Source organism: Cyrtonyx montezumae, unplaced genomic scaffold (genome assembly GCF_038088225.1).
Source record: "Cyrtonyx montezumae isolate F1298 unplaced genomic scaffold, pur_monq_1.0 scaffold_8, whole genome shotgun sequence".
NCBI lineage: Eukaryota > Metazoa > Chordata > Aves > Galliformes > Odontophoridae > Cyrtonyx > Cyrtonyx montezumae.
Genome location: NW_027072089.1, coordinates 97,780,086 through 97,852,174, shown reverse-complemented (window position 1 = coordinate 97,852,174; position 72,089 = coordinate 97,780,086). Strand labels below are relative to the sequence as shown.

General features: G+C 40.0%; 1 protein-coding gene across 2 annotated transcripts; it reads right to left on the bottom strand.

The window, feature by feature from the left end:
• Positions 1–15,287: 15,287 nt before the first annotated feature.
• On the bottom strand, positions 15,288–67,207 carry SEPTIN7 (septin 7). 2 transcript variants are annotated; one of them, XM_065752362.1, is made up of 13 exons: positions 67,105–67,207; positions 40,715–40,821; positions 34,880–34,980; positions 34,183–34,317; positions 31,398–31,515; positions 29,508–29,600; positions 28,207–28,303; positions 26,593–26,644; positions 25,579–25,704; positions 21,397–21,417; positions 18,931–19,066; positions 16,848–16,987; positions 15,288–16,322 (listed from the first exon to the last, which is right to left on the bottom strand). In XM_065752362.1, exons 1-13 carry the CDS (start codon positions 67,112–67,114, stop codon positions 16,283–16,285), a joined length of 1,176 nt encoding a protein of 391 aa, XP_065608434.1. In that variant the 5' UTR covers positions 67,115–67,207; the 3' UTR covers positions 15,288–16,282. The 2 variants fall into 2 exon arrangements, with proteins under 2 accessions (XP_065608434.1, XP_065608435.1); XM_065752363.1 differs by lacking the exon at positions 21,397–21,417.
• Positions 67,208–72,089: the final 4,882 nt, after the last annotated feature.

Genomic DNA, 72,089 nt, shown 5'->3' with positions numbered 1-72,089 from the left:
TGAGAGGGATCCTTATTTCACAGCTGCTCTGAAACTTTTGCTCCTTCACATAGCAAAGCAACAGTAGGGTTGGGGCTGCTGTTTATGTGCTAGTGTTCTCACTGACTCCTATTCCCATCTAAATGTATTCTCAAAAACAATCTTTTGGCCTCTCAGCCCTCACCAGCATTAGGAGCTATCAGACAAAGACTAATTGTCAGCCCAGTTTTTCCCCCACTACCGTTCTGCACCAGGTGTAATGTGCAAAGGGCAAATCCCAGCTCTCATCGGGACCACAGCCACCATTTCCAGCCCCATCCCAGGCACAAAGCAATGCTGCCCCACGCACCCTGTTCCAAAATCCAGCTACAGAGAACAGCAGAGCAACCACACCATGCAAAGGGCTGCCTGGCTGCTGGTGCTGCAGCATCTGTGAAGCCTTTTGTGGGTTTGGGGAGAAGCCAGAAGCAGGCTTATAATGGAAGTTCAGCCACAGCCTTCAGCATAGCTTGGCAGCTCTGGTCCTATAATAAAACCCAAAGCACACGTGAGTCTACAAAACAGCACCGTGAGTTCTCTATTCCTGTCCACAGTATTTTTAGTGGACGGGCTCATTTTTAGACACTGTGTTGATTTTTTTCTATCCCAATAGAAAGAAGTCGTCAAAACATGGAAGCTGCGTGCAGTGCGAGGAGCAGTTGGTCAGTTCTGACAGACATCCCTGACATTTCAAAACTATAAATGCTCAACAATCACATTGCTGGCACGCTGCGAGATGCAAAAATGTGAAGCTGTTACCTATGACAAACATTTCTTCACTGAATCTATCCCAGGACTGAAGTGAGGAAACCCAAACAGGAGGGAAAAAGTCAGAGTTTGTCGTGCAGACAGCTTAAGGGAAAGGAATCCTAAGCCTTGAGCAAATGTTTGTTCTGCATTGTGGCAAAAAAAAAAGTTTCCTAAACACAGAAAGATTACAGTGCGATCTGCGCTTTTGTTTAAAAATATTTTTCCCACTGTCTGGGCTGCAGTGTAAACAGGATGCGCTGACATTTTGGCCCTGCTGAGCCATTTGCCACGGCAGGCACGCGCTCACGATTGTAAATCTAACCCTCCTCTCCAGAATAGATCCCACTGGCTGTGTGGGGCTGGTGCCATCTGCTCTCAGCTTGCTGGGTGTGGGGAACTGTGGGGACAGGAGCTCAGTGGCTGCGGTTAGTGAGGCTGAGGGCAGCAGCCAGACCAGAGATGGGGACTGAGGGCTCCCAGGCAGAGCTCACACACAGGTGCCTCCCTGTGGCACTGGGTTAAATCCCTCCCGGCCATCCCTGCTGGGCATGGAGCCAGTCCGATCCTCAGGTGACTCACCCCAAAAATGTCAAGAAGAGACCAAAGCGTTCATCCTTGGCCACTGTTCAGTATGAACTTCCACGATTGCGAGGGGCTGTCTCATTTGCTGAATTTTTCTCCATTAAGATATGTGACAGCGATCTTGCAAGCCCCTTGGGCACAAGCACCGTATTTGCCAGCAACAGGCAGCAGCCAAGACACTGGTGGCTTCCCAGGATGAAGTAATTTGAAATTTAAACAGGGAGATGCTGCTGGTGCTGGACCCAATCTGCTGCTACTACTCTATTACATTCATCTGTCAAAAGTTGCCCCCATTTGATCTTCTCAGAAGACGCATGTGCAATCTACAAGAAGCCTCTGCTATTACATTACCGATTTTCCACACACTGCCAGTGACAAGGCCACGTCCCGTAAGCGACCCTGCCTCGCTGCCTGACAGGAAGAGCTAACCATTTCCTTACAACATGCTTTATGCAGTGCAAGCATCATCCCTGCAAATGCTGCTGCCACAGGTGCACAGTAAAAAAAACATATTGTTCTTCTCTGTTTTCCCGAGCTCTGACCTGATACAGCAGGTGAAGACATGCTTAACTTTAGGATGCCTGAAAACAAGGGGACCCCAGCTTCTGTAAGGCTTGCCCTTTCAGGGCCACAAGTCCAATATGGTGGCATCTACAGATGGGGGTTCTTGGTGTACTAAGGTCCCAAAGAAGATTCCTTAGGGGAAAAACAGAAGGATCTTGGCGGCATCCTTGACAGCAAACACAACCGTATGTGTTATGCCTATGACTTGGGTCAACAAACGTGTTCAAGAGCTTCTCCACTCCAAGATCGTATTCAGGCATGATTTACATGCAGATCAACAGAACCTGAGTCTGTTCCTGCATCCCAAAGGGATGACGTGAACAGCAAAAGGTGCCCAAGTGTGTGCAACCACAGCAAACTGAATTACTCATTATCCCACAAGTCTGCATTCCTGCTGGGATTCTTAAAATTGATGAACAAGTTTGTTGTCTCCAATGGTCGTGTCCAATCAGTGTAAAAAAGGGTTCAGGGAAGCTCACTTCACTCCACTGCCATCTCTTCAGCAAATAAAATTCCCAGAGAGCCAGACGGGGTTTTATGGAAAAACCATTTGCCAATGATAAGTACCTGGGTTGTGGGAAAATATTTATTAGAATATAACATCTAAGAGAGCTAAGGATGAAAGTAATTGCTTAGAAAATGGATTCACAAAATGTAATAACCTGTTTCAACTCAGTGAGCATAAACTGTCTCTTGAATGAACTGTCATCTTCTATTTTGTTTTCTCCTTCCTGGTTAACGATGACCAAATATGCTTGTTTTTTAATATGTGGCTAACAGCTATAAACACTATAGTCCCTTGAAGCAAATCTCAGCGTTTCAACCCCAGAATCGGTGGGCAATGTAAAACTACCGCTCATTTTCTTGCAAGTAGCTGGAAATCTTTTACAAGATTTATCATCAAGATATTCCTGATGCCTCCTGTCTCAAAAGCTGCACTGCACTCCAGCATACAGAGCTCCGGTTGCATAAATATTTGCTTAACACATCTTTTGTTTTCTGCTGCTCAATTCAGTGTGCAAAGATGGTCTGTAGGGTAAACACACATTTGCTAAAATGCAGCAGGTGCTGAAAGAAGCGAACAGGAAAAAAAGACATACAGTTTCCTAATCACTTCAAAGCTCGCCTGGGTGTCCCATAGATCCCAGCACCAATGGAAAGAGAAGTATCTGCTCCTGTAAGTCCTGGTGAAGGATAAGGAACGCCAGCCAGGTTGTTTAGGATGCCTTAAGTGGGCTGACATGTCAGGAAGCATACCTGGATTTCTGCAGGCAGATTGTGGTGAGCTGGCAGGTGCCAGAAATGTAGAGAGGAGGCGGTGGCAGCAGAGGGCAGAACATTTGACCAAGGTATTTACCACTTCAAAACAAAATGCAAGTAGGTAGGCCCAAGCAATACCTGAAAACCCCATTCCTTTTCTGTCAAGCTTTCAATAATAACAACAACAACAATTATTTTACTGGAATAATCACAACCTGGTTGGAACTGGCTTTAACTCAAGGAGGTGTTGAACAGCTGTAGAACTGTGGCCAAATTTCTCTCCTCTACCCAATGTGGAGTTCATTTGTGCATGAGCTAGGAGCTGTACCACATCAGACTCTTGGGTTGAGGTCATCCCAATCCAAGAAATGAGAGGAGTGGAGGGTCTGGACATTGATGGAAGTCCGTCGTCACCCCAGAGTTTCCAGCCCTCCTGCTGACAAAGGAGGGCTCAAAAACGTGCCCTAATCCCCTACAGGGGGAAAGTAAGAGTCAGGCCTTTCCTGTAGCGTTTTCACTGAGATTAGGATTGTTATAGACCAGCCACATGGTTTTTGGTGAAGTATGGGCTGCCTCACGACTTTCAACACCAGGAATTGGCAAGGCAGCAAAAGAAGCTGGCATCTAAACCTGAGAAATGAGTGCCTTTTCCCTTTCCCTCTCCCACTCTTTCCCTGCACCAGATGTCAGCTGGGACACATTGCAAAGCTGCCATCCTCCAAACGCCCTGCAGGAAGGCCCTTGCCAGCTCCCCCCCAGCTGAGCCATGCATGCTGAGGAGACATCTGTGCTCCCAGCCCTCCGTCCTCCTCCTCACCCTTTTTCCACTTGCCTGCTTGTTTTGTGCTGCAGGGGTGCCATGGAGAGCAGACAGATGAGGAGTGCATTAGAAAAGGCTCAATGAAAAATCAAGGCAGGGAGAAATAGCTCCAGAGGATCCACACCAGCAGGGAAATATATATCATTTCTGATTAAATAAAACCTGCCTTCCAGTCAGCTTCAAACTGACAAGTTTCTTCCTCTCTCTTCCTTGCTCTAGACTTGGTTCTATGGGTTGGTCTGCTTCCAACATAGAAGTTTCCTTCAGAGCATCTCCACCCTACGTGAAACACAGAGAACAGCAACCAACGAGGCTGTAAGACTTGGGATTATCAGAAAGGTTTGGGATGTACAGGGAGCTCTCTGCAACCTACAACTAAGGTGCTTTTTAAGGGGGTGGGATTTCTCCAGGCTGATTCCAGGGAGGTCAGCTGGAGTTTCAGACCTGTCTCTGAGGTGTTTTGCCCAGGGGAGGGCAAAAAGAACTCTAGGGGTCAGAGAATTTAGCCAATAACCATTGCTGCATCCATATACCAAATGCAGCATGAGACATTAATGAACAATTCAACCACATTAAGCCAAGGAAAGGGGAGAAATCATCTGTCTGAGCTCAGCAAGCATGACACTGAGCAGGAGTCATGTTTAGGAGGAGCATCTCTCCATCAGTTATAGATGTGCTGGAAGTGGTAACACAGCTTTGCTCCTAGGGTTGCTTTTTCCCATGAGCTCAAGGGCTTTGCAAGGAGTGACCTCCTGCCCAACGTAAGCTCAGTTCTCACCTTGCAGGAAAACCAGATGCAGGCAAACCGGCCCTTCATTGCACAGCAAGAGCAGGTCGTGGTCATGGAGAGTTGCTCTGAGGAATGAGAGGAGATAGCTTGGGTTAAATACAGTCCCCTTCATCTCCACTCCTCCGTGCAATTGCTGATGGAGAGCAGCAAGGAGAAAGCAGAAGCAGAGAGACCACAGGGGCTCTGGAGGTGGGCTTGTGCTGGTCACCGTGCCTGCTGCCAGCCACATCTTGGCCTCCATTTTCAAGAGATCAGTGACTTAAGAGGATGCTTTTTTCTGGGAGTGTCCAGGTTAAATGCTGCAAAAAGATCAATGTTGCAGAGAGTACTTAATGTTTTGAAAAAGCAAGATCCTGGCAGGGTGCCCCCAGCTGCCCATATGAGCAAACCTGAACGCTTTCTTTTTCTTACTTCATTGCTGGCTATCCAGCAAGATCAGCTGACGGGTGCACACTCAGAAAATTGAAAACTGGTTGGGAAAAAAACATACAAGCAGCAGTGACCACTTTTCAGAGAGCACCACTATGTAAAGAACACATTTCAATGTCAGCAAAGAAACTCAGACAATTCTGTTAATTAAAAGCATGAGTGCACTGACCCACTCTCCTGCTCACATGACAGCCAACAGCTGTTCTTGCTTTAGAACAGCAGCCAGCAGTGGGCCATGTCATGCAGAACACAGTACAGAGAGCCAGGGGACAAGAACTACTAACCCTTCATCACCAGCTCTCCTGCGTTGCTTCTCCATCTGTGAAATGTGCCTCTCCTGTCCTTCAGCTGCTGCAGAGATACACAAGATTAGCAACTGCAGAGGATAAGAGCAGTAATGGTGGTGATACAGATGGATCTTCCTTGCATGTGACTGAGGCACTCCTAACACTGGTCAGGCAGGTAGTGCACAGCTTTTGAAATAAGGGCTGTGTGTTTCAGCACAGACTTGCAGCAGAACAGGCTTCCACCTCATAATTTTAGGCTTACAAGGGTCTTTGCTCCCCTTATATGGTTTGCAGATCCAGTTCTTCAGAATCACCTGAGCTCTGAGAAAACTCTCTCTGCAGACAGAGCCAGCAGCCAGGCTCTTTGCATCTGGCCTTCCCTGTGCCATTGACACCTTCCCTCTCTGCTTGCCACCAGCCTCTGCCTCTGGTCCAGGACTGCTGGTGGCCTGGGCCATCTCCTCCATGCTCCCAGATGCAGCCCTTGATGGGGAATGTGCAGTTACCAGCTTCAGTCCTGGCTAACGTGGGCTGAAAGCACAACATGGACTCTTGCTGCTGCCACTGTGGCCACCACGATCCCAGGTGCACCACAACACTTATTTGGTTTTTTAAATATTTATTAATCATCGTGGGGTTCTTTCATCTCCAAGAGGCCAGAGGCAATGAAGCAGCACCTCGGGAATCCCTCTGCTTTCCTGCTCCGCTGACATAGCAAATAGCACAGAGCAGTGCCAGTGACTCTGCTCACAAAAGACAACTGTAATACTCTCTGGAGAAACAGCTGAAGTCTCATCTCACACCACATACTGACTTGCTTTGCCATAGGATTTCACACAGGACACTCTCCCAGCAGGACTGTCCAAGGGGTGGGATGTGCAGACATGCTCTTGCTTGCCAAGGTGAGTGGGTATACTCCAGCTTCCCCTCTCTTTTCATGAATGGGTTTACAGGAGCATCCAAACCATGACTGTAAATAAGAGTGATAAACAGACAAAGTGAAGGCCAAGTCAAAGCAGGAAGACATGGGCAAATGGCCTTGTGGGATTCGGGATGGAGAAGGCAATAAGGATAAAGCTTCAGGATGGACAGAGCCTAGAATCAGGTGGCACAGCAAGAAGTAGAAACCGGTGTTCGCCCTGGCTGGAAGCAGGAGGCCTAACTTTGTCTCACAAAGCCAGAGTGGCTGCAGCACACGCTGCTGTGTCTGGCAGTAGGTGAGCACGTGTACGTGTGCGTGTAGAAGCGTGGGTGGCTGGGGCAGGTTTCATTTCCCTGCTGTAGATGCCAAGAGAAGCACTGAAGGTATTTTTGGGAAGCCCAGTGTCCCTTCGGCATGCAAATCAGCCAAGCAGCACAGTGGTAGCTGAAGCTGCTCATCATTCATCTGCATGCCATAGTCCCCAAGTGAAGCTCTGCACTGGGGCCTGTGAAGAGGGTCCCCAGAGAGCTTGAGTCACACAATTGCAGAACATCCTGAGTTGGAAGGGACCCTTGAGGATCATCCAGACCAGCTTCTGGCTCCACGCAGGACCTCCCAGAATTCTAACCCTGTCCAGCCCTGGGCAGCCCGCTCCATGCCCACTGCCCTGTGGTGCAGACCCTGTCCCTAACCCACAGCTGCCCCTCCCCGGACATCAGTGGTCCTAGCTCTGCCTGACTGATGCCAGGCCTTCATGAATGGGTAAGCAGTAGCAATTTTTCATACACCTGCAAGTAGTGAGCACTCCTTATGCTAGCAGCAATTTCCATCCCGTGGATAAAGATGTCAATATCTCTATAGAGTATCTCAGTGCTTGGAAGAGGCTTTCAGTGAGCAGGCACTCGCAGCATCCTCAAACTTCTACGCAGTGCTTTCCTTGGGGGCATCATAGTTTTCTTCCCTCCATAGCTGGAGGCACTTCTATCTGCCAATGAACCACTGCTGTGCTCCCATCAAAAGGAGTTGGGTTCAAGCAGCAGAAGAAAATCTCACCAGTAGTCAGTTAATGCTCTGATAGCAGAAACAACAGCTTGAAGCTGGTGGGGCTGACGGCCTGAATGGGGACCAACACTTTTCTCAGAATGGAGTACGAGGCACTCCCCTGCAGGCAAGGCTGGCCTTGTTGTGAAGGCTGTCGCAGGAGAGACGGCAGGTTCATCGACTCATTGAGCAAATGAGGCTAAGCTAAGCCCACCTCACATCACCTGCAGTCAGCCAATGCCCAGATGGAGAGGTGAGCAGAAAGGCCAGTGCTCACCCTGCAGCTCTTCTCCACTATTCCCAGCAGTCTTGGACAAGCAACTCCTCCAAAGGGCACGACTGTAAACTGCTTAAACAAATGCAAAGTTCAGACAATGGCGAAGAACTCAACTCACTTGCAAAAAAAAAATTACAAAACAGCAATGCTTACCAAAAAACAACTCTGCACAGCTCACTTATGAGAAAGGGATGAAGACACCAGAGCCTGGGGAGTAGGACAAATGAGGAAAGATTCTGCTCCTTGCTTAGCTAGGACTATTTTTTGGCTAGAGGGTCCAGTGAGGAAGATGCAGAGTCACCCAGAGCCCGCACATGCTGGTGGGGCAGTGAAAGCAAAGGCGTGTGGTCAGTGGCCCCATGGGTCTTGGCCTGGTGAGGCAATGTTTGGCCACACTGCCCACTCAGCTGTGTGGTCATCGACCTCAGCATGAGGCTTTGAAGTCGCACATCCTCATGTGGGTGGTGGCTTCTCACACAGTGATCCCAAACAGCTCAGGACAGGGAGTCACCTGGCCAGCATTTCCCACTGAAGGCACTCAGGCCATCCAACCCATGATGATTGCAGAGGGAACACGTTGTTACTCTCTTTGCACTACTTTTCCCATTCAGGTTGATTCTGGAATACACTGGGAACTCACCCTCCCCTCTGTTAGTGCAAGCATTGCAGCAGCACATCTTGCTGTTAGGATATTTGAGAGACAGACAGCCTGCTGCTCCCCTCTCTGCCCTGGGTTAACTCAATCATGCTTTTCACCCTGCACCGCCAGCTATTAGTTGTTGCTATTGCAAAAGCAACTTAAAACCAGTGCTTAAGAACAGTGGTGCTGCAGATGAATTTCACCCCAAGATCCCCCGTTCAAGGTCAGGAACTCAGCCCCAACAGTTTGGGGGCAGAGCTGGGAATTGAATGTCCATCTTCTGACCATGGAAAGAGAGACTCAGATGAGGCGTGATGGAGATGGGAGGGCTTGCATCCTGAGCATCACAAGGATGCTGGAGCAGCAGAGAGATAGCCATCCCCTGCTCCCTGATTCAATGAGAATCACCCACCCCTTTGACATTCAAATTGCTGTACTGGGAGCTCTTCTTATACTGGTGTGTGTGTGGAGGAGTTAAATAAACCTCCAGGAGACAGAAAGCCAGCAGTGCCGTGGGTAAGCAGGAGTTACACAGCCACCTAGAGTCATCCAGATTGGAGAAGACCTTCAAAATCAGCAAGTACAACCATCAACCAGACCTTCTGAGGTCACTAGTGCAACGCCACACTGGGCATAACAGCATCAGCCATAACAAGAGCACCTCCAGGTCCCTATGTAAGCCCACAGTCAGCAGCTTCTGGGGATCGTGTCCCTCCTGAATGGGGGGGTCAGCAAGCACTCACAGCTAACACCCAAAGCAATGCTGGGAGCTCTGTGTTTGGGAATGAGTCACAGCTCTTTTTGTTCAGCCCAGAGCAGCCATTTCCAGAGCACGTAGAGCCCTTGCTTTGCTCTGTTCAGGAGAGGTGGCACACAAAGCTTGGGAATGCCAGCCAACCATCTCCTGCAGCTGGGCTAATTAAACAGGCCATTAAATAATAATGAAGATGCACAGACTGGAGACACGATGGCCTCCCAGCAGGGCCCCAGGCATTAGAAATGGTGATTGCTTCACCATGGTTGCCCAGAGGAGATCTTTGGGGAGCACCCCTGCTGCTGGACACTGAAAGCCAGTGCGTTCATAGGCCTGCTGCCCCACACGGGCAGGAGGGGCTGGCAGCTTCCCACAACAGCTGTTCCCTGAGGACAGAAAGCTGATGATGTGTGGCAGGATGATGAGCACTTGTAAGGTTGTTTGGTTTCTCCCACCCTTGCAAGATAAGACGTTGCAGGTCAGCACTGCTTAAGCACCCTACATCCCAACCCCTGTCCTCTGAGCAAGAGTTTCTCCTCTTATCCACTTGGAGTTAGGATCACCAGCACCCAAACTGGGAACATCCTCTGGAGCCATGCTGAGGTTTCCAAGACACCCGTATCCTGCTGGACTTCAGCAGCAGCCTGGGCAGCTCTTGGCTTTGGGGGAGTGCTTCTACATGACATCATTCCAGGGGTCTCATCTGCACTCACCACTCCCCATCCTGTGGTAGTGTGGGGAAATACAGAGATGTGTCCCAATGTGGGCATTTCTCTGCAGGCAGGGTGTGAAATGCAGTGAGGTGGATAGGTTGTTGTTGGCACTGTGGCTGGGACAAGATAGCTTTTTCCACGTGCAATGAGGCATCAGCCAGAGAAACAGGTACCAAAAACTAGACATTGTTATGAGCCTCCTCCTCCTGAGCCGCCCTGCAGATGGTGGGCTTCATGTCTCCCACGTGGGTGTCAGCTATGGAAAGCAGACCTGTAACAGAACCCAAGGGCAGGGAACCCCAGATGCAGCCTGCTTCAATAAAAGGATCCCTCCTGCATGCTCTTCAGGTGGGCTTTTGCAGGTTGGTAAGCTTATCAAGAACATGGAATGCATCCTTGGCACCAGCCCTGCTGCCCTTCCGAGCTCAAACAGGGGCTGAGCTCTCTGGGAGGTTAATCCAGGTGTGGTTAGGACTGCAGGACCAGTCCCTCCCAGACAGCCCCTATACTTTGTCAAGCTGCAGGGACAGCGAATGTGAGAGAGCAGCAGGGATGGCCTGCCCCAGCCCCCAGCCCCCGAATTAGGTCAGTGGAGCTGTAACATCTGGCGGCATGACTGCCTTCCTGCAGGAATTAAGCACAAGCACCACCCCCGATGCTTTTATGTAAACATGCCACAGCGGATGCCGATAAGCTGAACATCTGCCCTGCCAGCCCTTGTGGCCCAAACACATCACACTGCAGCTCCTGCTGCCGCCCTCTCCCTGCACCCAGTGGGCTCAGGGAGCCCGGTGCTGCCCAGCATCCAACCCTTCTCATTTGTTTACTCTACCTTGCAACACCCTCTGGTGGTCCCTTCTGGTACCTTGGGTGGTACCTTGCAACACCCTCTGGTGATGCCTTGCAGTGCCCCCACCACTCTGAGGTGGGAGAGGGAACTGAAGTCACCAATAGGAAGCAGCAGGTGCTGTGCTTGGGCCTTTTGTTCTCAGAGAATATTCACTTTCTAGATAAACAGGAGCACTTATTTGTGTTCTTCTCCATGCAGCCTATTTCTGCAGCTCTGCGTGGCAGGGATTGTCCTCAGGAAAAGGCCAGAAGACACCTCGGGTGGGTAGTGGGGGGGAACAACATGAATGCTGAGGCAAATGGAAAACCAATCGAAGAGTCAATCAAATCCCACTGCAGAACGATGGCCACTGCTTATGGTGGAATAGGAAGGAGAAACAATCCTGCTGCCAGCATCCACAATGAGCCACGATGCTTAAATCACGTTGTGGCTCAACAAACCAAACTCCCCACTGCTGTCTAACGTGACCTGGGCTGCTGGATGGAGACGGTCAGCATCTACCACGGAGCATTTGTCCTTTAGGTGAGAAATATTTGAGCAAGTGTCCTTTGCAGGGATTCCTGGGCCAGCACTCTTGGTCTGCACAGCTCCAATCTTTCATCGTACAAAACCTCACTGTCTGTTTTCTGGCTGCTTTGTTCTCCCCCAGAGGCTCACTTGTTTTGTTAGCTCTGATGGTCCCTGAGAGAGAGGGAGAGAAGTGCTCCCCAGCTTCCCTGCAGGATGTGCCAGGTGTGGGAAACCACCTGCAAACTGCCTGTCTGAGAAGCTGCTAAAATAGAAACGTACGCATCAGTGAAAGCCGTTTGGCCAGCAGGGGAAAAACAACCAGCCCTCTCCAGACAAGGACTATAGCTCTAAGTCAAGGTAGCTGCACGCTGCATTTCCAGATTTTGCCTCGCTCCCACGAAATGCAAGGGCTGCGGGCAGAGCCTGCTGATCAGCTCAAGAAGGGAACCCCTCGGTGAACACGGGCAGGATCTCATAGGCTGGAGCGCGATGCCACCTGCTGTTTAAACGCAGGATGGGCCTGGACAGTTTTTGGCGATTTCTGGGTTTGAGCTCTGCAGCTGCGGCAGCCTGCTGGGGGCAGGAGGGAAGCACCGCACGTCCCGCGCACTCGCACCGACTTTCTGTGCTGCAATCCAGCTCTCACCGCAGCTTCTCCTTTGCTCCAGCTGACAACCACCAGCTATGGGACCCCCCCTTCCTTACCGCAGTCCCCTCTCTGCAATCAGAGCTGCAGCCTCACCAGCAAAGCCCCTCAAGAGGGCGCTCAGGGCCACTTCTGCTCTGCTGTTCCTGGGACAACAGGGAGCCAGGCTGCGTCAGGTCTGCGGGTCCAACGCTTCTGAGACAGAAGCGTTTATTACTGCTGGTGTTGAAGAGCTGTAAGAAGCGTTTAAGCTAAACACGACAGGAGCAGGTAGCAAACTGCTGCCCTGATTTGCAAGTCAAAGAATTAGGTCACGTATTGAGGATTAGAGCATATACACGTACCCACGTCGGGCAGGATTTAAAACAACAAACAAACAAACAGGGCCCGCATTTTGCTGGTGGGTGGCTTGGCCCTAAACCAGCTCGTGCCACTGCAGGTGCAGCCAGGTGGGAGGATGGGCTCTAAAAGCTGAAGCTACAGCACTGGGCCACCTCTGCTCAGCATTTGCTACAGCTCAGGTGCACAAGAAGCATACAGATGAGGCAGCATGGGAAGAAGCAGCGATGCAGCAGCTCCCAAAAGGAACTAAATATTTTAATATCTACACGGAAGCTTTTGCAAGCAGAAAACAGATCTCTTTTACCCATCTGTAAGCTTGAAAAGCCATACAAGTTCACGTTTTATGCTGCCATACAGCTGCTCTTCCCATCCCGCTGGCTTCCACAGAGGCTACTGCTAGCTGACTGAGGACGGGATCGGAGAAGCCAGGGGACTGACATTCTCTTAGTAACAAAAAAACCCACAAGTTGTATCTTGATTTACACAGCCTGGCTATCTTAGCACACACAGAAAGATGATCACCTCCATTAGGAAATTGCCCTGGCTGCACAAAGCGCACTGTGGCTGCTCAGACCCCTCTGCATGACAGCACGGAGGTGATACGTCACAGAGAGATAAGAGAGCTCGAGTTGCTCTCCCTGCCGTGAGGAGAAGGGATAAGATTTCTATCATATTTGCCTACGTCTGTCAGCAATTTCTTACCGTACAGCCTGAAACAAAATACGATGGGCACAGGTGTCACTCCAGAATCACAAAGTGGATATAGCCAGTGGGCGAGGAATCGAATTCCCATCCTCTGAAGAATATTCCTACCATTTTTATGAGAATATAGCTCACATTTCAGAAGAAAAACATTTGGGCCTAGCTGGAAGCCACACAAGCTGCCAGGAACACCGGCTGCACACTGCCTTGGAGAAACAACCACGTGGCCACAGGAAGACGGACGGGAAAAACCACAGTACAACGCCTCATTGCAGCCCCTTCCAGGAGCAGCAACACAGCAGGTCCTCGTGCTGGCTGGCCACCAAACCCAGCAGCCACTTGGGAGGACAGGATATGGGATGAATCACAATTGGATCACAGAGGAGGCAGTAATTGCATTTACTGAACCTTAAACAGCATCAGGTTGGGAAACGGAGATGCTGGCACTAGAGAAATGTAAGCTGTATCAAGAGAAGCTTCAGTGCATGAAGGTGACTCTGGCAGGAAACTGAAGATTCCCATGCAAAAGCCAGCCCTTGAGGGAAAGGCTGTCCTTACCTTGTGCAGGTAACAGCCTGCCCTCACTGCCTGGGGACAAGAGCAGCCCAGCAACACCGTGCAAACTAGGAAGGTGAGCCCTTAATACACCACTTGGCTCTACAGGTTCAGCTACACTTTCTGCTGATTTCCCAAGCACAAGCTGATATTCTCCCAGCCCATTCTTGGTATCCATGTTGATTTATTAGCATACTGAATCAACAGGACAAGAACAACCCTCTCGTCAAGGAATTAAGGACCTTTTTGTCCTTATTCTGGATATTAAGAACACTGCCTCACTCCCCAGGATGCCAAACGGGGGTATAGTGTTAGTGCTGCCTAAGCAGCGTGAGCATGTGTGTCCATGTGTCACCACTCAGGTGATGAAAGGTCATAACCCGAACTTGAGAGGCACAGCACAAGGCCTCTGAGTGATCACAAAGGGCTCCAGCTGTCAGCAACCACCAAATGGAAAACTGCTGTGAAACTGAAACCTGCAACAGCGCTACGTCTGAACTCAACAGCAGTGCTTCATGCTGGAAGCAGCAACGTTAGCACCCAGATTACTCAGGATGCTGAAGCAGAACAGATAAGCAGCCCAATGAGATTCATTCCACAAGAGAAAGAAAGCACTAGTTTTGTGGTCTTTGGGTTTTTTATGCTATATACATATATACACACATGCATTCCTATCTATCTCTATACAAAATAAATATACAAACATAAATGTATGGGCTAGCCCAAAAGCTGACACAGCAGTTTGCTTCCACTGCCGTGCACAACAGGACTATACCTTTCCCATCCTCACAATTCTGCTTAACAGAACACATTCTAAGCTGAACTGAGGTCTTAAAACAGAAGTAGCACCACTTGCAGTCTTGTCAGCCTCCTGACTGCCTGGATACTACGTGACTACAAGATACTATGTTCGAAACAGCCAGCTGAAGTACAGAACTGCTCCTAACTGCCTCTTATTCTGTGTCTCACCTCAGTGGGCAGCATTTAAGAGCACATGGTAAGGGGACACAAGAGACACACACAGCACGAGCCAGTGACACCTGGATGCACTTGGCTTCTGCCCAACTATGACACACCAAAGCCTCTGCCACTGGTGCTGAGTTGTGACAACTACATGCCAACTGGAGCTGCTATTAACAGTGAGACAGAAATTAAGCATTTACATTGTGATATCTTCAGCAGAAGGAAAAAAATGGGCTTTAACACAGCACTTATACACTTTCTATTGGCTAGACAGCTACTATTTCAAGTTGATTGTATTTTTAGTTACTGCAACTAAGAGAGTGCAGAAACTCTGGAGAAGAACTCCAACTTTTGGCCAGTTCATATTCTTCTGGCACAGCCCAAACTTTAAGAAGCAGGTTCAGAAGGAACAAGTGTTCCCCAAAGAAAAAAAGCTCCTTTTCCAAGAAGAACTTAGAATACTTCTAGATGCTCTAAACTCTCATCCAAATATAAACCAAAACATTACAGAATATTTATTCTGTGGCAGCACAGCCTTGCTAGGTGCACATAAAAGCTGCTGGGAGGCAGAACAGAGACGCTGCAGAGGTGAGAGCCCAGGATCCCAAGCAGGTCTGACACAGCAGGAGTGCATAGAGTGCTGCTGCCCTCTCCTGGGCAAGAGGGATTCTTCCTTTGCCAAGGTAGTGCAGCTGGCACCCTGCTGCTGGCTCACCCCGGATGCAAAGACAGCCCAACAACCTACAGACATCTTCTGTGCCTTAAGGTGATTCCTCAGACAAACCAAAGATGGCAATCAAATCCAGATGGAGGAGAAAGTCAAAGCACTACTTACTGGCTCCACGACTCCTTTAAAATCGCTGACACCGCTGTAACATCACAACATTGTTTATTATGTGACTTTTTACAATACAAACAAAAATACAGAAATGCAGTATATGAATACAGCTAAATGCGAAACGGTGATTTATTTTTTTCTTGAGGCCATATTCCCATTTCTAGTAGAATAAAGAAAGACTGCACACAGGTAGAAACAGGTTGGTAGTTAACTCCACAATTTTGCCTAGAAATGACCTATAAATGCGTTTTCCTGCTACTTACCATAAAATGTAAAAAGGGAGTTAAAGGAAAGATTTACTCACTGGTTCCTACCATCTGAAAGAAGCTATACTCTATTTAGGAGGGCCAATATATGGAAAAATATCTAAATTAAACGTTATTACAAAAATGAAGCAGTAATGAGATCCTTCTGGCTAAAGAAGTTACTAAATGAGAATAGCATATATTTAAAGAATCCAAAACATAAAAGGGTTGTTATAAAAAGCTTAGGTGCACTGTAAGCCTACAACTTCTGTTTTTCCATGTGTTCTTTTAAACAATGGAAGTGTCAAAAATAGGGTCAACTGTGTTAGACTAAATTACATTATTGTATATGCTGCACTGAATGGAATTTTCGTATTACAATAGTAGGGAAGCATCGTTTGCATCATATTATGGCAATTTATCCTCTCTAAAAACCGTCTGGAGTCCTTGCATTTGAGTCTCCTGTAAACCGTCAAACCACCAGAACATGATTGTACAACAGTAAAATGTTTCCTTTTGCATTAAAATGACATCTGTTAAAAAAAAAAAAAAGGAAAAAAAAAAGGAAAAAGGTACTTAGAGCTGTTACTTTTCCAAGTACACAACACCCTAGACAATTCAAGGCATCTCATTCTCCATCAAAATTAACAGAAATTTGTCATGCTGTTAAATCCATTACTATGGATACAACTGGTGCAAAATTAGTCAAACGGATCCAACAAACACTGATGTCCAGGCTGGTATATTGGCAACTAATACATAACTGGTGGTCAAATGGATGCATTTAAAATATCTTCCCTTTCTTCTTATTCTTTTCCAAGGTTCTACAACAACATTAAAAACAAAATAGTTAAATGCCAAATACAAGTCGTGTGTTTTTTACAAAGTCACTTTTTGTATACGTATTATGCGTTCTGTCACGTCTTACAAGTTGCAACGCACCATGTGGACATTTATTACGTTCACTGTACTTTAACACAAAGTCAACTTAAGCACTGACCACAGTACTCCCCCAGCTATGAACTACAAGATTGAAATGCTTTAATTCCAGAAGCTTCAGCTCTCTATCCTTCCCAAGTCTGATGGAATCTAACTTTCAAACAAGTAATTTTCTTAAGATAGATCTACTTATGTATGAATACAGTTTTTTTTCCAGATTAAAAACATGCTTTAGAAGCTAACAATAATCCCACTACTCCCAGTATTCTGTAACTAAGTGCAGTTTCAGATTTTTCATGCATTTTAAGAGGCATTTCTCTGTCTAACACCTTTTATTAGTATGGAAGTCTCCTTGTAACAGAAAGCTACAAAACAATACATTGTGAACTGAAGAGCTAGAATCAATTTACCTGGAGGAATTCTGTTGTTCCAAAATACGTTGCTGAGCTTCCCAGTTTGCTTTCTCATCCTCAAACTGGCGACGCTTTTCCTCTAGTTCTTTGTGCTGAGCCTCCAAATTCTTTTTCATTTGCTCGTGGCGTCGCTGCAGCTGTAAAAAAAAGTCAAGAATAGATTCAGTAAGGGCACAAAACACAGCAGCAATGCATTTACAACAAACAACATCAGCAACCAAAGTGAGATAGTAGTACAGTTTATCATCAGAGCAAGTCATTGTTGGACCAAAATTATTAAGGTTGTAAGTATCAGTAACAGACAATAAAAACCAACAAACCAACACAAAAAGCAACCACATCCTAGAGCTCACAGAAAGCACTGCAAATGCTGCCTGAGTTGCAAACAGGAGTAGTAGGCAGTTAGATGCTGCAAACAAAAGTAAATTCAAGAATATTTTAATATCTAACGTACATGTTAAATCATAAAACATCTGAATATCAGTAACACATAAAATAATAGTATCTTAGACTTTTGAAGGAGAAAAATCCCACTGTCTTTGTCCTACAGTGTTATCTACATTACGGATCTGTTTAGAAAGACATTGCTGATTTATTAATTTATTCACTAATTTATATGAATAATTACCAATATTACTAATGAAATGAATTAGTAGCATTATCAAAGTGAATTGTCTGCACTGTCAGTACAGCACAACAAGTCTCTTCTGGACACTCCTGTTGGTAGGAACAGCAATCAAATGCCCTGGATGCAAGAACAGAAGCACTGTGAGGAAAAGTAATCCTAATCAAGTGGTCTAACAAGTGTTTCTAAATGAGAGAAACAGAACTGCCTATTCTTCTATCTTGTGTGCCTTTGTCTTACACAAACCCTTCAAAACACTTAAAAACTCTTCAAACTCAGAACTATCTACTGTCTACTTTTGAACATATAGAGACATATAATGACAATGTATGATAAAGTCATGATTGGAGAAGGAGTTAAAAAAATGAATTGCATGAACAATTAAAAATTGATATAGACACAATCAATGAAAGAGTCAGGAGGTAATAAGTGGAAAAATGAAAATAAAGAGCTTTTTTTTCCTTGTTTTTAATGTCATAATTTAACTTCAAGCTTACTGCCCCATTACACTGTGGATGCCAGAGGTATGAATGAATTCAAAAAGATTTAAGACAAAAATCTATGAAATGTAAGATCATCAGTGCTTAATTAAACAAAAAGAACCCTAAGTTGATGGTTTTGTTTTTCTGTTTGTTTCTGTTTGTTTTTCCCCTCCCTCTCCCCAGTGCAGTACATCTTGGCTCTTTACAATACCCAGACTGGCAAGCATTTCACCTATTCTGCCAAGTTTCCTCTTTCCCTCAAATCTGGAGCCAACCTGTCCTCAGGAACTTCGACAGTTTTGAACTCCTCTAGTGAACTCCTTGAGAGAAGCTGCCTCTTCAAAACTTAACCCTTCCTTTCTACCCAAATGATGTAATTTTATATTAATCTCTTAGAATGAGCACTTCAAGAGCTGCCTGAAACCCATAAATATAATTGCACTGTCAGGAGTTCAACTGGATGAGATCAAAATTAAGAGTTAAATATGTGTAAAATTTACATACGTTCAAATGACATGAAAATGCTGCCAACAACACATGCTTGCCTTTTTACCTCATTACTCTCACCTAGATGCCTTCTTAGACATTGTACCAGGAATTCCTGAAATGCTTCTTCAGTGTGTAAAGCCAATTCTTGTTACTAAATCAGCTTGTGTGAAAACATCAAAGTCTCAAGAACTTTAAGTACACTGAAGGATACAGGTACAGAAAGGTCCTCCACAGAAAGAGGAAAAAAGCAGGTAAGAAAATTATGAAGTACTCTAATGTACCGTGACAGTGACAATGAAAAGAGCGTGTAAATGAATGTCAAAATTACATTTTAAGTTTGTGCTTACACCATTGCAGCGGGGACAACAAGCTGGGAATAAAGAATAACCAAGCTTTCTTTAAACATTAAATGTTGAAAGACCTTGGAGAAAAGAGCCATCTCTTTATTCGTTCGGCTTCAAGGATATTTAGGATATCTGATTACCTCAGCTTCAGAGTCCTTCAGTTTCTGTACTTTTTCTTTGACTTTCATCTCAAACACCTGTTCCATTTCCATCTCCATTTTTTTCATTTTGGCTACATGCTCCCTCCTTTCCTCCTCCATCTGTGCCAGTGGGCTCCTGTCATAAATCCAGAAGAAGAAGTTAGCTAATAACTTTTTTTTCCCCCCTCTTACATTAGGGCATCTGCAAGAAAAACAAGATAAAAATGCTGAAGCATTAAAATAAACAGCACAGCGATATGCACTGCTAGCTTAAATTAACTTCATACTATTATATTAACTATTAAGCTTTCTATAAAATACATTTCATACAGTATCTCTCCCCCAATTGATAAATCTTGCATCAAAATTAAAGAAGCAATTTAAAAAAAAATTTTAATCTTAGGTAAAACCTGGTCATGCTTAGGGAAGAAATTGAAGTAATAAAAAAATGAGCATCTTCCAAGTGATCTTCAGGCATCTTGTTCTTTACAGTTCAAGAATATGCATATATTAATGGACAGAACCTTTATGTAGAACGCATTAATAGAAATTTTAACTGTGTTGCAGACTAAAGTCTCAATTTCTCTCTGAATTTTCACTGTTCAAAGTGATTTTGAGTGTAAATTTAGCATTACAACAGTGTTGAAGGTGCTTTTGGGCAATGGAACATCAGTTATTCATGAAAGTGTTAGTTGGATGACTTGACTCTAGAAAAATACTATTAAAGTAGAAAAATAATGCAGAACTTTTTCCTTGTATATGATATGGTTACTACTTTTCTGAACTCTACAGCATTTTTTAAGATGTATATAAGCTTGTACCTCACATTAAGGTGATACAAGTTTTAAATGGCAAGTTTCACAAGAAACATCCAATAAAAGAACATCAACTTTAGAAATGGAGAACTGATAAATATACAGGGAACTGTTAAAATCAACAAGCAGAGGATATCTGCTGTAACATATGCAAAATTTGCTCACTCTTGCGAATTATGAATTAGTGGTGGCAAATTTATGTTCTACCAATAATGTTTTTTGTTTCAGTGCTTAAAAACAAATAAAACCCCCTAAACTGGGGACATCTAATTAAGGAACTTGCAACAATGGCTGAAATAAAATTAGCAGCGCCTATTTTGATTTAGCATTTGTCATTCTTAAAGGAATGAGTTTATGTATCAAATTGTTAAGACCTGTCTGGACTGTTAATGGCTCTGCTTATCATTACTGCTTGTTCACTGTCAAGGTCGTACTAATTCCTAGTCAAATACTGGCATTTTTAAATGTGCTTTAAAGGTGGTAAATGGGAGTGGTAAGAAGTAAGAAAATGGCTCTTCTATTAAAAAAAGTAACTTAAACCTGAACTAATACTTGCAAAATTTGAAGCAAACGCCTGGAACTTAAAGTGATCCTCAGTCTAATGCTAAATAAACAGCCAACTGATAGCAACTTCAGTCAAGGAGAAATTTTGTTTCAACATGGGTCACATATAAAAATACACAAAAAATGTTCACGTAAGATGATGAAAGAGAAAGTAAGTAGCAGTATTTGTGTAAGATAATCAGCTGTCAAAATTAAACTATTGAACTGTTGCTATTTTTTAGGATTATAAAGTTCTTAAACTTGTCTGCTCCTAGATTAACCTAGGACAGATCTGAAAGGGAAGCAGTACTGTCCTACTGACAGCCTAGTAGTCTAAAGGGATTTCATGCAAGCTGTATTTGATAGAGTGGCAAAATGTAGTCTGCATAGAAACTTTGCTAAGCTAACAAGCAGCATTTATGGCTGAGATCTTTTCAACAGAGGTCACAATTTGTTTTGTTAGGGCTTAAGTACCTGCCACAGGTTTTTACCTTTGTATTATTTTAACCTGAAATAAAAGATATTGAACAAAAAAGAGCTAAAATACACTAAGCAAGGATGTAAAACATTCTGTTAGATCAGTTAAATGTATGTTAACACAGCCCTCTGTTAAAAGTGGTACCTCTGCAAGCCAGTAATAAGATAAAACCACAGTCAGAAAAGAATAAAGTGACTGACTTCTCAGTCCAATGAAGATGGGTAAATTTACAGGTAAGCATGAAAACTCCACTCGTTCTTTATTAGCATCTATATGAATACGATGGATCTTGAGATGGAAACAGGGAAAATTTCATCATTTATGAGCTGAAAACAGCCCTCTATGCTCATTACTGAACTTTGACCATATTTGTTTTGAGGCTTAGCCAAGAAGTTTCTAAAGAGAAAGAGCTTTACAGAGATATTTGTCACTGAAAATATTTATAACTTCTTAAAGGTTATAGTAGCATAGCTTTAGAACAACAAAAAACAGCTAGGGAAAAAAAAAACATTGCCAAGAGCTGGACAACAGAAAATTGTTTTAAGTTTGAACCATTAAACAGTAAAATCCTTTTTGTGTTTAAAGAATTTTTGTCTAAATTTTTTTGGAAAAATTTAAATGACCACTTACATGCCTTCAACTGTGTCAAATCTAAAAAACAAAAAATACAGAGGCTTAGCTTAGCATGCTTAAATAAAACCACAAAACCAAAAAGCAGTAATTTAAAAAGTAAATTCATTATTAATAGATTCCTAAAGCTAATTATTTGCTCCCACAAAAGCAAATTTTTTCACACTGAAAGGAAAGTCTGTTAGTTAAATCTCATTATATTTAAAATTCAGTTAGTACGTCACTACACCACGTCAAAATTAATGCAGATTTGATGTGCAGAAATCATCAGGAATAGTTTACCTACAATACATAGTGCTTTTAAAGCAATTTTAAATATTTTAGTGACATGAACAACGACTTGCTCTAAACAAGTTCTATGAACCCAAAGCCATATCGAGGCTTATCTAAAAATTGTCACCTATTAAGGGTAATTACATTAAAATCAAGCTCTAATGTTCCTGTGCTGCAAAAAGAGCACTTCAGTCAATGGCCAGCAGAGGTCTCACAGGAGGTTGTGCTCAGCTCTGCTTCACTGCAGCTGTTACTTCCTCACAGCACGGTGCTTCATCCTACCTTTCCTTCTCTCTGGTGAAAAGGAAGCAGAGAATCTTGATGATTTGATAAGGCTATCAAAATATTGAGAATATGTTCAAAAGGAGTTAGAAGTAGTCTAAGCTAGGCGGTTAGAAGAATCTGTGCATTGTGTATTTTGTGACCCAGTGTGCCAGTTGATTGAACAGACGAGTAACCAGATCAGGATCATCTTTACAGTGTACAACATGACTAAGCTCACTGAAAATATCAACCTCATATAGCAAACTGCAAAGATTCATCGAATTAAGAACTGCAAATTTCAGAGCAAAGGCAAATTTCAGCATATGGCACATAGTGCTCATGTACAATTACTGCAGAGTATGAAGAGAAGTTATTTATATACCTGAAGATTACCCTCGATGATTTTTTTATTAAGAGAGATTTTATCTCAACAATTTGAAGAGATCAGACACTAAACACAAAAAGGTTACATCATCATGGTGCATGCTTCAGACTGCTCTTAGGTCGACGTACTGCCTGTAGAACAGTTGATTACAGTTTCATCAAAGCAAAGGAGAGAAGTCAAAGATAACTGTGCTGAACACGCTGCTTCAAGTCATCCGCACAACATTACAACTCACACAGCATACTCGTACTCATTTTCACATTTGCACTTCTGCTCAAAAAACAAGTTAATGGTTGCATGAAAAATAAAGATCTCTTGAGCTTTCAATCTATTTTTAAAGTGAAAAGGTCAATCCAGTCTTCACCAGCTGCCAGGAGGAGACGCTTTTGGAGAAGTCCAAGCACCACAGCCCATACAATCTCCTCTTACATATCCTTCCAGTTTACAAAAGGGATGAGCAACACAGGAGCTCCCAGAGCTAGAGTTTGCATCTATGTTTAACACAATGCTCATAATATTGCCAGACAGCAGCAGAGCCTGTCTCCATCCTCAGATAAGAGACACAGGATCTGTCTCCCATTAAAGAATCGGATTTCCAGAGAGCAAGTTAAATATTACCCCATTTTGAGGCAGACAGTTCTTTCAAAAAGCAAGCAGACAAACAGAACATTCCTCAGGGATGCACGGATAGTGTGCATTAATATTTGCTCTTCCTCCTTGTAATTATTTTCCAGGAAGACACATGGTTACTAGGAAAATTTTCTTTATGCTGCTTCGTTTATCTTTGATGTGTTTCATATGTTTGAATCTAAGTCAAAAGAAGCACATTAAAGCTTAAAAGATAAAAAAAGGCTGGTAACTAAACATACAGATACAGTAGCAAGAGAAGAATAGCATCAGCTACTTCATAACCAGTATGTGCATTCGTGATACTTTCATACTTTAAAAAATAAAAATAAAAAAAAAAGTCACCCTGAGTTTGAAGAAATCCTCTAATGAAAGGTTCAATATACTTGTTACAGGTTTGCAACAGAGACTGCCATCTTCTGGGTGACTGAATCAAACTGATTAATTTTTTCACGAAGGAAAAGGAAAAAAAAAAAAAAAAAAACCTGATGGCTGAATGAGCCAGTTCTATTTGTTCACCTCACAGATTCTGTGCCACAATGTTCCCGGTGAGAAAACTGGCTTCTTCCAACTACAAATATTTTGGTGGGACAGCACAGCGATCAAGATGGCAACTAAGCATGCTTCTGAAAGCAGAGTAGTTCTAGATATTTGGAGCATGAGCTCCAGTGAAAAAAAGTTTCAGCAGAGACCTCAGTAACTGATTGGCAAAGATGGACAACGTAAAGTTTTGAAATTTTCTGGAATAGGCATTCATGCAGAAATACATCTCACATTTCAGAATGGGGAAAAAAATAACACTTTTTAAAATATGGATATGAGTAATAGGAGAAGTTCACAGGTACGGACTAACAAAAATATATGCAGGCACAAAACACAAGGGATAGTAAATATTCTTACCAAAACCAAGATTTTTCTATATCTAAACAAGCTACTGAGACTGGGGAAAGGAGACAAAATGCTAGCAAACACCATATAAAAAAGAAAATCATAACAATTTCCTATGATATCCAAAATTTAAATTGAAGATGTTTCCCTTTTCAGTGCAGTGATAGCGAACAGTATATAAAAAAAAAGTAATAACAGCAAGTTAGATAGATCCAGAGGAAATGAAGCATTTTTTATTCTGTACTGCCACTAATATTATCACCTCAGGAAGAGAAAGTAGGCTCCAGTTCTTGCACTCAAGTGCGTTTCCTTCCCTGCTTGTGCTACTTTGTTCTCAAATGTGCAAGCTGCCTTACATCCGCCCCAATCTTTTCCACAATGACTACTTCGTTTAGTAATTTTAGTTCTGAGAGCTCCTCCCCTCTCAGCCCTAACACTGCACTGCTATGAATAGCTTCAGAAAATTCTAACATACTTGTTACACATCTCCAGGAGCTTTGAGTTGCAAATCAGTACTAAGATGGCAGTGAGAAGTAACCACTGTATTACACACTATTCTAAGACCTGACTTCACAAAAAACTTTGCCCAAATTTCAGTGTGCTTCTTGAAGACTTGATTTAACTAACATAATCCATTCTATTTATTTTAATGCTAAGCAAGGAAAACTCATTTTCCTCATTCTTCATGAAACATTGTGCCCACTTAAATCATTCTCACAGTAACTTTCACAGCATGAAGATACAGTCAAGTGGAAAGTCCTTTACTGAAAGGATGGCTTTGTAGCGTCCATACAGCTATCTCCACTTTAATGATGAGCAGCTTTTCTTTTTTTCCCTTCAGGAAAAACAGCTGTAATTTAGCATATCACTGGCTCTAAACAGAAGAGCATCCTGTGATTTGGTTAAGAAATTTATATCTAAATATGTCACAAGAAAGAAGAGCATCACTAAATTAGTAATAATTTAATCATTAATTACTGTTGATACGTGTAGCACTGAGAAAATGCTTGTATTAAAAAGTGTGGCTATTTTTAAATAGCATTCTACATGAAGCATACAAGAAAGCCTCCTTTTAAATCTTCCAATGATTTCATGAGTTTGGCATACTCCTTACTGTGAGAGGCAGTCAAGATGATTTAGGGGTTAGAAAGTAACCACCACCACCTGCACTGCAACTTCACTCCCACAAGAGATAAAGATGTTGCAATAATTTTCCTGTCACAATAAGCACCCCTACAAACAGCCAGGTTGGCCACTCAGTAACAAATGTCATTGAATGTCAATGACAACAACTGTTAAAGTTTCTAAACAGATTATTAACCCACACTTCTCTCAGAAGCATCCCAGGTAGTGATGATTCAGCATTCATAAGAGCCAATAATGCCCAAGGTAGTATATATGTACAAAAATAGAAACAGTAATCCAGTAAAACTTTCCATTATACACCAATGATAGATAACTTACAAACAGAAACAGGAAAAATGTTTCCTCTTCAGAGTTAATTCTAACCAAATTCATGTTTTTTAACCTATTCAGTTATACTAGAGCAGACCTTAGCAAACAAAACAAAACCAAATAATAAGTAAGCCAGAAGTGCACAGTGTTCAGACCAGGATGCAATGAAGAGGTAGCCAGCTGAGGAATAAAATACAAAAATAAAGAACTCCCACAATAAACCAACTCACCCAAAAAGAATAAAAAGAGCAAACAAATCAAAGAGCAATACAACCATAACAAGAACTTACTTCGTTAGCTGCCCTTTATTTTTATTGTTGTCAACACCGTTGTATGTAACAGCTGCCAGTTTTCTGCTTCTGTAGTTCTCATAGTGTACATTGTTAGTGACATCCTTCAGGTCCTGCATATGAGTTCTGTCAATAAGTGTAATTCATCAGCTTAGTGCCCAAACACAAAATACTACCTGAAAAACTATTATATGCTCACTTCACAGATGGACTTCAACTATATTCCTTCATTAATGTTCCATATCCCACAATATCATCATTTACACATTTAAATTAGAGCTGTCCAAACAGGAAAGTCACAGAAATACCAGATTAATTTTCCACTGACCTATCTCAAGTTTGCAGTAATTCCAAACGTTATGTGAGTAAATGAGAGTTCTGTGGTTAAACTCTCAAATACATGAAGAATAAATGTGAAAGCTGGACATATAGTAGGTATAGTAGGTATCTATGGCATAAGACTATGGCAGGCAAGAAACAAACCAAGACTTCCAAGTTTATGTCTTCTAAGAGTGCAGAAGATAAATGTAAAGTTCAACATGAACACATAAACATGAGCTTCCTCCAGTATTTTCCTATCATCGCTCTGGAGAAAAGCAAAGCTTAATAGCCAAACAAACCATTGTTACAGCAGATGAATTGATTGAACTGCTGTGAGTATAGGAAGCAAAGCTTCTCAGCACCGAACACTATGGAGCACAGGAGTCTTGCTTCAGAAAGTGCCAGCAATGAAAATTTTAAAGGATGCCTGCAAATAAGTACACATCAACACTAACAGACAACTTGGACTCCTATGGTGTACCACAATTGTTAAGAACAATCAGGAAGAGAGGATTACTTAAAAAACAAAACACCAACCCACTAGTATCGCTTACTAGACACATGGTTAAATGCACTCTTACCAGAAGTGAATGCTTACACTTAAAAATGCAGGATTTGTAAGAATTCATGAGTTAAAATCCTTTTTTCCTCTGATACATACTGAAAATTTAATGTTACCCATAAGCTGCTTACCTTATCAACATGTTCCTCAGAATTGTGAAGTCACAGTGTTCCCCATTTTCAACTGCAGAAAGAGAAATTGTTTTGAGACTCCAACCAAAAAACGTGCCTTGCTCAGAGGCAAGGCTTTTTAGATACCATCCACATTCTATATTCATTCCAACAACCGAATCCCTCCAGCCTTTTTCCACTTGCACAATTTGTGCAATACCAGTGGGAGAGCATTAGCAGCGTAACTCGTTATCAGTGCATCTTACCAGCCAAATTCTTATGTTCCCTGAAGCCATCCTACTACAGCAGAAACACAGTTTTGTCACTCTCACTAGCTTTATGATCCTTCGGAGGCCCTGTCACTACAGTTACATCAGTAAGGGTCAAACATAAAGGGAAGACCTCAGCCTAGATCCTGCTACGCTCGAAATCTTTATAAGGCAGACTTTGTGAAGGCAATTTTTCCCTCCAACCCCACAAAGGAGATGCAAAGTCTTTGTTTGAATTCCATGTAATTTTGTTATTCACCAAATAAGTGAAGGAAGGCTGTATAGTCAGTCTTGCAAAGTCATTTAAGATGCTCCTTTTAGTTAGGCTGCAGTTCTTCCCTTTCAAAAATGATAGAACCACTTGTGTTTGAAACATTTCTGAAGTTTGTTTTAAAATAAAGAAGAGCTGCACCATTTTGTACATTTCAAAACACTAATGCAAGAGCCTTAAAATAAAGCTTGATCCTCTCTGGTACAGCTGGTTTTTACTTTGTGCCAAACCTCATTTCCTGCCAGACATGCACTTCAAAGAGCTACAGCATTGCTCTTTAAAGTACTGGTCCATACTGTGCTTGGTTTCTTTGCTGTTTTGCTCTGCATTGAATTTATAGTCCGTTGCCCTTTGAAGGCAAAAACAGTGAGAAAAACCTTCTCTTTATTCAATACATGCACACTACAAGGAAAAAGACATGCAGATATAATATAATCATGGAAAACAATGCAAGTTTATAACCTTTATTTCACTATATGGCATGTTGCAAGCTCTGTTTTCCACGTGCCATTTCAAATAGGTGAACAGAGTTAAAACACAAGCAGTGGTTGCCAAAAGAACAAGCCGTTATCTTAAAAACTTATTTTCTAGTGTAGCAGAATTTTAAATGAACGAAAAAAAGGGAACTATAAAAACTACTCAATTCAATACCAAGTACCTTCCTGCTATTATGCCTCAGCAATTAAGATGCAAACATTTAAAAAACATCCTTTCAGAAACTTTAAGTTGAATTTAGGCTAGTCAAGTACATCAAATTAACATTTATAATATGAATATCCTGGGAAGTAGAATTCCAGAAATGCTTATATTTTATATAAAAGAAATTAAAATACTGACGCTAGGAAAGACTTTTGATTTAAACCTCATCTTATATAGGAACTGCAGTAAGCTAAAGTTTAGAGTTCCTCAGTAAAACTTCAAGATTCTGCTTGCAAAATGATGTGTTGCTGAACCCTTACCTTGTTCCTGTCAGAATAATCAAAAATAGTATGTTCAATAAGTGTCCAGAACAAAAGACACTAAATTAAGCATTTCAAATAAAGGCTTAATGTCCTAATATGCTTCAAATGGCTACAAACAGCAAGAAAGCCTTACCTTCTGCAACGCCCCATGGGTACTGTCTTCCTCTAACTCTCTTGCCATTGACTTCAATGATCGTATTACTACCTACCACAGCCAAAGGTAAACGGTCCTACAACAGAAAGCATCACTTTAAAAACATAATTCAACATTCCTAATGCAAATTGATAGTAAAAGCATGAACATGTGTACACTAGGCACAAGGCAGCTCAGTGTTGTGACACAGCAATGTAGTTTGCCCAGAGCACAAGAACAGACATATTTCCTATCTCCAAGTAGTTTATTATGCTTTTTATACACACACACACTCCTTTGAAATCTATAGAGTGACACATTTGGTAAATCTGGTTAAGAAATGCTACTGTTATTTGGTAAGCTAAACAAGCAAAACCATTTCCTATTTAATCTTCTCGTACAATAATTAGCAGTTCCTATTGCCACTGGCTACAGTGATTACTACTTTGACTGGATCTACCCAGTTTTCTAAGATTCAAAGAACTACTTCAAGTTCTTGTTTTCAGCTGAAGCAAAAAAAATCTCTCAAGTGTAACAAGCAAAGAAGCCAGGAGCAGCTTCAAACAGCTGAAAGGAACTGCATACAAAGATCAAGTATTTTGCGCTTTCATTCTTGCTTTTATTCTTCCCTTTCTCCTTTAGGTCAGCATATCTTAGTCCCAGAATAGCTTTAATTTGTGCTACTTGTGTTTAATCTGTCTTAGGCAACTCCCACAATAACAAAAGATGTGAAAGGTTTTACAGGCTGTTAAAGTTACTGAGCAAAAAGAAGTAACACTACAAGATGGACATCAACATACAAAAAACAAACCAAAGAACCCAAGTAAACAAGAAGTCTTTCAACAGCCTGACAGCCTTGTGGATTTTCTTCAGTCATTCATCTCCATTCAAGTCTCAGAATATCAATTAGTCAGACAACACTTTTAGTAACTGTAATGCACACACTTCAAGCCACTGCACCCCTTTCTGAAAGAGGATCCTTGTTTCTTACAAAGCTCCCAATCGAACAGAATGTGGCAGGTGAATAAAAGTCAAAGAGGGATGGAATAAAAAGAAAGCGATCTTTAAAAGTTTATCAATGAAAATGCAATCCAGTGCTCTCATTCTGACTTCTAACCATGAGAGAGCTTAAGTAATCTCCGAGAAGAGTTTCGTTCCCTCAGGTGGGAAGCAGCAATTATATCTTTTTTTCATCCTCTCAAATTTTTGGTGGTCTCCTTGCTAAGGAAAAAGTTCTTCTTTCTCCATCCTCTTTCTAAAGAGAAAAAATATAGCAGTTTTTGAAAAAAAGAATTTGTTACCTTTATCTTTTTAACAATCTTGTTTTCTTCTTCATCATCTGTTTCTGGAAATTCATATATTTTAATTTTGTGTTCTTGGATTTCTTTCATTATCTAAAAACAAAAAAAACATTTTTGTTTGAGAAAGACACACTTGGACAATAATTTTTAATTTCTGATTCTCCCTCCTTCTGATTGACCTGCAAGACCCTCTGTACTTAACTTAACGCTGTGAAACTTGCTTAGGTTTAACACCATCGGGCTACTCCAGGGGATTATTACTGTGACTATCACTACCTCAGCAGAAGAGCACAGCTTAGCACTGGAGACTGCATAGCTAATGGAATACTATCCATCAGTGCAAGGCAGCAGAAACAAATGACAATTTTCCACACCCAGGCAAACTGGGAGATTAATATGTGTGCAAATGCAAAAACTAATACAACTGAACTTAAATCCTCAGACTGGTATAGGAATCAGGTAGCTGACAAAAAAAAACAAACCTGAAACACCACCACTAATGCCTGTAGGCAAAACTTCAACCCTTGAAATTCCCACACCTATTCTTTTCCATTTCTAGCACACTTGACCATTGCTTGCTAAAAGTAACATCACCCAGTTTAGTTGATAGATTGATTGTAGCAGCAAGTTGTGTTGAAAAAATATCTGCAAGCCCTAATGAAAATTTAAGAATAACTGACAAAATGAGGTTGCACTGTTTTGGTGCTCAATTTGTCTTAAGTGTAATTTTAGAAACAAGCTGATTAGTTTTCCAGAATTTTAGAGTGGAAAAATATTAGACCATTTAGCTTACAGCTACACTGCAAGGCTTTGGAAAATGTCTCTGATTTACAGGTTTGCAAGCTCATAAAAGGACATCAGCTTCTAGTTCAGGCAAGCACTTATTTTCAAAGTTCCATTTTGGGAAGTCTGCCTTAATTAACATCAACTCATTGATATCATTACATCTATATTAAGAAATATGCTGCATTCTACATTTTTTCCCCTTCTATATAAGGGCTACAAAGATAAAACACATAAGAAACATAAGAAACCAAAATGTTCTCCAGTATCTTGACTAACTTCCACCAAGCCAGGAAGTGACATTTCATCTTTAATCTTACATCAATAATTTTGCATGCATTATCTCTTAATATCAACATTTTGAAGCTGTTACTTTTAAAACTAGGACTGGACACACTTTGATGAAACCAACCTAACATCTTGTTTTATCCTGCTCTGCGTCCTCATTATCCTCCTTGTACAACACAGGAAAGATAAAACAAGATAAAACAAACCACCTGGAAGCATTACCACCAAATTAGTAAAAATACAAAGAAACAATGCCAGTTGTATGAGGGTTACAATTATCTTGTAATCTTTACAAAGTACTGCTGCAGACAAGACTGACAGATGTATGTTTTTCACAACTACTACCTTATCCTTTAATACATACATACACATGCAACACTTTCACGTTGACATGTTAATAGAAATAAAATAATACCTTAAACATTGTTTTTTTGTATGTACATGTTTTGGGGATTATTATTTTGTTTTTTGGGTTAGGTTTTTTTTTTCCCTTTTTTTCCTTTTTTTTTTTTTAAAAAAAACCTTAATGTTAGGCACCTGAATCTTCAAAGGCCCCTCCTCCCTTGCTGATTTTTATCTCAGCAGTGATATACTTCACCTGTCAAGAACCATGCTACACTTAAATCATCTTCCCCTGAGGACAGAAACAAGATTTCACCAAGAAATACAATTAAATCTAGAGATACAAATTACTCAGCTTTGCTGCCTCAAGTCACTGCTTCAGGGTTAGAACTTCACATGTAAGGGGTTATATCTCACCATTTCCATAGGGACCAAGTTAATATTTATGTGGGATAATTCAGTAATCTTTCAGCTCACCTGTTTTTTAAACTGTTGGCATTCCTCAGGTGTAAGTGTGTCTGCTTTGGCAATAAGTGGAATTATATTCACTTTTTCATGCAGGCGCTTCATAAACTCTATATCCAAAGGCTTAAGTCTGAAAGACAACATTAATTAAGATAAATCACAAGGCTTTAAACAAGAACATACAAATTATTTGAGATTTGTCTTGACAGCTATTCTTAAAGCACTGATTTATAAGAGACAGATGCTTGAATTTCAAAAGACTACCTATAATTGCAATAGGAAATTCCCTACTGTGGTACAATGTTAGAGAAGCAAGTCCTAAGCTAATGTTACTAGCTGACTACAAGAGACTTCTGCTAGAAGAAATTATGCTCAGTTTAAACATGTGACAAAAACTCTCCTATCAAGGTTGCAAAGCTCATGTGAGAATTTTATTTTTTAGTAGCGGGTTGTTGAAGACTGTTAAAACTGCCTATGTACAATCAAAGTAGAAACATCTGATCTCCAAAGTCCTGTGTTTAACACTGGAGTGTTACCAAAGCTGATGACAGTACTTTAAACTAAACATCCACTACGTGATTACATAAAAAACACCAGTGCAGGTCAAAATGGTCAATATTTCCTACTTGCTAAAGTAAAGCCAAAGGTTTCAGTGCATTAATGCTTTAGAATTATAGCAAGTTTAGTCAGGCTTAAAGGATTCACTTAAAGGATTTAACAAGATTATTTCTCATATTAAAGAAATTAGGATTAGGAACAGATTCAGTTGGTATTCAAATTTAGCTTCTCCTCCAAACCACATACGCATATATAAAAGAATAAAGAAGAAGCCAAAAGAAAGCATACTTAGTTTCACTTTAACATCTTCTATTTGCCAATGAATTTTTGAGCTTCTCAGCATGCTTCCATTCAATAGTAACACTAATGGATGCTGAGTTGAAAAGCACTGGTGTGACTATCCATTCACTCCACTATGCTCTCCCTCTCCTCATCTCAAACAGCTACCCAAGTCAACATCATGCCAGCAAGCAGCCATCAAAGCAGAGCACTTCCAACTTCAGCACCTGAGAATCAGGCATTAAAACTTTAGATCACAGAGGTGAAGGAAGAGGCTGCAATTCATCACCCAGCCCCTGCTTTCTTTCTTCCTGTCCCGTAGCATCTAAACTTGTTATTTCAGATGTTTGTGTCAACACCAGCTACCAACAGTGAAGCACATTAAATGGAAGGACAAAATGTCCATGGAAGTTGTAGCGAGCTGTTTTTTTTATAAAGATATTAAGTCATTAGGACAAACAAAAGCAAGTTCACCTACAAATGCTTTAACTCACTGTAAACAGACACATGCACTAAGGGTGACAAGTATTTTGTTTGATGAGTCGCACAGGTTGCTATCTTCACAGGAAGCACAATGGAAGACTATGCCACCACAAAAGCCAGGTAGGAAGTGAGTAATGTCCTTTTAGAGAAGAGAGCATCATGAAAGAGGAAATTAATGCTAACGGAAGCACTGATTCTCTCTGGGCTCCATTCATTTCCTTAATTACAGAACAACTCCAATCATTTACTTCAAAAATCGAAAGACCCAATGCAAACTTAACTCAACTTCGAACATTTTTCAAGAACAGCATACATTATCACTGCAGGGAACATTTTACCAGCTTCTAAACTCATAGTCAAAACTAAAACTTGACTGATCTGAAGCATTAATTTTACCTTGCCAACAACTTGTGCCAATGATGGGCTTAGAAGGTTTTAACAGAAAAAATGAGGGAGAAAAAAGATGTTTTTTGAAGAATCTCAAACCTGTACTCTAAGAATTAACATGATGGAAGGTTTATTCCCCATTTTATTAACATGAAATTTTAGTTTGGCACAACTGATGAAGCATTATCTGCCTAATATTTGAATATTTGCATTTAAAATTGAAACGCACATGGAGTAAAATTGAGATAAACATGTACGTTGGTGAAAAAATGTTTAAGATAAGCCTACAGAAGTAAAACAGCCCTTTTACACTGCCAGAGAAATATTCCTCAGAATTTCTTCTGCTGCTTTCTTTTCAGAGCTTTATTACTTTTGATCCATGCAATAGAATACACTACTTTTCTCCTCCTCCTGGTTTTGAAGGTACAACTTAAAGCATCTCCGACAACATCAATCAGCTGCAATACAATACTAAAATGCTAAGCAACCAAATTCAGATCAGCTAACATCTTATGCACTCTGGAAATGCAGTTCTCTCTTTCTACCACTAGATAGAAGTCTGAACAAGTTAAAGAGGTGGAACACTGCATAACAACTGGAAGAAAAAAAATCTAGAACATTGGAATTGTCCCTACACAAAAGATTACACTCTAGGTATATACTTAAAAGGATGCCAGAAACTCTTCAATTTATTGTTAACATTAGAAGGGAAGAGGGAAGAAAAGAGGAAAGCAAAAATCTTGTTGCTTAAATTGTGAGCTGACTTCTACAGTTGAAATATAAATGCAAGTGTATAAACAATGCCACGCAGACCAGAAGTAGTTCTGTATTTTTGAACACCTGTGTATTTTTAATTGTTCTAATATTATTTTTTCTTGTAATGTGACTGATGTGTGATCATGTTTTGTGGTGTTCTATCTTACTATTTCTCAGGCTTGCTGATGTTAGGCAAGCCAAAATAAGCTCATCTTTGCTATTCAGCGCAGCCTGCAGGCCATTTAGGAGAAGTTCCTAAGTAAAAAATGCCAAATTTGAGTGTTTGTATGAGATAAAGACAGAGAAAGGAAACTTAACATGTGCTAATACTAACCCGTGTCCTGAAGGAGCAATGAAGTATAAACAACACTGAACTCTATTATCTGGCATCTGACGTCTGTTCACTCGAGATTCTGCATTCAGGTAGTCCTCAAACTTACTGTCAATGTAGTCAATAACAGGCTGCCAACTGCAGAGGTCACATAAGTAAAAACCAGTAAGTTACATCATTTAGGTAAAAACTCTGACTTTGCTAAGAATTAGTTGACTTTTCTTTTTTTAAATGAAATAATTCAACACAACATATTTTAAGCAAACAGCTTCCAAACATACAATTGAGTTACACACAGGCCTTTAGACTGAATACACTATTTCACTGGAAAACCCTTACAAACACAATTACCTTCATCGTAATAGCATTAAATAGAATACTGAAAAGATCAACAAAAGGAAGTGCTTTGGTGGTCAAATCTCGTGAGAGCATCTAAGTAGGTTCAGCATACTGAAAGTGCTGGTGAAGAGCTAAATGTTCTGTCCACTGTGAAGGTATTAAGAGACAAGCAGATAGCATTTCTATCAAGTTGTAATGAAAAGTACAAGAATCAAAGTTTCTAGTTAATAGCAAAGGCAAGTTTAAATACTTCAAGTATGTTAACTGAAGATCATACACTTAAATCACAAGGTAAGGTATTCTACCACACACATACAAAAAAAAGATCATCCCATATTACTGTGGGAGAATATCTTCTTACCAATTACTATTATCCACAGCATCTCCAAATCCTGGTGTGTCAACTATTGTAAGTAGTAACTGAACACCACCTTCTTTGATTAAAACTTTTGACTGCTCAACCTGTAAAAAGAATCAGATTAAATGCTTCACAATAAAACCACCAGTTTTAAACAACAGGAAAAGCACTGTTCAACAAAAAGCTGCTGTTCATTCTGCCATGGAGCAAAATCCCAATTCTTTTTCAGTAATCATTGACTTGTACATCAAAATGGATCATGATTTAAAATGTAAGTCTGTAATAAAAGAAGCTATCTAAATATATTAAATATCCTAATGTTTCATCTCCTTTAAAAAGAGGAAAAACCCTAAGCTGATGTCAGCATAAAAAAAGATACTGAGATATCCATATCAGTTATTTTAAAGAAATAATGCTTTTTTTTTTTTTTTTTTTTTTTAGAGCTCCACCACCTGCCTCAACCATCTTAAATGTTACATTTCTAGTTCAGTTCATGCCTTCTTAAGAATGTGCTTGCTTGCGTTCAGCTAGCATAATGCTGGGGAAAGAATCCTAGAACATGACTGTTTCCTGTCATAAAGGCAGCAAGACTGGAAGAGAGTACAACCTAGCTGCAATCTGCTGTAACACAACTCATGTGACCATCCTGGATTGGTTTTCTGGTAGCTCAGGTCACTGATGGAAATCTGACTCAACAAGACAACCATCACAGCACAAGATCTGATGCAGGATCTGGGTGTGGGAATGCCTACTACAGCTGTGACCATCCACAATCAGCAGAGCTCTGTGAGTTTGCAGGAAGTTGGTCAGCAAAGTTCAGGCTGAACAGCAAATGGACTGCCAAGTCCATTTTTTCCTCATATGATGTAGTAATATCTCAGTAATTATTGAGAAAGTAACTATAAGAGGTTTATCCCCCTACGGATGTTGCATTTGGTGATAAAACATGCTATGATCACTGTCATACCTGTCAGTCTGTTCTCAATAGTAAGAAGTGAGAAATTCACAGTAGCATTCTGGCTCTTTAGAATTGCTCACATATTTAATCATGCTTTTTTTCATATTAATAGTAATTCAACAGAAATTGTCTAGAAGCTGTTTTCTAGATACAGATTTAATAAATCAACCATTCTATTTATTGCTCTTTATAGCAAGTGACCACACACAAGTTTGCAGTCATTCATGCCACAGCATTGCTTCATATACAGCCTAAGCCTCTTAATCATTAACTACAGAAAGAAAATCCAGTTACATGTAACTACCTGCAAGAACAGTAATGAGCTGTCAGAGTAGAAACTTAGATGAAAACTCCTTTCTGGACAGCCTCTTGACCAGCTCAGGGTTGGATACATCCTTCCAATGATACTTGAGAGCTTGCCCATAACTATTTGTGCACATAAAACAGGCTGGCTCACACACACACCTGAAAACTGTTGCTAACACTTTGCAATCACTGCCTATATGAAATAACTTAAAACCATAAGATAAACATTCTATCTGCAGAAAGTAAAATGAAATACCTCTTGCACAAGGCACTTCAAATTAAGAAGAGAATATTATTGCTTTCTGTGCTTCTTTGTAACTTTAAAGAAGTTGCAGCTCCATATTTAACCTCTAAATACATAGAAAACCATCTTTTCCCCCTTACTTAACACTAGGTACCCTATCCAAGCCAGACCGATCCGTTTTACTGCTAGATCTGAGCAAAGGAATTCAGCAATACCCTGGCTGTCTGCAGCATGCAATAACCATGAACAGATTCCTCATCCAACAAAAAGGCAAAAAAATAAGCATAAAATCAGTAAGTCATCTTCATAAAAGGATCCTCAGTGCTGGGATAATTTGAACGATGATATACAGGAGAATTTAGGTTGGAGTGAACTTCAAGGTCACCCAGTTCAACCTCCTTCTTGAGTATGCCTAACTGCAAGGCTATGAAAGATTAAAAAAAAAAAGTTAAAAAAAAACCACAACACAACAAAAACCAACAAACCAAACTCACTAAAACACACCCACATCTAGTTTAGTCTCCACTGAGCCACCCTTCCACTAACTGCATGACTTCTACACTTCCAAAAGTGTCCAGTACAAAGCATGGAGAACCTGTGAATATGTGCAACACTCTAAAATGTGAGGTTTTAATTGTGGTGAGTGGATTTTTTTCCCCCCTTGAGAGCTCCATAGAGAAATTTTATCGTACACAACTGATGCCAGAACTCAAGGCAGTAATCCCCAGGCACACAGTCAACTCAGCCAAGAGTTTACTACTCACAAGCTTTAGCATGCAGAAGATTAACTTCTGATTCCTTGAATTCTTTTTACTATCTTGCACACACAGAACGTTCCTACAACCAAGCTCTCTGCAAGCATAAGAAAGCCATAACACTTTCTAAATGCTACAGATGATAACATTAAGAAGTGTACTCTTGCCAAGTGCTACAAGGTATCAACTTTATTCTCCAGCACAAAAATTCCCAGCAAGAGTCATTAAATTCTGAAGCCCTCATAGTGGAATGCTTTTACAGGAAAAGCAATTAATAAAGCGTAATCTTGAATGTGTGTTTATAACCAAGAAAAAGGAAGGTCAGGAGTTCCCTAGAAATGCCACACCAAACATTTCTCCCCGAGTGCAGCTGAATTTCTGAAGTCACCTTCTGACAAATGCCCTGCCTCTGTAACTAAATCTCTGCCGACGATGCCAACATCTTACTTGGTGGTAAGGATTCAAATTCTTACTTCTCATCACTTCATGTAAACTCTCCTGCAAGAGCAAGGCAATTTCAAATACCTATTGAATAAGAAACTTAGTCAATCTAAGTAAGTGTTTGTGGATGTGCTGAGGACAGTCAGACCATACCCACCACACACGGCAGGTGGTATAGACAGCTGTAGGGACAGTAGGTAAAAAACCTGCCCTTACAGCCTCCGAAAAGTTGCCTTTCTTTTGTAACCTAAATGGATGTGCCCATACATGGTCAAAGGCAAAGAACACAGCAACATCTGGAAAAGATCCAAAAAAATCCCTGTAAACTAGTGTCATTCATAGTTAAGCATCCAACTGCATCCTATCATCTGGTTTCACAAGTATTCCCAAGGGATTCATGGAAAACATTAGTTCAAGCCTTGGAATTTAAAACGTTTAACAAAAGCCCTGCTGCAAATGGCCATTTTCCCATGCACTCTGGTTAACTGGGTCACAACTGGTCTATCCTGCAGTGCTACACAGAATTCTGTGACACTGAGCACGTTACAGCGTGGCTATTTCAATGGATTAAAAAGGAGTTTGCATCCATCTGACATCAACTTATTTACTGTTGTTTTTTTGTGTGTGTGTGTTTTCCATGAAAGGAATGAAAAGGATGTGCCTTGTGAGACAATGTCAAGCCACTACTGTTTTCAAGCACTGCCCAAACTACAGTTAGCAATTATTTAAGTGAGACTACTGCGTATTTCCTGATCAATGACTCCCACCGTATCAGAGCAGGAAATAATTACCACTGAGAGTTTAGGCTGCTCTCATGTCATGTCTCACCTCTACCCTACAAAACCTTAGCATTCTGATATCCAGCTTAAAAACGCTTACACTAGCCAAAAGTACAAATCCCATGGATCCAAATACCAGATTTTGTTACTAACTCTTTGATTTATTATATGCTTGGAACCACATACAAATCAGCCAGAGTTGCCAGCACACGCAGTTTCCAAAGTTGTAGTCGGAAACTTTCATCCTCACTTAGAAATTGAAATAAGAGACTTCTGTCTTTGAAAAACACAACAGTTCAGGATGATTAGATCATCTAACTTTGCTATTTAGCACATGAAAACACTTAACTGAGACTCCAGAAACTCCACATTAACGTTTTTTTATTTAGTTTTATATTAATCCACCATTAGCAAGGGACAGAGTGAGTTATCTCTGAAAACTGTCTTGTTTGTTTTTAAGTTTGAATGTGAATTTTTATTGGGTTTTTTTCCCAGTTAAAAAACATCTTCCAATGACAGGTTGCCAACTCACCCTTAAATTATTTAAAACAATACATGCAAGTGAACATAATCTGAATTGTTTTACCTTCAGCTACCAATGCAAAATCAACAATAAAGAAGTCACATCAAGCTTCTCCTTCAATAAGGAAGTCACCCTTCTATGTAGTTTCCCAGTATTCACTGAGCTCCATTATAGCTCATTAGTAAGTTTACTTTATTAGAGTTACATATTTGCACACCTTTTCCATATCACTTAACAGTTCTTTAAACCAGGTTCATCAGCTCAGCTTTTCTTAATGCTCTAATGCCCCTATTAACAAGCTGACAAGCCTGTGGCTCACTTTGTCACAGACTGTGATTTTCCAAAATAGTTTGACAGACATGGCCAAAGCTTACAGAAATACACTGTTTGCCTCCAGATGTTTAAAAGTTTTCCTCCAAATAAAAAAAATAGATAAATAATATTCTGTAACAAACACGCTCTATATTAGTATTTGAGTCTCTGAAGTTGAGCTAACTGACAAGCAATTTTATTTAACCTTCCGATGGATGAGCATAAGCAAGTTTTTCCTGGTTACCATTTAGTGTTCTGAGACTGGATAAAAAGGGGAAAAAATAATAAAAGTTTGACACCCAAAACTCCAGGAAAACAAAAAAAAAACCAAACATGTTCACAAAATACTAAGGTCAGTGGATCATAGCACTGGAATAGTGCTACCCAATTCCAACGAGCATTCAATTCTAGAACTTCTGTTTAGTATTCCAAGTACCTACTAGCTCAGCACAAGGCTTCCTAATCCCCTCTTGACAGCTCTGTCAGTACACAATCACTTCGGACACAGCTGAGGTGATCTAAGTGTCACATTTTGCAGTTGTCGGAACTGTGAGGGACAACAGTAGCAGTCGTGAGCCATAACCTGGCAATCAGCAGAGGTCTGCATGAAATTGGATTTATCGTAAGCTGTCTTCACCAAAATCTTCAACAAGTGTCTGACAGACATCAAAAGAAATGAGCGGAGCTAGCCTGTTCTTATTCCTTTGGTCAACCATGGAGGCAGAAGACAGCTGACTGAAGAGTAATTATTTCCTCAGCTACTCACAACACCAGGAAGAGTTTGTTTTTTTTTTCTTAGTATTAGGATGTTTTCTTTTAGACTAATATTTTTTATTATAAAATCAGCATGCTGTTCTTCTCAAGAAGAAAATATATTCAATGGCAGCAAAATATTACAGAAAACAAATAGATCAAGATCTGCTTTTTCAATGTGACTAAGCATTTCAGCCATAATGAACACATGCAGGAACATATTCTTTGCCTAGGAGTCTAGTGCTTAAAGTCAACCAGGTCCACCCTAGTCCAGAATAACTTCTAACTGGTGGAAAATGCACCAGAGAGGATGCAGGTTGCAGAATACTGCTGGGTAGTTTTACACAAAGGATTTGTAGTAAGTGGAAGGACCTAATAACACACAGTTTCTGAAAGTCTTTAAAAATGTTTTAAAATGCTGACATTTTTTACTGCACATTTAAGCATTTCCACATATAAACTCAATATTTTAATTGATAATAAGGCATTCCACTTCCCAACAGGACTGAACCCATGTGATATCCCTAAAGCACAAGCAGCACACGAGGTACTTCAGGGCTCCCACACTTCAAAAGGCTACAAGTTTCATAGACTGAAAGTTTAGCATAGCTACTGTACGCTGGGCAGCACAATGAATATTTCTTAGTGGTTTCCATTACGGTACAGTTATTTAAAACACATGTACTTATCTGACAACTGTATCACCTTATGTCACACCTAAATTGCCAGTTAATTCACTCAAGCTGCAGTCTTCCCCCTGGACGTACCTGTACAGTCTTTTTAATTCTGTGTGAAGGACCTGGATACTCCGGGGAATATAATTCTGTTAAGAATAACGAGTTGATTAATGTTGATTTTCCCAGTCCAGATTCACCTAAAAGAAAACAGAAGAGATAGTAAAGCACAGAGATGGTATAAACACCTAGACAGATATTTCAAATACTCTTAAAATATAATACCTGAAAATATTCACTGCTTTCTGAGGGTTTGCGAAGCTGTCATTTTCAGATACATATAACCTTTTATTTTATTTATCTCTTTTTTAAATGAAAAACAGCAAATCAAACTGTCACTGTTAGATTCTACGTTCATTCACTTTTCAGATTACATTTTCTGGTAATGCTAAAAACACATTTAGCACTTCTCCATAGCTCCTACTACACTACACAAAGGCTATATTACCCAAATCAAAGTTTATTAACTAGTCATCCTGCTGATACCAGTTTGTATCATGTTATCAAAGCAGACTGACTTATCTCCTTCATGTTGATATTATTTGAAGATCCTACTGTAAGACAGGGAGGGGGAAGAGAAAAGAACTTGATATCATTTTGTTGTCATTACTGAAGTCATGAGAGCTAAAATGAAGTTTCAAAGCTTGGTTTGCAAGGCAATTTTGTTGGTGGTGCTGCGGCATGGAAGGGGAATGCATTTTATTTGTGGTAGATTTCTTTTGCTAAATTGTTCATGAACAACAGTAAACCAGCCTTGCTAACGAATCTGTAGACAATACTGCTGTGACAATCCAAATGAATACATCTACAGATCCCACAGTAAGTGACCCCCATGTATAGCTCTGGAGAGACAGGAACAAGATTTCCAGATCAGCTACTTGGGTTACAGTACTCAGAAATACAAGTCTTTTACTTAGCTTTGTATCATAAAGGAGTTATTTCAATGTGATAACTCACACCAGCATGAAAATAAGCAAAAAAGTATACAAAACTCATATTTTTAGTTTCTCTTTGAGTTTTACCCATTCACAGTTAACGTTAACTGAAACAGATACAGTGACACAGAAATTTGCTCTTACGGTAATGCATTCATATATAAACTAAAAACTAGCCTGCTACACCCTGTCCACCACCTTAAATGTTGACAGTTTTAGAGACTAAACTTCAAGTTTCAAAACTTGTCTGAATAACTGTTCTAGGTTAACATAAGTAATCCAGAGCTACGAAACAGAAAGCAGCCATGAGCCCCAGCAGACAAGGCTGTGTTTCCGCTGTAATCGCTGGCTGGATTTCATCCACCAGCTAGTTTATACGCATCAGCCAGCTCCATTACAAGCGTGGAGCTCCAAGTCTCCGTGGTACTGAACAGAGCAATCTGATTAGCTGTACTGTAAATGGATTAGCAGCTGCTGAAACACTGCAAGTGTAGCTCCTGCAGTCTGGCTCTGCTATGAGTAGCACTCTTCCAGCCCAGCCCACCCTGCCTGAGGGCTGAGCTTCCTGCAGGGACAGATCATGTGGGGAGCACGGGCTGCAATGGCCTAGGAGCAAGGAGACACCCCAAGTTATAACCTCAAAGCAGCACCACTGGGATCACAAACCCCAAAACGATAGCAATCCATGAGCTAGGAGGGATGGGTTTGCAAGACGTGCATTTCATAACTACCACTGCAAATTTTGCCTTTTTCTGTGCTCAGATCTCTTAATGTTTCACACAGTGCAGCGAATACATTGCTGAGAAATGGCTGGTTGCAAGGGACGCACAAACACTGATGCTCTTCACTTGCTCAATCTTAAGGGCAGGACCAGCTGCAGTTCCAAGTATCCTACTAAGTCTGTAGCTCCCACAAAGTTCAGGTTGCCAGAACACCCAGTGCTGCAGCCAGTCTGAAGCTCCGATCACTCCAGGTAAGCTGAAGAGTTATTCATCCACCAGACTGAACCTCATTTTGTAATTTATAATTCACATTCTTTTGCAGGTCACTCCTCCTTCTCAATTGATCATAATCTCCCCAAAGGCTCTCTGCTGCACTGTTGAAGAAGCACTTACAGGCTACAAAAGAAAAACATTTGAGTAGCCAGTTCAACTTCTATGTATACAAAAAATTGCCCTTTCTTACCTCTCTCAGGCTTATCGAGAGAGTGGAAAACACAGCACAAACACTTTTCCCAAAGATTACACTGCTTGTTGTAGTACCACTGAAATTCAACATATGGAAATGAGATTTTTAGCTCTGAAAAGATTTGATGAAGAGCCAAACAGCTCACCCAAGATGGCTGCTGCAGCTGCAGTACTCCACACAGGCTGCTTTCTGACCTACTGCAGCATCAGGTGCTGACAGATTTGGGGTTTCTTTCCCTCCTAAACGGCACCAAGGATGGGAAGGTAGTTTTGAGCTGAACTCAGCTAAAAGACAACACACTAACTACATTAAAGCACTATCCTCTGCTCAAATGTGCCCAGCCATCTAAATATACATACTGATGCTAACTTTAATCAACCAGTGCAGATTGCAACAGTTTAGGCTGCTTAATCAGTATACCACCTTGTAATTAACACCTACGATGGCAGTTAAGGCTCTAATGGCAAATAAATTACACTGAAAGCATAGGAAAAACTTAACTGGAACATTTAACTCGATACTATGAGGAGTCACACTGCCCCCACTGCTGTCCAGTAAGAAATACTGTGCTGACTGCAAAGGATGCAGAATTAAAGAAGCTAAATATATACAAGCAATTCTAGCCAGCCTCACACATTTAAATATTCTGATCTTAGCTAGAAATATGTTAAACAAAACCCTTAGCTTCTTCCCCAAACAGAGGCCTGTTCAATATCAATTCGACTGAAAGGATTCCCTACTGGAAAGGCTTGAAATGCAGATTCAGAGGATTCAATGGGCTATAAATGCTGCAAATAAAACATGAGAAGTGAGAAAACAAATACTTTGCCTTAACATAAAAAAGCACATTCACAAAAAGTGCATTTTCCCCACTTCATGTAACCTTCTTTGATGAGATTTCACACTTAACACAAAGAAGCAGGATACAAGGTGATAGAACCATTTCAGTGGTCCTACCTTCCCATCACTCTGTGCATCATGATGCATAACTAGATCCAGCAGCCTAATTCAGAGTGATTTTTAAGAGATATCCTGACTTTTCTGTTTTCAGCATAAAATAATTCACTTCAGAAAGGAGAAAAAGGAAATAATTTGTAGGGTAATTCTGAACACTGAAGTTTAATTATAATTTGTGATGTTAAATAGTGCTGACTTCCTTTATTTTGCCCCACTAGATGTTTCATATATGCTTTAGGTTCTTATAAACTTCCAGTTCTTTCTCTTCAATATTTTGTGTCTAAGTTAACAGCAAATTAGTGCTTCAGAATTCCAACGTTTCCCCAAGCTGTGTTTCCTTTGGAGTTATATCCAAATACATTGAGTTAGCCACTCCCATTGGTAGGCAGGCACTTCTCTTACACAGTCCCAGCAGTCATGCAAAAGATGATCTTTCACTAGACCGGAGGAACTGCAAGAGTTTGACTCTTCTCATGTCTTTGGATTTCTAAATGTCCATACAAACACTGGAGCTTTTCCTCATACTTTTCTAAGTTGTATGTATCATGTGCCTTTTTTTTTTTTTTTTTACCAGCTCTTGTTCCAACTTTGTAACTTCAAAGGAACATAGGCTGCAAGCCTCTCCTCCCTACGATAATAGAAATGAATTGTTATCCTTAAATCTTAATGACACTGCTTTTTTTTCGTCATTCATTGTTGTGGCACGTTGAGAATGTGGCCTATTTCCAACCTCCTCCAACTTCTCAACCTCCACCATCCCTATGCAATCAAGTACAAGGGAAATGGGTAAGCAGTCCAATCCAGCTTCATATGTGATTCCTAACATATTCATAACTCCAGCTGGAGAGTACTATCTTCCCATTACATTCTCCATTGCCTGATAACGCACCATGTATCTTCAGGTTATCCTAACTCGTTGAAAATCCAGCATCAGCCTTCTACTGCCATCTCCTTGTACTTTTAGAAATCTTTTTCCAAAATCCAACCTTCAAACTCACAAGCACACCTTGCATGATTAGATTTATGAGCACTTGTTAAACGTGATCCAGATAGCTAATCAATGCTGAAGGTTGTAAGTGTGCTCTCTAAACGTTTTATTTGCTTATTCTACTCCTTCATTGAACAAGAAAAATTACTCTTGCAGATCTGGCCAGAAGTTTGCTACTCCTCACTAACAACTAGCAGCTACCATCACTGCAGCAGTATCTCATGTTCATGCCCTATGACATTCAATTACACCACTGGGAATGTGACTACGTACACTTTCTGTACCCAGGAATTTCCAGACTCCAAGTAGAATCCATAAAGCCACAGTTAAATTGAACTGAGAAGCATGTTTCACGTACTATCACCAAGATGACCAAGTTTCAGCCACTCTATCTATTTAGAACAGCAACACCTGCAGATTCAAAATCACAAACTGCGGTGGGTGAGAGAAATGTATGCTCATCTCAGGGTGCCTCAGACCTTCAAGACAAGCCAACAGCACTTTGAGTCCCAGATGAAACAAGTTATCTACCGTACATTTTTTCCAAAGCTCCCACTGCATTTTAAGATGACTCTATTTAAAGCTGCTCAGTACAAGTCTGTCAAATATATGCTGCAGGTGTTTTACTCCAATACATTTCTTCTCAGACATAGGAGTAGAGATTTTTAGCCCTAGATATTTAAAGGGGATCAAGTTCAACAGAAAAAGTGCTGTACTTCCCAAGAAAACAGCTACACAGAATACTTACATCAAAGCATGTTTTATTTTTAGCAGGTAAGTTAGGCTTTTGATGGAATTTCTTCCATTTTATAATTTCTAATTCAGTTTTTGCTTAAAATATAGTCCTAGCAGTTTGATGTCGCTCATTCAAAGGAGGAAAAAGCTTGTCAGAAGACAAAAATAATACTTTTCCCTTTCATCCCTGTACAACTCATAATACATGCACATGACAGCACCTGCAGCTTTATGCAAACGACCCACGTCTTTGATGCTGCTGTATCACAGTTCTCAGTTTTTATACAAAAATGAAGCAACACGAATAATCAGAGTTCATGAATAACCAAACAGCAGACTAACAAGCAGCGCCGAGAGCAAGCAAGAAAGCATACAGAGCTTGTTCTGGTGGAATAGGCTTCTCACAGAGGAACGACGCTCCGCCACATGTCATTACAGATGACCACAAAAACGGAGGCTACAAGATGCATTTAATTTTCAGTCTAATTTTAGAACTTTTCGTAAAGGCTGGTTCCTGCCTTCACAGCACTCTGCAAGACACGGAACAACCTTTCAGGAAACCTGTGAGAACATCCACGTGAGACGAAGCCCAGTGGAAGGAGGAGCGGGCACACCACCGCGCTCTACAGCCTCCCCCATCTATCTACAGCACCATGTCAGACATTGTCATGTGAAATGCTGCAGACAGTTCAACTTTGTGCTTTGTAGGCGTTCACAATGGGAATAAAGCCAAGGCTCCGCCATTTCGTAATTTATGCTCCAAATTGAAGTTATGGAAGTAACATCTGTTAGAGCCACGGAGCTGATCCTAGCAAAACACTGCTGGGAAGTCTGCTGGCGATAAATTTGCTTTTGCCTATCAGCAACTGCGTCAACAACAACAAGAATTTGACATTCAGTATACAAGGAGATGATTTCATCAACTTTTTTCAAGCATAATTTAAAATTTAAGCGCAATAACTGAGGACAGACTCTTGGCGGACTGTTCTGGCCACAGACCCCATCTAAATAATTCAGAAAAGCCAATAAAAAGGGGAATGGAAGTACTTCAGAAGAATACTGCAACAGACTTAAGATAGCTTTTCTCAAGAAATATTAAAACCCCTCCAAGCAGAGAGGCTTCTAGCTTTCTGCAACTTCATGGGTTAAAATGGCTGTGAAACACTGGTTTATCTGATCAGATTTTGGCTGTGGCCAAAATAAATGCTCCCTTACCCCCAGCCACAGCTTGTGCTGGGCTTCATTCTGTAGCACAGCAAAGCAAGGACGTCCAGGACCTGAAGGGGGCCTACAGGAAAGCTGAAGAGGGACTATTTATACGGGCAGGTAGCAACAGGATGAAGGGAAATTGTTTTAAATTGGAAGAAGGTAAATTTAGACTGGACGTTAGGAAGAAATTCTTTATTGTAAGAGTGGTGAGACACAAGAACAGGTTGCCAGGCAAGGCTGTGGATGTCCCCTCCCAGAAGGCATCCAAGGCCAGGCTGGATGGGGCCTTGAGCAACCTGGACTAGTGAGAGGTGTCCCTGCCTATAGCAAAGGGGTAAAAGATCACACTGTTCCAACATCACCGATCACGAGGCAAAGAAAACAACCTGTCAGCATAGAACAGTATCTGGTCTACTAAAGACGGAAATCACTGATTTCTGTTCAGTTAAAGTTTTCGATCATGACAGCAGATAATAAAAACATCCCACATCTTTGGTCCACCTCCAAATCTAGCACTAGTAACAGCTGAAGTGTAACAACCTGGAATCCAGCATCTAGGCTCTATGCACCTCCATGTGTTCAGCTATTGCTGCAGCCCAGGCTTGCCAAAGCTCACTTTGATTTGTTTCCTGTGCTAGTTAGAAGAAATCCCCGATGCCTGATGAAGATGTATTCATGCTGCAATGCAGTTTAGAAGACATTACAGCAACAAGGAGTTTTCAAAACTGACCTACATGGAAAATCCAAATTCACAATATTGTGAATTTGGATTTTCTCTGTGAAATTACTGCATTGAGGGATTCAACTGAAACTGACAAACTGCTGAGCGCCAAGAAAACCATCTTCTGTGGTTAAATCCCACAGCCAGCATGTACCTTGAATTTTCACACATCTTAACGAAAACAAAATGGAATGTCTTCAAAAGAGAAGGAAAAAAACTGTGTCCAAAATGAAAAAAAGGAACAAAGACAGCAGTGAAAGATGCTAGAGAAGACTAACAGTATACACCTTACAATATCACTGCTATGTCTGGAAGAACTATTCAGCTTGAGAAAGCTGCAGAGCTAGATACTCTCTGAAGAGAGACCTAGTGATGAATATTATTCATTAAATTCCCCAATTACGTGAATTTTCATTAAAAATAGGAGAGGGGAAAGACAATAGGAACACAATTTTTATCTATACATTATTAATACACTGCTATGCATTCCTATTGACAACCAACTATTCAGCACTTCCAGCACATACTGTAACTTTTAAAATAGCCTTAGCTCTTGAGTCAGCAGATGTTAATCAATATCACAGATTATTTAGTCACAGAAAGGTCCTTCATTACTCAGGTAGAAAAAACCTGACACAGCTATTTATAGGACGATAAGGAAATACTAACAAAAAAAGTGATTTGGATTCCTAAACCTTTAAGGATAAAAAGAGACAACAGTACAGAGGATCAACATCTTAAAAGCTCATGTTACTTGTTTCCTACTTCAAACTAGCAAGTTCTACGCATCAGCTCAGGAAGAAGGAAGGGAAGGGAAAGCCCATTATGCTGGATCTTACTAAAATCAAACAAAACAATTCTAACAAAAATAAGGCAACATCAACAGTATCACTGAAAATTTGAGAAGGGATAAAAATAGATTTTTTATTTAAACTGAAATTAGTGAGTCTCCTGCATAACTCTAGAAAGAGCACCTAGACTGACTTACTCAACACTGCATTAGCTCTCCCCTTTCAAATTACACATGAGTATAATAAAAACTACCGGAAATAAGAGCTGAGCACTTTGAAAACATCCCAGGTGAAAAATTCTGCCATCAAAGCAATCCATAAAGCACGTCAGAGGACTAAACAGATTTGTAGTGCTACTCAAAATTCCTCTTACCACCTCATACCTCACTCTCAATGCCTTCTATTATTGTTGCCTGTGTGAGCACTTGCTATTGCAGGCAGCACAAAGAAAAGTATGTTTGGACAAGGCACTTAACTGGCACGAGTGGCAGGAGAAAGACGGACAGCTTGCTTACAAAATTCTGCAAATTTAGCCTGGTAACATTGTTTTGGGACAATAAATAGTGAAAAAATATGGGAATGGCCTCTGCAAGCTGGGAAAAAGGGAGGGAATTCTATGTCTGCTGTTCAATATTGGCTTAGTGTTAATAAAACAAGTAGAATAGATGCAGAGACATTATCTGTTGGATATGCTGCTGCCCCTTTTAACCGAATATGTTTGTTTTGTCAGACTGTTTATCTCATTTACTTGATGTGATTCTACGGTCCTGTTTCCATGAGACAGCTTCCTCTATATTTCACAGAAAATGGGTACTTTTTCCTTTAAGAAAAATAGACGTAAGCTGAGGTAGGTTAGAATCAGCTTGTATCGTTGAAAGTATACCTTTTTTAATGTCAAGAGGAATCTGTTTTGCTTAAACACTATAAGCCATTGCTTCCAAATTGCTACAAAGACTATTTAGTTTTCAAGTAATTACCGAGAGGAAAAATGAGCTGCTTTTGTAACCAAAAGAAGCATGCATTTAGAAAGCAGAAACGAAAATGGATGTGTTTGTTGATAAGGTGACACCCTAAGACCCGTCTAGTGTGCTTACTCTTAAGGAGCTAGAAAGCTCGCTGTGATTTGTGCTGGCTGAATGTAAAGGGGAACTTCTGGAGCTTCTTAGAACTAGGGAAGACACAGCTCAGAGCCAGGAATGCAGAATCAGGCAGACACAGGCCTGGTCTCCACAGCACATCAGGGCAATGTGCAATGAATTCAGGCAAATGTTTTCTCATATCAACAGTCAAATGCAATATTAAAACAAACAAACAAACAAGACAAAAAGCCACTGACTTCATAACTTTGTGAGTATCTGACATTCTCTCTTCTTTCTCAATGTCTGCAGAGCAGACAGCTGCTGGTTTCTGCTATGCATGGCACAGATACAGCAGAAAAGCAGTGAACAAGCACTTGTCAATAGTCAATTTCCTCTAAATTATCAACTCTGGATACGTTCCGCATTTTGGCCAGCAGCATATCACCTAAGAAATAAGAAAATCTTGCTACTTCTCTTCTGCTACAGTGTGATGGTATATTTTTAAATTAGTCTTTCTAATACAGAATGTAACAAAATCTCATCTTGACCCCTGTCTACGCTACTCCAAATAAACTGATATAAAAACAAGTTCACACTTACCCTAAACAACATGCCATTTATAAAGCAGGTAAAGTTGTGTTGTTTGTCTTACAGCAAAGACTTGCCTTCATCCTACGCTGACTGGCTGGATCCATGGCACCAACAAGGCACATTGCCAAAGCACAGACGTACTCACTTATTAACAAAAACCTAATCTGATGCATGACTGCAGCTAAGCATTGCTAGAGGTTATGCTTACCCTGAGCCCTCAAAAGTTTCAGACAGCTACAGGTTTCACAAAGCACTCTTTCTAAATATTTACCTTGGATTATTTTTCAGTGACACTCCACAAAAGCTGGACTCCGGCATGAATTTATGTACTATTTTTAATACAAAAATCTCTACAAAATGAGCATCTCTTCCAACTACAAAGGGTTGAAAATTTTGCAAGAAAGATATTTCAGATAAACATAGATCCTTCATTACAACCATTACGAAACAGTCAGTAATTCTGATGCCCTAAGACTTTTAGCCAAAATCCAGAACAACACCAAGAAAACCTAGGTTCATTTCCACAAGTTTCTGAAACATGACAAGTTCCCGAAACAGATGACAAGTTCCCAAAGTGGTATCGACCAGGACTGCTACCAAAAAATAAAAAAATAAAAAAATCCCAAACTCTGTACCATCCATTCCTTGTGTTGACATGAGATTTTCTTTTGTCACACAGACCACCCCCACCTTGCTGCTCCAAGAAAACTGCCCAGTTGGATTCATATGCCGATCCCACCTGGACAAAGCAACATTAGTCATTTCAGCAGGGAAACAGACTTAAGGCCAGTCAAAATCTGAACTAAAGCCTGAAGAAACGGTTGCTTTTGTTGGATCACAGTTTTTCCTAATTAAACCAGCATGGCACTTTATAAATGCCACTGAGGCCAGTATGCCTTTTCAAATACTTAAAATGATGGATCATCACTTCTGTGGTCTTACTTATGCAAGAGACACCCACCATGCCAACTGATCATTCCCATCCAAGCATCTTTAAAAGACTGCCCGTTATATTAAGAAATAGTGTGAAAAATGAATTCCAGTATCTGTAGAAAAACAGAACCTGTTTTAAAGAGCTCTGGACAAACTAGTCAAGAAGAGGCTGAACACATGGAATGAACAGTTTAATTTTTTCCCCTTTCACTTGGTTCTGTTTCTCATTATGCAAGAAAACTTCAAGGTTTTGCAACGGAAAGTACTTGTCTCACTTTCCTAAAAGTCACAGTAACCTGGTTTGGAAAACAAAAAACCCTAACAAGTGCTAAGTACTGAAATGAAAATATTTTCATTTTTACCAGTTTTGATGATGCGCAATTACTGAAAGGCTAGAAAAAAGGAAAAAAACAAATCTGGAAATGAACAAGTCCAACGCTGACTCTAGTAGCACATAGAAAAGTGGGTTTCTGTACAGTCTTGTATCCATGAACTTCTGTGAAGCTAATCATCCTTGCCATGTTTTGATGGGAGATCTCACAAAGGAATGAGGGAACTAGGAAACGGAAGATCACCTTATTTTCCAGTGGTAACTTTCTGCTAGTTGCATTACTACCAACATTAAAATGACGGAAGGAGAACTAGAAACAGACAGTTAGCCACATCCAATTGGTTGGTGGAAAAAGAATCGTGGCAAAGAAATCCTTTGGCATTGATAATAAATGTGATTGAAAAAAAGGCAACTAGGTGAGTTAAAGAGCCTCAAAAATAAGAGTGATGGCAATGACTGCCAAGGCATTTGCAACAATCCTACTACATGTGAAAAGACGTAAGTCTAGATTCTTCCTATCCTTATTTAAATGCTAAGGCCATAAGAGCTCATTGATTAAACACTGTCCTTGTAAAATGGAAGAAAATAATCTCTTTACAGATTCAGTAGAGTCATTTACTGTTGCAAATTACAACAACAACAACAAACAAGGCACTTTTTGTACTTGAATATATGTAGGGCTATCAAGAACTCCATTCTCAAAAGCTCTCTGAACAGAGCTTCCCAGTGCTAAAGCCATGCAGAGCAGCCATTCTGCAAGGACATGGTTCAAACTGGCTGTCACACAGGGGAAAGAAGCACAAGCCACCCCAGCACCCATCACTGGGTGGAAGTCAAATAATGCCACAGACAAAAAAAACAACAAATCAATCAGAAAGCTGTGGAAAATGGTTTCAGGCAAGATTCAGACTTCAGCAAAAACATCTGCATCAAACTCTAATATTAAATAGATAAATGAGCCCTTTGCTCTCCCAAGAAAATTGCTTACAAAAATAAGGTCACCACAGGCAACCATAACAAATTTCTTAACATTATGCATTTTAGAGCGTTTTTTTTTTTTCTGAATTCATTTGCACTGTAAAATAAAGAGATCAAGGTTGTCACTATCACCTTCCAAAACATCTTTCTTTCCCTTCCTAGTTTAAAAAATCCAACCAATGAATTCTAGCAGTGAATTATAGGCATGATTTGCTCCAGAGATAATTGAGGTATTAAAGGGACCAACTAGACTTGCTCCTAATTGAACATAACTTGCTACTTCCAGTACCCAGGCTGTTTCACTACAATCTCCAACATCTCTCAGGCAACATCGCAGTACTGCAACTCCTACTATGGTGCTATACTGCTTCTTTTTTACTAGACAGACAATTTCAGAAATTAAAAATAACAACAACAACAACAATAATAATTCCTTACTAGCTGGTTTTCTAATTACAGCAAGGAGTTTCTTCCTGACTCCAGCCCTCTCCAAAAAAGAGATGCAGATTTCTTCCTCTTCTTACATTCAATGGCTTCTCCCCTGTTGACATCGTAAGTACAAGCTAGGTCATTTCCACTGCTTAAAACATATAGCTAACCCATTCCTTGGTCATAAATTCCTTAAGACACACTTTACTATTAAATGAACCATTTAACAGAATTCAATTAAAGATTCAAGTTGAATCATTTCTTTGAATTACTTTAACCTGCCAATCCTGAAGTCCTTGCACTAGCCCTGCTTAAAGTACATCAGGACAAAAACAGATTTTCTGTGGGGGATTCTCTTATTTTATTTTGAAGACATCACTGGAATAACTAAAAGAGCTAGTTATTGCAAGTGAGGGAGACCAAACAAAGTGACTTGGATGGCTTCTTTGCATGTTTACTCAAACAACAGCTATCATCAGGAAAATTGCCTTATTTTGCAGAGTCCATACAGACTCTGTATGGACTTTCCAACTATATGCTCACAAAAACAACTAGAAGTCCTGTCTTTCTTATTGCCCCAGTTGTTCCTTAACTGGCTCTCCTAGAAACTAGTTACCCCCACTTCTTACAAGGACATTTCTGCATCTTCCTCTTTCTACTCATACTCTCTCTTCCAGAGGAGTATCCTCAGCAAACACCTCACAGCAGGCATTTGCTAGCTAATCTGCCAGCTACCACCAATCCTAAGACAAAGCCCATTTATACTGAACACTAGGGATACAAAGCCAAACAGTCCTACACAAGTGTTATAAAGAGTGTCTGTATACCAACATGACATTTTTGATTTCTTTGACCCTTGAAATTCTTCAAGAGGTCCCAGTGTTGTGCAGGGAGATGGGTAAAGGAAAAGAATCTGATACTGCCAGCATGAGCATGGAGACTTCTGTCCACAAGGGAAACAAACTCTCTGGTGTCCGACAAAAGGTATGGGGAAAATAGAGCTGGTATTTTACAGACATCTGCAACCTCAAGTTGAACTATAAAAGTACTTATTTAAAAACTTGTATGCAGAATACTCTCCCAGTCTCAAGGGGCTCCTTTGCATGATCACTGCCAGCCTTAAGTTACCTAAATGATTTTTCCTAGATAAATGACTCAATAAAACAGGCAGGCTTTTATGCCTCAACCCCAAAAAGAAACAGTCTTCCTTTTTCCTCTTTTCCTCAGAGCTTCAGGGCTTTTCTTTCCCCATTCAGAGACAGGAGTGACTAAAAAATTTTTGTTCAACCAAGAGAGGAACACACCCTTAGTAGCTTTTCCCCTGCATTCCATATAGCTCTGTAATAATTCTTCTGGATGCCAGCTTCATTGCAGGGGTCTGTTGGTTTGTTTGCTGCTCCTCCTTTGGAGTGCTGAAGCACTGCTGTACCCACAGCAGAGCAGTGCTTTCCAGCACCCCTGTACTAAAACAGCCTTGAAATGAAGAGCCACTTTCTCTTAAAACACAGTGGCTGTTTGCCAATCAAGGCAGACAGATTTAGAGTCAAAGCTGAAAAGTATCTATTAATACTGGAGCCTTGATGGTGCAATGCAATTATTCAGAACAACCGATGGACTCTGCTATCAAACTGCCTGGAAATTAGGTCCTTTAACCCTCTGTTCAGGAATTCTGCCCAAGAAAGCAAACCTGAAATAGTCAGCGTAAGCTTCTGCAATTTTTGCAACTGCACTCCAACACTCTCATATCTCATAACCTACTGAACGTGTTTTATTTACAGTTCTAACATGAGACCGCTTGCCCAGACAGCAACAAGCAGCACAATACTGTCAGGCTACTTTGAGTAATGTTTTGTGTGACATACGCTCGAGGAGAACATGAATTTAGCACCTTTGGATTATAGGGAAGGAGACTCAACACAGTTTCTTTCCTCGCCATTTGGAAAAGAAAAAACTGCTCAGTACACGCATAGCAAACATACCATTTCACCTGGGTTGTTATGCACCAGATCTCCTAAGACTTCAAAAGAAACCAATGCATTCAAGAATCTTTTCACATACAACTTTGACATCAGTCTAAATCAACCAAAAACAACCCTCAAACCACAAACGAGTGCAGTTTTAAAGCTGCTCTCATCTTTTTCTTTTAATCGTTTCTTTCCGAAAGCATCACTCAACCCCAAGAACAGATGAAATACTATTTTTGAGCTTTGGTGCATTTAACCATGAAGGACCAACACTAAACAACTACTATGTTTCACATAACCTCAACCAAAACGACAAAAAAAAACCGTATGTAACACGACAGAAGGCTCTATTAATCCACGCTATTCAGAACATACACAAGCAGTGCTTAGTTTTGATTTCTGACCAAGGACTAACTGCTGATTAGCAGGCTTAGAACTGAGATATTAATAAATCTGCTTTGAAGAGAAGTTGGAATAGTTTCAACAACGTTTGAGCAGTGATCCACACAGTCACAGTTACTATGCACAAACTCAAATGCAGCCAACAAGACATATAGTCAGGAGAAAATACACGTTTTGAAAATAGCATTACACAACAAGGTTAATAGCAGTTAGAAAGGCAAAATTTTACTCATTTTAGAAAGACTTGAGCTCTGCTGGGAACTTTTTCCCCCCAGGTGTTCAATGTATTCTCTGCTGACCTGCACATAATTTCTATATCCAGGTTTTGTTGATGAAAAAATTCAAATTTTGTATTCCTAAACTAAAAGCCTCTGAAACTACTCTAGAGTGAAATTATATGCCTCAGAAGAGCTGGAGAATGCAAAGCACTTGTTAATAGCTTCAATGCATCCCTTGTTCAGCAATGCTGCACTCTATAAAAAGAAAAGCAGAAAGCTCTAGTGTTCTGGATGCAGCTAGCTTATTTTTTTTTAAAATAACCTATGGCTTTAACTGGAGACTTCAGATTAAAATGTTATGCCAAACACCATCCATTTGAGCCAGAAAACTGATCCAGCCACTCAAAAAGCCGTAAGGGGAAAAAAAAAAATAGCCTTTCAGAATGGAATAGTGTATATATCCATGGCATGATGCAGACTATAAAAAACACAGACCACCACATCTGCACAGCAATTAATTTTACACTTCTCGATTACAGTGGCTGCTTTTGTTAGACACAACTCCCCGAAGTTGGAAATAAGTTCCATCATCCAACAGTTACACAATGCACTGACACATCTGCGAGCCTGACTACTGAAAGGGCAAGCCCAAGACACACTTAATCATTCATGAGGAAACAACCAATGTGCTCACAGTGTGTAAAATTTCCCTCACTTGGAAGGACTGCGGGCACCTCCACGGCAGATCTCAAAGTGATGCTACTGAGGAAGATGTAGAGGACAGAAACCCTGTAGATCCATGATATTTTTAAAACTTTTGTATCATAGAATAACCAAGGTTGGAAAAGACCTACAAGATCATCCAGCCCAACCGTCCACCTATCACCAATTGTTCTCACTAAACCATGTTCCTCAACACAACATCTAAACATTCCTTGAATACCTCCAGTGTTGGTGACTCCACCACCTTCTTGTGCAGCCCATTCCAGCACCTGACCATTCTTTCAGAGAAGTAGCATTTCCTAACACCCAGCCTGAATCTCCCCTGGAGCAACTTAGAGCCATTCCCTCTAGACCTGTTACTGGTACTCCAGAGAAGAGGCCAATCCCCAGCTCCCTTCAGGCAGTTATAGAGAGCAATGAGGTGTCCCCTGAGCCTCCTCTTCTCCAGACTGAACAATCCCAGCTCCCTCAGCCATTCTTCATAAGGCCTGTGCTCCAGACCCCTCACCAGCCTCAGTGCCCTTCTCTGAACATGCTCCAGGGCCTCAGTATCTTTCTTGCATCGTGGGACCCAAAACTGAACACTGTACTCAACATACAGCCTTACCAGTGCTGAGTACAAGGGGAAATGAGAACTCAATAATAATTTTTGCAAATTTCTTCAAAAATAAAAATCTACTGCACCTCAAAACTAAGCAGAAATAAAGTTCTCTTTGCCTTACACTTTCCAACCTCTCAGTACCTTCCCACCTGGGAATATCAAGTACTTATTTTCTCCCAATAGCTTCAAGAGCTGTAGCTTGTGCTTGCTTCTAGAAGCAGACTAATCTGAAGCCACACATATGTTCTGACATATGCAGTACTATGTTACAAAACATGAAAAGAACTGAAGACGTTTTTGAATACTGAGTAATAAAAAGCCTTCTGGAAAGGATCTGAAGTACATCAACAAGCTCCACTCAGAAATCTCAGAAACAAGAACTCTGGAAATGAAAAGATGCCACACATACCCAGCAGTGGTGCTATGAAACAGCTCCTTGAGCAGAGCAGGTAGCAAGGCACAAGAAGATAGAGCTTCTAATCTCCACTTGGCTGCATAAATACCATCTATGTGCATTCCAACTGAAAAGTTACACGGGATCCCTTACAGAAAGAGATTTTTCAGTTCCAGCATTATTTTCTTAGCTGGGCAATAAAGATTGCCAAAAATGTAACAGTGTACCCAAATCTATGCCAAACTCAATTATAAGGACACAACATAAGAAGTCAAAAAGGAAATTTTATATAGCCAACTGAGACTGCAGTTCATGACAAGCAGCAGCTGTTTATTTCTCTCTTCATAAAAAGGAAGAACCAATCAGTAACATTCCTCCACACAGCCATTGCTCTGACGATACTTTGAGTACTGCTATGTGCTCCACAAATCTCTCACATCAGAAAGTTCCTGTTCTTTGATGAAACATCCTTTCTAAAAACTCACAGGCAAGGAAACATATAGAAAGCACAGCTAACCTAAATTTAGCATATACGCCCACCTTTCCAAAAGATGCTGCAATCTACATCACTTCTAACTGTGTCAAAGCGAATTCTCTATCTTTTCCGCAGAGTCTAAAGTGCTACAGGCTCTCAAATTGTTATCCAGTAATGACCAGACTCAAATTTGACCTAAAGCACGTTGGTAGCCACTGCTGCTACAACAATACACCCTTTATTGGAATGATCCATACTGACAAACGTCTCAGAGCTTTGCATATTGAAGTCGCACTCGTTCACATAAGATCTACCATTAGATGCAATCTCACTGAATGTTAGTTTCTCTTTGAAATAATCCCTTTCATCTTCAGTTAAACAAATAATCAGCATCATGTCATCATTTCAACTACCATCATAACACTGATCCTCCTTTTCATTTTCTCTGTTTTCTATATATCCTTCTGACTGTATGCTTACCTGGTCTCTGATACCACCTAACACAACTTAACAGACGTTAAAAAAGACAATATTTTACACTGCTCTCCAAAAGCAAATTATTTCTGCTACAGAATTACATTCCTGGGTTTTTCTTTCTTTTTCATTTTCTTTAAATAAAAATGAAAAAATAAAATCCATAAAGAGTACCGAAGCCAAGAGAGAACATACATACACAGCACAAAGCCCAGCAGTCAGCCTGTACAGTGCAATTTATGTTTTGAGCTTGCAGGTCTTAACTCCTTTCTCATTAAACAGATGCATAAAATGGTTTGTTATCCGCTGAAGAACATATTTCTGTTGTTCCTTAAAGCAAAAATAAAAAATTAAGTAGAACCTCAAACAGTCTGAGTATCTGCAAAACGCATAAAGTAATTCCTGAGTCAGTTGTATTTCATTCAGTTATTTGAATGCTTGCCAGCTGACATCTATCAACTGAAGCAGATACATTCAGTCAAATAAAAATGTGCAAAAAATAGTCTTCTGTTGAAGCCAGTCTAACAGCATATATAATAAATAAAAGCCACATCCTCTTATTTGCTGCACAGACTGGAAGAGCTGTGATAATTCAAGCCAATGTGTTACAGTTTGAGGGATATCCAAGACTAAAATCTAGTCTTGATCATCCAGTCTCAGCTCACTTTTCTGCAATCAGTTGAGCTGTCACCATTAAATCATACAAAAACATCAGGTAAAAGGATCCAAGAGCACAGAACAGGAGCTATGTATTTGAGAAAGACACTTTATTTGTTTTCCAACTAATAAATCAACTTACGCTGCTAATGAAATTCATAAGTAATGTGCATTATTTCATCACATTCAATTGGTTTTGTAGCAAAAGTAAATTTGAAGCACAAAGATTTTGCAACACTAACAGAAGCCTGTTCTCTGCAGTGGCAATTCTTTCTGTTCGTTAGCTTCAGTTGCCCAGCAAGAACTAAGAGACAAAACATAACCTTGAAATAACTGTTCAAATATAAGTTTTATGGATTCTGAGCACCCCAGACTACAATGAACTACAAACAGAGAAGTTCTGTAAAGCCATGGTGAAAGAAATGAATGCAAAATCAATCCAGAAACATGCATACAGGGAGATTAGGCATAGCAGGCAATGGGACCCCAGGCAAGATCATGTTCCTCGATATCAGGAATCATCAGTCTTCCTAAATCTCACAAACTGGCCACAAAAGCTGTGAATGAGGTGTGGGAGACAAGGATCTCTTTTTATTCCTCATGTTAATGCCTTCATTAGCTGCTTCACGCAGGCTTCAGAGTACACAGAAAAAAGGTGGTTAGCATTTTGTTCAGAACTACTTCTTACTGCGTTAGAAGAATCATACTGACAAAGTTATCTTCGGCAATAAATGTCACATACTAAATGTCTACAAAAAGGTGATATAATTTATTTTCTAACTCTGGATTTCTTGCTGGAAGCCAAGAATGTTCACCACAAACCTGAATTGCCATTTTAGAGGTTTGTACATTTCTCCAGTTGTTTGTCAGAGGCCTAAGATACAGGAATCCTGGCAACTAAAACTTAGCAAGCTGAGAAGGGAAATATTCCAAATTACAGTTAAACTTCAATACTGTGTTTTATGTTTCTCGCTTCTCCACAGGTCAGTAAGGAATAATAAAAAAAAAAGCACCTACATATTATGCAAGACCTAAGCAAATTGATCAGTGAAAGTTCATCCTCAGAAGAGCCCCTTCTGTGACTTAACTTGTGCCATCCCATAAAGAAACAATGCTATTTTTACTGCAGGGTATTTATTATCTGAACTGCTCAAAGTTCTTTGACACTTATTTGTTACAGAGCATTTTCTGGAGTAAAAAAAAAAATCTGCTTTATCAATAGAAAATGTAAATAGCTACTAATGAAAGCAGTGAAGAAAAAATAACAGGAAACAGACAGTAAACTTTCTCATACCTCCACCAAGCACGAACAGATGGTAAAAGAATTGCTGACTTTCAAGACAAACAAAAACGTTTACTCAGAAAAATTCATATCTCCCTTTCAACTCAGCAGGATGAACTCAAAGTCTCCTCGTGGGAAGATGATGCAGACACAAAAGGAAATTAATGGATTACAATTTAATACAGACATAAATTGAATGCAATACAGATTTTTACCATGGTGTTTTAGGATATATTCATCCATGAAAACTCAACCAGCTCTTTAATAGAATACTGCATCACCGATCAACCACACAGAAGAACTTCAGAATATTCTTGAGACCACATCATTCGTAATGAACATCAGAATATGTGTCCCATTACATTTGGGACAATAGTTCAAAACTGTTTAACCACGTGAACTGCAAAAAGCAGATCCCTGATAAACTTTGCCTCACAGTGAAACAACAGAACATTCTGTTGTATCACAGGGAAATAATGTTCAAATAAACAAACCAACCCAGATATTGGGTAAGAAAAGATCCATTCCAGTAAGATGCAAAATATCAGATCAAACAACAGATTTCACTTACTTCTAAAGCACGCAGTTCCCCAGCACGTTTTGTGTTGAAAAACATTATTTCCATAGTGAAAAAAGGGCAGCGTGGATCAAAGTAGCAATAACAACCAATGCACATACCTGATCCATTCCCATTCTTGTACTTGATGCTCAAGTCTGCATCAGTTCAGCTTATCAAGTGTCACCAGCTGCTCATGTGAATCATCACAACATTTTTCAGCAGTGGTTTGTTTTACAGTTCTTCACTTAGATGCAATGCTTGCTATTCTCTCCTGGAAAGTGCTCCACAAACATTCCAACAACTGCCAACAAACGTTAATTTAATACTCAACTGCTTACGTCTACCTATAGAAAACAGACCCGAGATTCAGGGTCGGCCTATAAATTCAAAACCTAACAGATTGCAAAATTGCCATTTTCAAGAGAACTGCAGCTTACAGTTACAGACTCCTCTGGGAATGCTTTGGATTCTCTACAAGCAACCACGCAGTCACCTTACACAGAAAACAGTATGGCTTCACATGCCCCAGGTACAATACCACAGCCAGGTGTTGCACAAACAACTCACTGCCCTCGCCCTGTTCTATTACTTTGGGTCCTCCAGTTGTGCCTCTTTTCATTCTGAGCAATTCCCATTAACCACAGTCTATTTTTGCCTTTCCAGAGAACCATCTGTACCATGAAAAACTCTTGGTTTTCTTTGATGGAAATATCTGAATGATACACATTACATTAGCTTTGACACATTCCAAGTTTTGTTACATGTCGTCAGCATAATTTCTGGCTCAAAGCCTCATCAGTGACAAATACTAAGCTAAGACTGCTTGTGAAATTAGAAAGTCAGGCCCACCCTCCAAAAAAAAAAAAAAAAAAAAACCTTAGTTCCTTCTTCCTATTAAGCTGGAAGTATGTTGAATGACATTATAAGCATTACATTAATACAATGACCCATCACTATTTCACGACAGAGTTTAAGAGATCTTACATTTGTATTTTCAGTACAAGTAATAAAATAAGCTACATTGAAAAGCTGGGATGGAAGTAAAGGTTGACAGCTGACAATCCAAACGCAAGAATTTATCTGACATCACAGTCAACTCAACAGCCTTTCTCTTCTTTAAGCACTGATAAATCCAAATAGCCTGGCTTAGGTATCACACTACAGTAAATGACTGGAATAGCACCAGAACAGAAGCAGACAAATTCTTAGAACATGCTCATTCTCTTTAATGAAAATAATCCTAGAGAGGAGTGGGGTATAAACTCTAACTCAGCAGTAAACATGCTCAGAAGCTCCATAGAAAAGCATCCAAAATGCATGTAACAGCCACACTACGCACAGTTACTGGAGAACTGAACAAAATCTAAGAGCTTCAACTGCAGTCACAGTGAAGATCTGAGCTGGCTCTTGCAATATCAGCCCAAGGGAAAACACGGATAAAGCAAATCAGAAGAGTCACATTTAACATAGCACTGCGGATTTACTACAATTGGAAGTAGACCACAAATACTCCGTCCAAGAATATCACTTTGGTCACAAGGTTAACCTATTCATTCATGAAGTTTGCTGAATTTCTTGATACAGCAAGCAAGTCTAACAGCCAACAGGAATAGCCAGGCTATCTTCAACCCATACAGCACATTCACCTTCTAGAGAAAAAAAAAAAAAAAGAAAAGAGACTTCTACATGAACCTCTCTCCAGCCTTGTTGCAACAACAGTCCCAAAAGTAGTCCAACAGTAACTGTCACCTGATAATCTGAGGCTATCAGAAACAGTACTAACTGCACAGCATTCTAGCACATTGTTACTTACAAGATGGGAAACATCAGCTCATACCCAACCAGTACACCACAAGAGCTCATGACCATCTGATGGATTTTGAGTGTAGAATCAAACATCTGCCACCTGACAACCAACTTCAGAAGCAGACATATCCACCAGGAAGGTATTTTCTTTAAGACATGTTTGAATCTACTTTAAACACCACTGCATCCAGTTATCTACAACAGCTTGACTAGGACGTTATGCAATAACTGTTACATCTAAAAAGCATTCAATCATTGGCAACGTTTTTTGCCAAACATTGAGTTCACAGCTACACTGTTAGGTTAGGTGAAAGTCTCTACCCTCAAATCCCCTGCCAGGAAGCACACAAAAAGTACAAAAAATGTGGCTTTGTCCAAAATGCTGCCATAGCAAGAAAATACTCAGTTCTGTTTAAATACACCCAGCAAGGTTTCATCAGACTGTCCCTTAGGTGCCTCCCCGCTTCTCAAAACAATATTTTTATATAACAACGTGGCCTTAAAGTAAGTCACCAAGTCTCTATATGGTTGCACACCTTACAAACGCAAGCAGAAGTGCCAAACGTCTCTCCCCTTAGCTAGGGCATCCAGGAAGAGATGCCATGCTGGAGCTGGCTTTCACACAATCTACTCAGAGAATGTGGCATCCAAACAGCTAATCAAGAAAATAGAAACCAAAAGGCTATTTGAAAGCTGCACAGCTTCCCAACTAATGTTGGAAATTGTTAATTTAAAGAAATAAAAAGAGCAGGTGCACTGTTTAGCTCTTACAGGTTCCAAGCACTCCTATATGCAAGTCTAAGCTACTGCACAGTGAGAATGGGAAAGGCTTAACAGAGGTTTAACAAAAATAGGTTAAAAAAAAGTGTTTTCTTATTTTTCCATTATGGATTGAATAAGAAAAAAAAATGCTGCGAGCAACATGTGAGCACTTGAAGAGCCATGGTTGCTAGATAAGCTTAAATATTTAGACTGACTTTCAGCAACACTAGATTTCAACAATAATTCAGTGTAGAAAGTTTCTCTTCCTCCATCAGCCTTTGGTCTTACCATAGCACTAAAAAAGCAACAAGCAAAGTACTACAACAAAGGTGAGAAGAGGAAGTACACTGCAAATGTCTGAGTGGATGAGAGAAGATCTATCTGCAGCCAGGCAGCCCTGTGAACAAACACTTCAAGTTCACACTGAAAAGTAACGCAGTGGAAGAATGTGCAATGCAGGCTAGTAAACTCAGATTAGTGACATTTCACTCATTGAAGAGATACCATCTTCTTTCCTAGAGAAGGCTTTCTGGAGTTCAGCTGCCTTCCTGTCTCCAAAAAGCTCCGATTGAGTTATTTCCACAAAAAGCAGTGACATGCTAGCTAGTGAGGTGTTACTCCATCAACAGAAATGATTTCCAAGGGATATGTCATCTCTGGAAATACCCTGGCTCTGTACCATACTCTACCCATTTTCTGTACCTTTCCACTAGTACTTATTTAAAAAATATTTACTTATTAAAAATATCTCAAAACACAGCAGATCAACAACAATCAGAAACATCCCAAAGAGAGGTACCATCTACCCACATGTTATTTTTTCACTCAACTATTCTTCCTATCCTGCCATTTACTGGATGGGTTTTATTCCACCTAGATGTCACAGCTGGGAAGGAAGAGTACTGCAAGGACAAAGGACAAGTACACACAAGCATCTCAGGCTGTTGGTATGTTTGCTGACCTGATAAAACCACACCAAAAAGAGAACAGAAGGGTAATTCTCATCAGAGTACGATACATCATCAGAAAATACTACTGTTACACCAGTCAAAATCTTCTCCAGGGACCAGTAAAGGCATTTTTCTCAAAAGCAACTTCAAGTCCTGCAAAATACAGCCTTCCTATTTCTGTCCAAGCCAAAAAGCAATGTTTAAAAACCAAAACATTTTAGTGCTTGCATATAATTACAAACAAAACACCATCACAGTACAGTATTTTCCTTTAAGTTGTAATCCACAGGTGATCTACAAGACTAAAGCAACAATTAGAAAACAAAACAGACAATTTGCTATAGGAAAGGTTTCAAAACTGCTTTCAGAGTCAAAGCTACCACACAGCTGGTCAAGAAAAAGTAGAAAGGTCCTTTGCAAAGTCACTTGCCTGTGGAGGGTTCTGCACACACTGCAGATCAGGTGAGTTTTTTCCAACAAAATATACAAGTCCAACCACTAAAAAGTGTCATTAAACTCAAATACCTCAGAGCACACTGCTCTCAGAAAAGTCACCTGAAATAATTAAGCAGAAGTACTAGTGACTATGGGTAGGAAGTCATGATTTATTTTAGAGTTCTTCTTATCTCCTTTGGCATCAGTTCAAATCACTTGTTGCATAATTTCTGTACAACTGAAGCGTAATTTACAGATTCAGTGCTTTGAAGAAAAAGAGCAAAAAGAAAGTTTGTTGTACACCTCTCACTGCACTGAAATAAAGAAAAAAATGAAAGAAAACAACACAGCCAATACACAATTGTGAGCTGATTTCCTATCCCCAGGAAAGACACTTTCAGTGTTCATTCTAAAAATGCAAGTAATGTCAGAAACAGTATTATTTCACTTTAAATGATGATTAGCCTTTTATTAATTCTAATGCAGAATTAATGGTCCCATGAAGGATTTAAACACAAAACAATGTCCAAAACACAACCAAACACCCAGGAAAAAGAAGAGTTCTCAGTCCACAATTTTTAAAGAAAATTTTATAGACACTACCAAAGGAAACAACTGAATTTAGAGAAAGCATGACTATAGTTAACGAGATTGAAAAAGTAGAATGTTTATGATGGCTAAACTTAAACAGCCACCGGAATTACTCTTCAAAGTTCATTTTCAATGACACATGAAATATCAAATGTGAACATCTTAACTTCAGCTGTTTATAAGTATTTCATAAATACATCACCTTTTAGTTATGCTTAATGTAAACACCAGAACACCTGACAATCAGCAACTATATTCCAGAAAATACTTCACTAGTGATAAAACTCACTGCACTGAGCCCAGACTTGGATCAAATTGCAGGACAGCACGCTGCCCCGTGTGGCTGAAATGGAGCCCTTTCCAAAGCTATGCCCCCAAGCATCTTCCAGCAGCTCCAACTGTACAATTACTTATACCAGTAAGTCCCTCCAGAACACCATCAACCATTACCACATTCTATCCTACTGTCAGCTAGAGACTGCAAACTCACGTTAGTGTACAGTACCTCAAGGCATGAACACAGCAATAATTACTTGAATTAAATTGCCCAGAGCTCAACATTTACAAGCAAGTATTCAGTAAAATGCAAACTCATGTTCATATTTAAAACGGATAAATCTTTTCAGCACAAGATGCATTACTCTGAAATTCCCCACCCAAAAATACTCTTACCCACAAGGTATTAGTAAGAGATCATGTACCATTTGTTTCCAACATTCACATCCCAATACAGACCTTCTGTACTCGAGGTATGGTAGAAATCAACATTCAGAAAACAGCTAACAATTCTTTGAGTAAGCTTGCAGACAATGTAACAAATTCCTTTACAAATGAAATTAGGTTTCAATACTGTATACAAAAACAGTACTACACAGAAAAGTAGTAACAATTTTCTAATCAAGATCTTATTTTCCATCCAATTTTGGACCACTTTTCTTCTCAAAGGACACCATTTTCTACTGTTTCCCTAAATGCAACAGCATTAGACTGAACTACAAAGAACAAAAATTTAAATTTACCCACTTCCTACTGTTCTAATATATGAGTACGTGTATTATTTGTGCTTTAAGTGACTTGATTCTTTCAAGAATGAAACAATGAAGAGCAAAACACAGCCCATGTTGGCATAATCTTGAAGACAGTTTTTCCTTCCCACCCATTAATTCCCAATAGCAGAAAACCAAATTTTATTAAAAACAGAAGATTTCTGTAACGAGTGAATTATGGAGTTGGATACTGGATTACAAAGGGACCTCTAGTTCCAAAATAAATAAATATAAAAAACAACTCAAATTTTAAAAACGTTCACTTTTTGATCAAAAGAAAATAACTGAACTACAAGTATTCACCAATCTGACCTTGGTTTCTAACTTTGTCAACAGTACTTTTATGTAACCAGTACATGATGACTGCACAGTATGTCCCACTGTATTGATGACAAAACAAAGCAGTAAAGCTATCCAAATTACAAAAGACAAAAGCAGGCATCAAGAAAGAGACAGATGGTTATTACAAAATTATTTTGTGTTGTTTTGACCATTAGCATGACAAAATTGAATTACATAACCAGTACATATGCTTCAGTACCAAACTGTAACGATGATCTACAACCATACAAATACTCAAACAAGAATAAAAGGGAAATCAGATGTCCTATCAAGGCAGATAACAATTTGGGTTATCACAGGCACCTAAATGAACAGTTAGGTCCAGCATTTTTCATCCATACCAACTACAGTTTCAAATTGACTGTAGTCCACAGGGAACTCATTGTTTACATTTGGTTTTCGTTGCAACCATACGAACTAGGAAGGTTTGTTTGAATTAAAACTTTGATTCTGTACCACAGCTTTGTGGCCACAGAAAAGCAAAATACACTGGATCTGGTCGAACAGTAGGATCTTACTTCGCTTTTGGATCTTAGATTCTCATGCTGCGTTCACTATAGTAAAAGCAGTTCAATTTTTATTCAGCTGAAAATCTGAGCTCAAATTCCTTTGTATTCTGTGATACATGCAAGTCATATTTTAGATAAGACCAACAACAGCCTTTTTTCTTAAAATACATAAATTGTATAGATCTCATTCTTTATTTTCTTCTTCATCTACTTGCAGAAGACATCCTCTTTTTGAGCTCTCTATTTAACAGTCAAGAAGATGCTTATTTTCTCAAAAGATTGTGCAAAATAAAATGTAACATGATGATGTTACTCTAAGAACTACGTCAACATCCAGTGACTACTACTCAATGAATAAAGAAACTTACCTACTACCATGAGTGTGAACTCAAATCCTCTCTTCACGGACTTCCGGTAAACTTGATTTGGAAGATTTGCAAACCCCACATATCCTTCAAGGTTCTTCTGTTGCTAAGACAAGAGATATTTACAAGTTTAAAAAGCTTCCGACTTCTTAGAGGCTTGTATTTTCTTAGAAACAAAAAAGTCAGTGTCTATCCTACCTCCCAACACCTTGAGCTGTGTACATCAAAGACAGTGGAATACACTACAGCAGTAAAGAAGAAAAAATATTTTTGGAAAAAATTCTTTTTTTTTTCCATTAGATAGCTGAAAAGTCTGGCACAGAAAGCTAGCTACATTAACAGCAATTTTGAGCAAGTGCAATAACCACATTATGACCGTGCAAGCACAACAGTGTACAAGTACAAGCATTAGAAACTGTTCCAAAACTCATTTGAAACATGGGCATGTTACGGAGCATATTCTTGTGAGTCATGTGGTACTGCCCCAGTATTCCTGGGACTAACTTAATGCACTCTTCTGCATCACAAGCTGGAGGCCCTTATTAATGCCTTTGCAGTAAATCTATGCATTTGAAAAATGCAGCATACATACAACAAACCCTTCACAAATGTTAAACTTCATCTGCCTTTTACTGTGAAGAAGTCATTCATAACATTGCCTGCTATGAAAAGAGATGAGAATTCTGGCTGCTAGCCATTGTTCTTTCTTGCCACAAAAATGAAAATGTTGGAGGTACTTAAAATGCTGCTCCCTCACTGTACTAGACCCGGCAATCCTCCAGACATCAGCCATATTACTTTTAAGCCATTCTTCTAACAGAACCCTAGAAATGTGTTTGATGATTGATCTGGTCTGAGGATCTTCTGAGACACAACAGTTTAGCTCCTTCATAGAAAAGGTGAAAATACTTCTGACACAATCGTCTACTGAATGCAACACAGGATACTGTTTTATACAGAACAATGGCTTTAAAACAGTAGGTTATGTCCAACTGAAGTTGACAGAATGTGACATGATACTGCCTCAGTTTCAAAGTTTAAGAGTTACACGCATTTAAAGCTGAAGCACTGTCTGCCAATTTGTATTCTCCTCTCCAAGACTAGCTTCAATGGGACAGAGATGCTATAGAAACACAGATCTGTCTATTATAGGCACTACTGCCTTAGAACGTGATTGTACGTATTGTAAGTATGGTTGAATTAAATTTGTCCATGGTTGACTCATGTTTATTTAGATGTCTTTTCTAAATACTGAAATAAACAGGAAAAATAAACTTGCTTACAGTCGTAACTCCTGTAGTTCAAAAGAAAATGAAACCATTATTCTCAACCAAGGCTACAACACTATACAAAATAAATTTGGTGATAGCGCCAGTATAAGAAATAAATCTGAAGAGGCCCAATTCAGCATAACTACTTAGAAAAGAAAGATTTAATCCTAACACTAAATGATTATCAGCTCTCATTTAGTGATAATACAATGTATTAATTGTCTTTCCTTTTTAAAAAGGTGCTATCCTTCAATTAATTCATACAGAATCAATACATACATACTGAGAGGAATGTTTAATGACAGCCTGCTAAAGCTAAGTATTATAGCTTCATGTTCAAGCACACATGGGAACAAATGTTAGTACTTCAGATGTGTGATTCTTGCCTTTTGTCATCAAGAAATCCTAAGATGCTTTTTGTTCCATTTCAGTCTTAGGCTCAACAAAAGGCTCACCAAAAAGTTTCAGAAGACTTAAGTTCTGGGATAATTTTTTTTTATTAATTCAAACATTGTTTTACTTTCTAATCTATTACTAGAGCATGTGAGAAATAGAATCTGCTACATTCTAACAAGCTAAACTGGAGCCAATGCTTCAGAGATAACTCCCACGTAGTTGGATGTTCTTTAACTTATGAAGAAGCTCCTCAATAGGGCAGGTTCTTAATGACTATTAAATATATGTAATAGCTTTTCATCCTACAAGATATAGAATATCTCATCATATTCAGACACTCCGTATAGTTCTACTTGTCAATTTGCAAAATGTAAGCCATTCTTACCAGAAACAGCTGACATACTTCTTTAATACGTAGGAAATATTGAAAATTACTCTTAAGCAAAAGGAATACAACTGCTGTTTTGATTATGCTATTCTTATTTCCTTTCCTTCTCCTTTACGAAGTGTTGTGCATCTGGAATAGTTTTACTACAAAGAATTTTAAGAAATCTGAAAATTAAGCGCTAAACAAAAGTAGACAGCAAGTTTCAGCTTGTTCGCTCTGTTAAGCATATGCATAATGTTTACATTCACAATTTGTTTTAATTTAAACAAAACATAGATGCCACTAAACAATAGGATGTATGAAGTGTCAAATCTGAAATCAATGCCACGTTTAACTCAAGGACTTATATTCCATCAGTAGGAACAAGCCTTTTTAAAAACCAAAAATCAGTTGCCAAATTCCAGTTTCTGGAAAGCCAGTGTCAGCTAAAATTGGCACTTCCACTGTACTGACTTGGCAAAGATCATGTTTGTTCATACACCTTCTACTTCTCAACTAACCAAAAAAATAGGAGGAATCAGATTTCTTCAATTCCTCCAACAACTTCTAAAATAAGTTTTGTTACTTTGTTGTTGTTGTCATTGTTGTTGAAGCATAGCTTCCACTGTATGGACCATCGTGTAGGGTAAGATTTCATGTTTCCAATACTTATCAGAGGGTCTCCTTAACTTTCATTCCTTCCTAATTTTCACCCAGCTCACCTTCAATTCACCTACTAAAGCCTTAACATTTATTGTGCTTGCACAAAAGTTGTAACATGTCTTTAACAAAGTAATACTTACAGCTACTTTGTAAACAACAGATTTCCATCATTTCCAGTGTTGAAGACATTGATAGAATACATCCAAAAGTAGTCCAGTGAAATGATGAATTTGAGCCATAACAACAGGAAGCCCACGGAGGTACACAGCAATCCAGGAACAGAAACAGACAGTGAGGAGAGAAAGAAAAAGAAAACGTTACTTACATTTGATCAACAAAGTTGCTCACTATTCTTCCCTCTAGTATGCTTAGTACACAGTGTTCTACAAAACAGTGATTTAGTCAGTTCCATAGAGAGCTTCATCTCACAACAGTGAGCTAAACAACCTTCACACCATTTTCCAATACAAGCAGTTATCAATAGTCCTTCTTAAGCTACTTGTTTAGTGTGCTTTCAATTATCATACACTATCTGAACCCTCAGCAGACTCAATGGCATTTGTTTTCTTCACAGGTGCTCACTATAATATGTAATCCCATTTCAGACATGATTTTTTAAGCATGGAAAACATACAAAGATCAAAGCCATCATCATCATAAATATCTCTGAAGTCTTTGTATTTCTTGCAACAATTCACACATTCACTGAAGAAGGTCAATTCACTTCTGAGTATTAATGCAAATTTTGACACTGGTTGAACAGACAGAAAATGAAGAACAAAATTAGGATGCAAAAGTTAAGTATCTGCTCAGCATCACTTAACTATGGGTGACAAGAGATCCACGCTAGCTCTCCAACACAGCACTTAAAAGTAACTATAACAACCATAAAAGCCATAACAAATACTCCTCAAATTTGTTTTGGTTTTGGATTTTTTTTCCCCCCACTAAGCATCTTCTGGTGCTCAACTGTTTCAAGATAATGATATAAAAGAGAAGGAAAAAAAAAAAAGTATCTTGTTAGCAAGTTTTAAGATTGCAATCACTGATGCTTCCAAGCCCTAATGTTCAACTTTTAACTATTTCCATACTCTCAGAGGCTCTGAGACTATTTCCAGAAGATTTACACCATCATGGATACTCGCTCAGAGCAGCACTGAGGTTCTCTTTCTCCTTACTATTTAGCAGGATGCATGCCTTTGGGGTCTCCTGCCCATTCAGAGCCATAAGATCTCCCTCTGATTCACTCCACACAAGGACTTCTCTGTTTTGAAATTACCTCCTGTTAGTTACCTGACACACCTGCTTTGGGAAACAGCCTCAATAACCCAACATACTTCAAGGAGAAACAGGAGTTTCATGCTTTTGATCACCTCCACTGCAGCACTCCTTGGTCTGTAATCTTCTACAGAGATCAAGTGAGAACTATGTACAATAACCAAGAGGCAAAAAAAAGTCACAGACCTACACGGCCTTGCCACATGCCACCTCCTGTTCTTTGCTCCTTTCCTAATTCCTCCCAGTGTGCCATTTGCTCTTTTGACCACTGTTCCCGAGCTGATGCCCCTGGGGAACTGAACCACAAGCCCAAGCCCTTGCTCCAGGGCTGTAGCAGCTGTTCACAGCTCAATTCTGATCACACAGCACAAAAGCAGTCCAAGTACCTATCACTTAACATTCTCCTACACAGCATTTTAACGGTCACTTTTTATCAAGTGACCGTTAATATTCTTATGCAAGTCCTCACTGTTGTTCATCATCCCTGTCTTAACGGAGCACAAATGAAAGCAAGTCATATGAGAAATTACACTTGGCCTTAGCTGACTTTTGATGCATCCACTTAGTGCACTCAATGTTATTTTAATAGAGGTTAGCCCCAAGCAAAATGTCAAAGCCCACATAAACCAGCAGCAGAGCGGGAGCTTTTAGATCCATCATCTGAAGCAACGGATTAACAGCCAACAGCAAGCTGTTCTAACTGTGTAGCTGACAAGAAGAAAGCAAGCAAGCAATATCTTAGGAGGCTTTTCACAAACGATGACACTCACAAAATCCTAATCTCCTTGTCATCTGCCAAGTCTGTCTATCATCTCTGTTGTTGCTCACTCTCTGCAATTTACATCTCTCTTCATTCTCTGCTGATCACATGCAGGAGAAAAATAGAAGTCATTCTTCAGATAATACTATCTGGGCCAAAGGATGGCTGGCATAAGGTCCACTACTTGACAAAACAGCACACTGTCTTATCAAAGAGAGATGCAAGTCCAAGGTGAGCTACAGTCCTTTTTGCC

Bases quoted from the DNA above. Each gene is read 5' to 3' on its own strand.
- SEPTIN7 (XM_065752362.1), bottom strand. The intron at 29,601-31,397 runs GTGAGCTGAAAG...TTTTGTTTTTAG, and splicing joins GCCAACAGTTTAAAAAACAG to ATAATGAAAGAAATCCAAGA. The intron at 16,323-16,847 runs GTAAATTGATTC...ATGTTGTTGTAG, and splicing joins GAACAACAGAATTCCTCCAG to AACCTTGGAAAAGAATAAGA.